General features: G+C 44.8%; 1 protein-coding gene across 1 annotated transcript; it reads right to left on the reverse strand.

Annotated features, from left to right (window-relative positions):
• Nucleotides 1–15,747: 15,747 nt before the first annotated feature.
• On the reverse strand, nt 15,748–53,692 carry LOC146784391 (gastrokine-3-like). The gene is made up of 6 exons (XM_085636327.1): nt 53,543–53,692; nt 51,928–51,981; nt 36,292–36,381; nt 34,292–34,393; nt 30,119–30,245; nt 15,748–20,419 (listed from the first exon to the last, which is right to left on the reverse strand). Exons 1-6 carry the CDS (start codon nt 53,690–53,692, stop codon nt 20,340–20,342), a joined length of 603 nt encoding a protein of 200 aa, XP_085492453.1. The 3' UTR covers nt 15,748–20,339.
• Nucleotides 53,693–72,089: the final 18,397 nt, after the last annotated feature.

Genomic DNA, 72,089 nt, shown 5'->3' on the forward strand with positions numbered 1-72,089 from the left:
CTACTTATACCATATACCATTACTTGGGAGGAGTTGAATTTTAATATGCGCTCAGCTACTTTATATGACTCAATCCCCATATTCCTACAGAGGGGTTTAATCCAAGAGGTCCTTGGTTTCTTGTAGGCCGGACAAAAAAAAAGAATGTGGGGAATGTCTTCCCTAGCCCCAAGGAGACACATAGTGCACAAATCCAATCCATTTTCTCCAGCCCACCTGCATGTGTAGGAGTTTAACAATAGAACCCCATACCTAAATTGTAGATAAAGAGATTTTGCTAAGGGAGGAGCAATCTCATCCATAAATTCCTCAAAATTAGGCGAATCTTTTGCGTTTAAAAAATTCTGGGTCAAAGTACCAATACGAGAACCCAGGGTTAGTTCACTATTAACGTGTGACCAAAAGGTTGCCTTGAGGAGTTTTTTGGAAAACTGAGTCAAATTATGGGGCTCCTCCCAAAAAGTAAAAAGCCCCAATCTCTTAAACGATGTACAAATATATTTCAGCCATGGGGTTTTCAAATGCACGTCCAATTTAATAAGTTCGATCAACCCATCCTTATAGTCTATCAACTCAGGGGTTGACCATATCCTAATCCAGTACAGTAATGGTCTTAATGAAGCCAAGTGCTCTGTTCTTTTGAGATCGATGTCTAAAAACAGGGGGACAACTGGAGTACGAGTCGGTATTTTAAGTAGACTACGCACAAATGTATTTTCTATCATCCCAAATTTGGAAGAATTACTGTATCCCCATATCTCGGCACCATAAAGGGCTGCTGATTGAGCCTTTGCTTTAAAGACCTCCAGTGCTGGTGTAATGGCTTTGGAGCTACTTGCTCCGTGCACCTTTAGGATAGGGAAAGAGTTCTGTTTGAGAGACAGTAAGCTTTTATTTAGCTGGCCTTGCCAGGACAGCTTGTTATCTAATATCAAACCCAAATAGTTAAAACTTTCTACCTTTTCCAGTGAGCGGTTCTCTAAGAGCAAGTTTTTCCTAAACGTTTTGGTTGGATTTATGGCCATGTATTTTGTTTTCATTGGGTTAATTTCTAGCCCCTTTTCCACGCAATAATTATGGAAAGTATTAACCAAATTTTGCAAACCTCTCGGGGTCTGAGAGATAAGGATAGTATCGTCGGCAAAAAGTAAGGAGGTAATTGATTCACCGACTAATTTTGGGGAGTCGTGAGCACAGTTCCTCAGGTATGTTGGAATATCATTAACGTACAGTGAGAACAATGTGGGTGCTAATACGCATCCTTGACGCACCCCTCTATCTACAGGAATCGCTTTAGATAGTTCTCCTGCTTTTCCCCATCTGATTTTTGCATAGTTCCCTGTATGGAGTTTGATGAGTTCATTAAGTAACTCACCAGGGATGTCTAGCTTCTTTAGTGTAGACCACAGCAACTTCCGGGGAACGAGATCAAAAGCAGCCCTTAAATCTATAAATGCAACATAAAGACTACCCTGTCTGATCTTTATGTATTTCCAACAAATACACATAAATCTGAACACCTGGTCGACTGTGCTTACTTTAGATCTAAAGCCAGCTTGGTATTTTGACAGTAATTTCGTCTCCTCAATCCAAATTAAAATCCTATTTAAAATATGTCTGGCGAAAATCTTTTGTAAAACATCAATTAAACTAATGGGGCGGTAGTTGCTAGGATCATGGCGATCACCTTTTTTAAAAATTGTTATAATTTCTGCCCCTTTCCATGATTCTGGAATAGGTGTACCGGCCACAATTGAGTTACTTAAAAAGTTAATGTACGGCCCCCACACATTGACATCGTGTTTCAACAAGTCACCAGGAATTTTGTCAGGGCCAGGGGCCTTACCTACTTTTACAGCTGATAATGCCTGAACTGTTTCTTCTAAGGTAAAATGTAATGGTACAGTACTACTAACTGGATTAACATCTACATTAACTAGGGACAAATCATCCTTACTAATCGTGTAAAGTTTAGAAAAGTGATCACACCAGGTCAGTTCATCCAGAAAAATATCCTTGGGTGATCTACCCTTTTTATTTCCCTTAGCAATTAAATTCCCGAACGTACTTTGGTCATGTAATTTAGCTGCACTCAGTAAGTCATCCCAAAGATTAGCATCCCATGCTTTTTTAGCTTGACTCAGGGTGTTTTTATAGATTAGTCTTGCATTTTTTATATCACATTGGCTCCCATTTTTTACTACGTGAATCAATTGTGATTTAGCAACCCTACAATCTTGGTTATACCATTGGTTTCCTGGTTCGACCTGATCCATAGTTTTATTCCCTTCTTTTTTATAAACCTTACTCAGAAGGGGAGATAATGCGTCGACCAACTTCAAGTGTAAGTCAAGAACTCCCCGGGTGCCTAAGGATGGTATTTGGGGAGACCCTATGATTTCACTGAATTTGTTATAAATGTTGGCCAGCGCTTCTTTTTTACCCGCAATGTAAGACCATTTTATGGCACGTCTATTATTAGAAATCTGTATATCTCCAATTTGGAGATTCAATGGGCCTTCTGCAGGTAATCTTAGAAGGAAAAGGGCAGGGTCTAACCATAATTGGAGGGGAAAGTGATCACTCTCTATTCTGGAGTCAACCTTAAAATCAATTAATGATCTCCATAAATTTCGAGAGGCCATTACGAAGTCAATATGTGATCTGATACTTCCCTTAAAATAAGTGGGAGCTGACGGAGTGTCTAAAGGAAAGCGACCATTACATGATCTTAGATCGTGTGATACAGTCATCTGTAGGATCTGTATGGAGGCTATTGTACTTTTTGCATAACTTATGGCCTCCAGGGGCATGATACCACTAGCAGTATCTTGTTCAACAAACAGGCTATCAAGAACCTGGATAGGTTCGTATTTACAGTTAAAATCTCCACAGATTAAAACACGAGCATTAACTCCCAATCCATCTAGGGTGGAGTCCAAGGTGTCTATCAACTTAGATTCTCTATTTGATGGATAAGGTCTATTGTATATGTTTAATAAGTAAATAACACTTTTGTTACTGGTCACAATTTTTAGTCCTAACAAGTCCGGGCAGGGAGTAGACAGCTGGCTAACCTCTATTTCTAGGGAAACTTTAACCCAGATAACCAGCCCCCCGGATGCCCTTCCCCTGTTGGATGGCATCGCTTTAGAGCAAAAAGTTTTATATCCTACTCTATGAGGGGGTTCTACCATCCAGGTTTCCTGAAGGGCAATTATATCATGTTTTCCAAAAAAAGAGCATACTGCCACATCCATCAGGTTCCTAGAGAGGCCAGCAATGTTCCAAGACAATAGGCTGACATTAAAATCCTCAATTGTCTTTGGGGAAATTCCCCTTAATCCAATGTCGTCACTAGTATTATTAGACGCTGGCAAGTTATCTAATACCATTGTATGTTTATCAATGACAATTTCATTGCCTAATGTCTTTGCCTGTGCTGTAATTATCTTTGGAACAATATCAAGCCCAGCTTCTACTTGCACTCCCCGCTTAATTCCAAAGGGCCCATCTGTCTCTGACTGCTCATCCAGTAGGTTAGAAGGAAACCCCAGTGCCACCGTGTTTTTAAAGCCAGGGATTCCACAACCGTTAAAAGTCTCTAAAGGGTGAGTAACCAGCAATGAGACTAGGCTCTTATTTATATCAGCCTCTGGGAGTCAATCATTTTCATCTAGGTCCCTCAACACTGCATATCTATTTGCCATAGGGATTTCAAATTGTAATGGTTTATTATCAATGCGAATAGGACTATCCTCGATTGTTCTTTGGAATAATCTATCTGGGTGTCTGTAAAAATAACCCAAAGGGTGTACACGTACAGCATTTCCTCCTAATGCAAGGGAAGCTGCCCTTAGGAGTGTAGTTGCCACATGCTGGGGATGTCTGAAGTTTATTATAACACAATCCCCCTTACATGTTTTACTTGTATTACCTAACCAGGCAACTCTTCTAGTGGACAATATTTGGTTTGAGAGGTTCGTGGGGAAACCACAGTTTTTATTTAGCCAAGCAACTGATTTCCTCTTAAGTGAATCATGAGATTCATCCGAGGCTTTAAGAGTACCAGGGACAAGTGGGGGAACATTAGACAAAATAACCACATATGGTTCACAAGCTGGTGGAAGGTTGGCACATATTGGTTTATGTGCTATAGCTATAGGACCCTTGTTACTAGATGGATCTGTGTTGGTTCGAATACCACCACCAGCTGGTTGTAATGTTGTCATGCAGCCAGTTAAAGTTAAATTTCCCTCCTCTAGAGGGGGATCCGGGGCAGCATGAACAGGTTTCAGTGGTACCTTAGGCGGTATGGTAGGCGGTATAATATGCTGTTTCAATCCCTCTACAAGACCACCCAGCCTTGATACCTCTGATGACAGGGTTTCAATTTTGTCTACAAAAGGTTTGATCATAAGCACCAATTTTTCCTCCAAAATTTTGGCTATAGTCTCAGCGAGAGTAAAACTCTCAGCTTCATTACGGGTCTGTGTTTTAACATGAGCCACAACGGGCCTCCGAGGTTGATCTGACAATGATTTATGGTGTACACTACCCTTCTTAAATTGAGACTTTCTACATTTTCTGACTGCTCTTTTCGGAGGAGAAGGAGGGACTTCAAGCTCGCTCTGGGACTCCGATATATCTTGGCTTACAATATTAACCTCATTGTCCACAATGCAATCAGATGAGTTCCCCACTAAGGTTGCTTCGGTTAAAGAGTTCCCTATAGCTAACCCGTGGGCACCATCATCTATACATAACTCTGGATTATCTTCCGGAATCACCTTCCCAAGGGACTTCCGTCTTTCATTATTTATCATGCTGACCCTTTTGACCAAGTAATTGTCCATCGTTACTTTAGCCTTTGCCATCATAAGCGCTGATTAGGTCATAAACAATTACAGTGTAGTTGATATCACAAATAATCCCAAAGAAACAGGATAGTACTAGTACTCTATGGCAGTAAATTTAAAACTTTTACACCAACAAGTTAGGAACTTTTGGAGACAGAACAGTAACCAATAATAATACACTTGAATATATAACCTAAAAACACACGACTCTAACACAATCAGGAGAAGCTCATGTCTGACTGAGTCCGTTAAGAAGGAATACTTGCAGGAGCGTGTCCACTACGCAATCAAGGGGGGTGGCCCAACCCGACCGCCTACGACCTCCTAACGGCCTCACAACGGCCCGCCCTTTGCCCGGGCTTAGCCCGGCGTCGCCCGCGCGCGTCCCGCGTCGCGGGGGTCGCGGTGGTGTTATATGCGCCTCCTGGCGCGAAAACTGCGTGGGCGGGTCCCCTGCCGCAACCGGTTCTGGGGAATGTAGTCCCGTCCCCACTCCGCGGCCGCAGATGGTGGAAGCGGCGGCGGGGGACGGAGCTTCGGTGGCAGGGGGTGTCCGGCGTCAGGGAGCAGGAGCGGCAATCAGCGATATCCCCGGTAAGACCAAGTGAACAGTGGAGCCCGCTCTGCCGGGGTCGCGGTGGTGTTATATGCGCCTCCTGGCGCGAAAACTGCGTGGGCGGGTCCCCTGCCGCAACCGGTTCTGGGGAATGTAGTCCCGTCCCCACTCCGCGGCCGCAGATGGTGGAAGCGGCGGCGGGGGACGGAGCTTCGGTGGCAGGGGGTGTCCGGCGTCAGGGAGCAGGAGCGGCAATCAGCGATATCCCCGGTAAGACCAAGTGAACAGTGGAGCCCGCTCTGCCGGGGTCGCGGTGGTGTTATATGCGCCTCCTGGCGCGAAAACTGCGTGGGCGGGTCCCCTGCCGCAACCGGTTCTGGGGAATGTAGTCCCGTCCCCACTCCGCGGCCGCAGATGGTGGAAGCGGCGGCGGGGGACAGAGCTTCGGTGGCAGGGGGTGTCCGGCGTCAGGGAGCAGGAGCGGCAATCAGCGATATCCCCGGTAAGACCAAGTGAACAGTGGAGCCCGCTCTGCCGGGGTCGCGGTGGTGTTATATGCGCCTCCTGGCGCGAAAACTGCGTGGGCGGGTCCCCTGCCGCAACCGGTTCTGGGGAATGTAGTCCCGTCCCCACTCCGCGGCCGCAGATGGTGGAAGCGGCGGCGGGGGACGGAGCTTCGGTGGCAGGGGGTGTCCGGCGTCAGGGAGCAGGAGCGGCAATCAGCGATATCCCCGGTAAGACCAAGTGAACAGTGTGCTCTATGTACATGAGGCGGAAGGTTGCGTGCTTTCTGTTTTAACACAGGGTTTTGGTGGGAAGCAGAGACCCTGCGCTTACTTCTCTGCCATCCTTGATGCTGTCGCCAGAGTGCTCCCAAGCTGTCTAAGAGCTGCAGCGGCTGCAGCAGTCTCTATTAGACAATCGTCAGGACTCGTCCTTAACACTGACCTCACAGTTATGGTCCCGCATGCAGTGGACGTGCTTTTGAAAGAGACAAAGACACAGCACCTCACCAGTGCACGTCTTACTGGATATGAACTGACTCAATTTGCTTCGCACATTCCCATTAAACGATGCACTACTCTCACCCACCCACGTTACTACCCCTTCCTTTGGAAGAATAAGACACTGATGTCCATGATTGCTTGCTTCGGATGGAAGAGGAAACAAATGGACAGGTAGACCTGACAGATGTTCCCTTATCTGACCCCCAAGGGGAACTATATGTCGATGGCTCTTGTTTCAAACTGCCGGACAGCATTACAACTGCAGCCTATGCAATAATAACATTACAAACTGTAGTTGAGACATCCCATATCCCATATCAGTCAGCCCAAACTGCTGAGTTAGTTGCCTTCCAGAGGGTTTGCGAACTGAGTGAAGGCCTGACTGTTAATGTCTACACTGACAGTCATTATGCCTTCCGGGTAGCACATAACTTGGGGCGCCCCTGGGCGGACAAAGGGTTTCTGACATCCCATGGTCAGAAAATACATCATGGTCCATTGATACTCAGATTATTATCAGCCTTGACTCTTCCTTGACAAGTTAGCCGTAATCAAATGCAGTGCCCATATGGTAGATGATGTGGGGAGGGGTAATGCCTTTGCGGACCAAACAGCCGTAGAGACAGCCAGAACAAAGATGAATAGGATATTTGTAGCAGGACCTGCTAGATGGGTTCCAGACAATGCGATGTTTGAGGACACTGTGGAAAGCGTGAGGGAGATACACAAGAAGCGACTGTAGACGAATTGGCAATGTGGGAAGAGAGATCAGGAGGACGCTTAGATGGGGACGGTGTTGGACTGATTTGTCAGACTAACGGAGATGGTTGCTGCCCAATGCCTATGTCCTACCTGTAGTCACCATGGCCCATGGCCCAGCACACATTAGTGCAAAAGGCATTTGCAAATTGCTTGATCCAGTATGGCAGAATGAGAATATCCATAAGGTTGCAGCACAGTTAGTGAGACACTGTATCGTTTGTTTGAAGCACAATTATGGAAAGGGCACCCCTACACCTGCTGGTAACTTTGCCCCACCATCCTTCCCTTTCGAGGTCATCCAAATAGATTTCATCGAAATGGAGTGAATAAACAACTTGAAGTATGTACTATCGGTAGTTTGTGCATTTAGTAAGTGGGTGGAAGCCTACCCAACTAAGGAGAATACGGCCATAGCAACAGCAAAGGCACTTCTAAAGGAGTATTTCCCACGCTACGGATTGCCACGCGTGATCTGGAGTGACAATGGGAGCCACTTCAATGCCAAGGTCATTGAACTGGTGTGCAAGGGCATACAAAACACACACAAATTCCATGCCGCCAACCATCCTCAATCGACTGGCCTTGTTGAGAAGTACAATGGCATTCTCAAACTGAAACTAGCCAAGATTCATGAAAGCACAGGATTGAAATGGCCAGATGCATTGTCCCTAGAACTACTGTCAGCAAGAGTGGCGGCACATTCTAGGACAGGATTGTCACCTTACGAGGTGATTTTCGGGCATCCTGCTAATGTTTGGGGCGTCCCGAGACCTAAATGTTTTTCAAAGATAGAATACCCTCTTTTGATTGATTATTTGTATGCCTTGTCTAAAGATCTGTGTTCTGTTCACCAACAGATATCTGCCGCCCTACAACCATTGCCAGAGGGCCCTGGACACCGGATCCAGCCTGGGGACTTCGTCCTAACGCACCAGTTTCAACGAAAGTCCTGTTTGGAGCCGCGGTGGAGAGGCCCTACCCAAGTGCTGCTGGCCACTCGGACGGTTGTGAAGGTGGATGGCGGGAAGCATTGGGTGCATGCCTCCCATATAAAAAAGGTGCTTCACCCACTCCTGTATGATTCCTGGGTGAAGAACGGGATTGCCACCCAAACGGGGAGCTGGTCCCCTGCTTTGTTCCTTTTTCTGATGCCCAGCTGAGAGGGGCACAAACCGACAAGAAGAGTGACGAGGTTTTGTTCGAGGCGATTCCCCCAGAGATAAGGGACGCCTCGGATACTCCAGCCCCCACATCACAAGGGCCTTTAGTCCCAATCCCCAACTGATTCTGAGTCCTCACCCTTGTTTGTTGATGAAGAAGTGCCTGGGCACACTAGGTACAATCTGCAGCCCCAACGGAAGGACAGTGCGCCATCAGGGCAATGCAGGAGGTTGGGAAGGACTTGAGCTTAGGGTACAGGCGCTGTGCTTCCAATGCCTTGTTAGATTAGAGTGAAGAATACTGATGCACTGCCTAAGACACTGGACAGGATAGTTGAGGGTATTTGCCCAGGAGGAAAGTTGCCCTGTCCTAAAAAAAGGATTGTTTTCAACAAGGGCCGCAATTGTTTTGCTGTGTTGCAATTGTGCAGCTCCTGCATGGGAAAACACAGTTTGATGAACGATAGGAGCCTGCCTGTGAGGCTCTAGACGGACACAGGGAAGAAGAATACCCCTCTGGCTAGTTTTACAGCGGCTCCGAATTCCCCAAGTACTTTTCAGCAATGTATCCCTTTGGTCGCCCCATTCGTGATGAGGAGTAGCCCTTTGCAGCTCTCCGCTCATATTCTCATGGTCCTGTTTGGTCAACCTGGCCCCTTAAGACTAAAATTGTATTTGTAGTGATAACTTTGCTTTCTCTGATCTTTGTATTTGGAATACTGTTATTCCTGTGCATGCTTGGGTAAGTACTACCCCCACACCCCCTGAACATATTATTGGTACTTTAGCCCCTCACAAAGAAGAACACCATAGACTTACAAAGATAATGTTTTTATGCAGACGCTGCATCAAACACATGCTGTTTATAATACGACAAACTGTTGGGTGTGTGGGTTGCTGCCTCCAGTTACCCACCAGAGTGAAAAACTGCTGCATCTGCCTTTTTCCTATGCTATTAGTTGTGAGGGTGGGTACACATTACTTAGTTTGGTCCGCCCCTTCTCTCAACCAGACTCCTTGGAACACAAGAGCACTAGGCCCCGTTCATCAATGATAATGAGAGTGTACCCTCAGCATAGATCACCATATGAGGCTCCACCTGGAGATGGGCGTTTTGATCGGATATTCCTGACTTCTTGCCTTAGAGCAGTAAAAAGAGGGAGAAAGATAAATAAAACTTAAGAGGACGGGGATAGTATCTTGCAGTTCAATGTGACCGAATATTACCAATTATTTTCAAACTCGTAATGTCATAAATGATAAGCCGATGCCCTTGGCGGTTGCAAATGTGCCATCTCCCTTCTGCGTCCAGGGACTAGGGAGTGTAGAAGTAGGGAACAGTACCTGCAACATGACCTCTATACTGAAGATGCCTAAGAGCCCACCATTGATCCCACCCCCTAATATTTATTTTATTTGTGGAGACCGTGGTTATGTGTGGCTACCTGAGAGATGGTCAGGGCGATGCTATCTCTCCTACCTCCTTCCCCTAGTATATGTGGCCCCTTCCGACTATCACAAGACACACCGACTACAGCGCAGACATGTCACAACTTCTCGAGTCAAGGGAGTTGTCAATACAGATGATATTGATCAGACATATACTTCCTTGCAGCAGTTTCCTGATATCATGAAGGGTCTCACACCGTTCTGGGGTCCCATATTAAATAGCCTCAACATTAGGTGGTTGGCAAAGGTAGTAGAGAGGGTCATTAACACCACAGCAGATATACTCACGAACATCACCGTTGAGCTCCAGGCTACGAGAATCGTCTCACTTCAAAACAGGATGGTTTTAGATGTTATCTTAGCTCATAGGGGTTGAGCATGTTACGTCATCGGGTGCAGCTGCTGTGTATCCATACCAGACACCGCCCCGACTGTCAACTTAGCAATTAAGAAATTACATAAATTCGCTTCAGAGATCCATGTTGATAATGGTTCTTGGTCCCTCACGGGGTGACTCTGGGGTCTACTAACGTCATGGGGTTGAAAGATTTTACTTGTCCTAATAGGTATTGCAGGTATCATTTTTACTTGTTGCCTCTGCATCCATTGTCTCCAAGCATGTTGTTCTTATTGTGTGACTAGGCTTACTCCAAGTATTCCAGGACATGACAAACGAGTTTCCAAAATTATGATGCAAGAGATCCAGTCAATTATGCTTATTGATGATGCTCTCTTCGATTATTAAATAACATTATGATGGCTGTTCACTTTTACTTTATTCTACCTTGTTCAATGCATTTATTATGTTCCATCTCCTCCCCTTAGAATTGTAAAGACCCTACCGGCTAGCAATAAAGGTTTTAGCCAACACTGCTAAAAGGTGGGTCGGTTAGATTTAAAATTCCCTTTCCAATGATGCCTCTGCCTTGCTGTTTTAGATTAGCAATGTGTGGCTAAATTACATGTATTGATGCTTGCATCCAGTAGCCTGCCAAGTATCCCTCGCAGTATGCAGGCCTCATTAGCCAGTGTGACTCCATTTTGTATTTCGCAATTCTTATAAGACTGCCTGTGTCGTGCTCATGTTAGGCCCTAGAATTCAGAATCGCTTGCCTCAGCAGAACATTGCATTTCGTTATATTTTCTGGTCATGTTCAAGGCTGCAACTTGACTTGCTATCGGTACAATTATTCAGCTCTGCATTCCATTGTATACATGTAGTTCTGCTCCCACGTTAGGAGATGTTGAGACTCGGCACAGTGGCCTTGGGCCGCTGATAGTATGCCCATCTGGCAGGTGTTATCCCATCTCTCTGTGCCTTCTTTATTCGAGTCCGGCTCAAGCCGGTACTTTTCCATTAGAGGCGTGGCCAAAGTCTCCTGAAGGGTTTATCATCTATTAGCGAATGTTGGGGATCAGTCCCTCGGCATCCATCTCAAAGTGAAGATCTGACAGGGCTCCTCTGCAGAGAACATATAATAAATAACGTGAGTTTTCATTCTCTACTGTCTGATCGACTCTTCATTTGGGAAGGCATACCAGGGGGTCATAAGAGCCAACGTGGCCCTAGAGGGCCCCGTCCGTCAACTGGTCTTAGCAGGCTATACTCCTTTTCCACATATAAATGCATTAAACCTGTGAGTGACACTTGCTCTCTTGAACCATTTGATTAGATTGTATAGATGTCTGTACCAGTACATGATGTGGTTCAAAAGGGGGTGGTGATGGACGGAGCATCAGAACCAATCAAACACTCACACCCAGTCAACAGAGCTGGGTTTGATCCATCACCGTTCTTTAGCCCACTCTGCCACCACAGTTCAGACATGGCCATATGCAAATCAGTCTGACCCTGTGCCTCATGGGAACAGTCCAGCCCGAACTGCCAAGCTATGCCTTCCCTGGACCGAAAACAAGCTTCCTAGGACTGGTTTCTGGCATTTCAGCCGTCTTCAGCCAGACTTGCTTGAGTCCAGTGGCAAAGTGAGCAAGGGACTCACGTCTGAGCATACCCTGCCAACTTATGGCGAACAAAGCGGTACAAAAGGGGGTGGTGATGGACGGAGCATCAGAACCAATCAAACACTCACACCCAGTCAACAGAGCTGGGTTTGATCCATCACCGTTCTTTAGCCCACTCTGGCACCCCAGTTCAGACTTGGCCATATGCAAATCAGTCTGACCCTATGCCTCATGGGAACAGTCCAGCCCGAACTGCCAAGCTATGCCTTCCCTGGACCGGAAACAAGCTTCCTAGGACAGGTTTCTGGCATTTCAGCCATCTTCAGCAAGGCTTGATTGAGTCCAGTGGCAAAGTGAGCAAGGGACTCACGTCTGAGCATACCCTGCCAACTTATGGCGAACAAAGCGGTACAAAAGGGGGTGGTGATGGACGGAGCATCAGAACCAATCACACACTCACACCCAGTCAACAGAGCTGGGTTTGATCCATCACCGTTCTTTAGCCCACTCTGCCACCCCAGTTCAGACATGGCCATATGCAAATCAGTCTGACCCTGTGCCTCATGGGAACAGTCCAGCCCGAACTGCCAAGCTATGCCTTCCCTGGACGGAAACAAGCTTCCTAGGACCGGTTTCTGGCATTTCAGCCGTCTTCAGCCAGGCTTGCTTGAGTCCAGTGGCAAAGTGAGCACGGGACTCACGTCTGAGCATACCCTGCCAACTTATGGCAAACAAAGCGGTACAAAAGGGGGTGGTGATGGACGGTGCATCAGAACCAATCAAACACTCACACCCAGTCAACAGAGCTGGGTTTGATCCATCACCGTTCTTTAGCCCACTCTGCCACCCCAGTTCAGACATGGCCATATGCAAATCAGTCTGACCTTGTGCCTCATGGGAACAGTCCAGCCCGAACTGCCAAGCTATGCCTTCCCTGGACTGGAAACAAGCTTCCTAGGACCGGTTTCTGGCATTTCAGCCGTCTTCAGCCAGTCTTGCTTGAGTCCAGTGGCAAAGTGAGCAAGAGACTCACGTCTGAGCATACCCTGCCAACTTATGGCGAACAAAGCGGTACAAAAGGGGGTGGTGATGGACGGAGCATCAGAACCAATCAAACACTCACACCCAGTCAACAGAGCTGGGTTTGATCCATCACCGTTCTTTAGCCCACTCTGCCACCCCAGTTCAGACATGGCCATATGCAAATCAGTCTGACCCTGTGCCTCATGGGAACAGTCCAGCCCGAACTGCCAAGCTATGCCTTCCCTGGACCGGAAACAAGCTTCCTAGGACCGGTTTCTGGCATTTCAGCCGTCTTCAGCCAGGCTTGCTTGAGTCCAGTGGCAAAGTGAGCAAGGGACTCACGTCTGAGCATACCCTGCCAACTTATGGCGAACAAAGCGGTACAAAAGGGGGTGGTGATGGACGGAGCATCAGAACCAATCACACACTCACACCCAGTCAACAGAGCTGGGTTTGATCCATCACCGTTCTTTAGCCCACTCTGCCACCCCAGTTCAGACATGGCCATATGCAAATCAGTCTGACCCTGTGCCTCATGGGAACAGTCCAGCCCGAACTGCCAAGCTATGCTTTCCCTGGACCGGAAACGAGGCTTCCTAGGACCGGTTTCTGGCATTTCAGCCGTCTTCAGCCAGGCTTGCTTGAGTCCAGTGGCAAAGTGAGCAAGGGACTCACGTCTGAGCATACCCTGCCAACTTATGGCGAACAAAGCGGTACAAAAGGGGGTGGTGATGGACGGAGCATCAGAACCAATCAAACACTCACACCCAGTCAACAGAGCTGGGTTTGATCCATCACCGTTATTAGCCCACTCTGCCACCCCAGTTCAGACATGGCCATATGCAAATCAGTCTGACCCTGTGCCTCATGGGAACAGTCCAGCCCGAACTGCCAAGCTATGCCTTCCCTGGACCGGAAACAAGCTTCCTAGGACCGGTTTCTGGCATTTCAGCCGTCTTCAGCCAGGCTTGCCTGAGTCCAGTGGCAAAGTGAGCAGGGGACTCACGTCTGAGCATACTCTGCCAACTTATGGCGAACAAAGCGGTACAAAAGGGGGTGGTGATAGACGGTACATTAACTACTGCCCCATCAAGGGCTCCTCAAGCTGGCCATGCACAGTTAGCAGTGTCTGCATTTAGTCAGGTTACTATTAATGCCATTATGGGTAGAATTACAGCCAAACATGATCAAACTGCATCCTGGATTGCACAGAATAAAATCAGCTTGAGGCAGTTTATCCCCATACGGAACCCCAAGATAAATTTAGAATTCTCACTCTGTGTCTTCCGCTTGGAATGGTTCGCCCAGTTGAGGACTGTAATACATGAGGTACTGTATTTGCTTGCTTCTACACCTACACATGGTACTCCTTCAATTGCTGTTTTGCCTGAAGTGCTTAAACAGATTCAAAACGAATATGGAGCAGTTCCTGCCTTGGGAAGAAGCTCATTGGCAACTTTGTCACAGCGTACTCAATTATTTTAAGTAATATCGGGGGGGGGGGCTTCTTGGCAAAAGTCCAATGGCTAACTTTAGTTCCAGTTGTGGATCAGTAGGTCGAGCCACTTAAAATAATTTTTGAAGCTGCTTAGCCCTCCAGATACAATTTATGATTTGGAAATAAAATTGAGGGCAACATACTGCATACCATTTAAAGTAAAATTCTTGCAGAATTTGATTATTGAATACGACAATCTCTCGGTGGAGCCTGATTGGCCACCAGAGTTTGTTAGAACTTTTTCACAGTAGGAGAGTGTAATCATACCTTCTTTTCTGTTCTTGTTCTGGAGGAGGTTAAAGCAGTCTATGCTACAGAATGGGATCTTGCGCAAACCCCAGCTTTAAATCATAATCCAGCAGGCTGGAATAACGACTCACCTTATCATGTTGTAACTATAAGGTCCAGCCCACAGGTACAAGCACAATATCCTATTAGACATGAAGCTAAACACCCAGTTAGGGAGAGTCTATGACAATTAGAAGATCAAGGTGTGATTGAGCCTTGTGTCTCCCCGATGAATAATCATTTTTTTTCCAGTTCCTAAACTTTATCATTCTTTTTGCAAAGTCTTAGACTACTGACATATAAACAGTCACACACAAAGATTTGCTGTACAGAACTCCCACAGTACAGGGTTGAGAAATATCATAGGGGCTCATTCCCAGAACTAATCTGAGATAAAATCCTAAACTTACTACTTTTGGTATTCACAAAAGGCATTTAGTAGTAGTAAAGTTAGGAATCCTAACTTTACTACTACTAAATGCCTTCTGTGAATACAAAAAGTAGTAAGTTTAGGATTTTATCTCAGATTAGTTCTGTGAATCGGCTGCATAGTTCGTATAAAATACAAAACTACATTGTACATTTCCAATGGTAGTTCTGTCAAAATATAGCACCTGAAAGACGGAATTTGACTGCTTTTTCAATAAAGATGTTTTTAGACTCCCTCAGTGCTATAAGCATAGTCTGTGTCTGTTTGCTGCCTGAATGATGTAAATTTTACATGAAATTGACTTAGAAGCATTGTCTTATGTTGATGACATTTACATCACGGATGATAATTTAAATGCACATTTAGCCAGGGTGGATCGTATTATTCTGGAATTTGTAGAAAAGGCTATAAATTTAATTTTCAAAAATCTAAAATTGCTTTTCTCAGAGTCCTATTTTCCAGATATGTATTTTCAATGAAGGCAGGAGTCTGGCACCACATTTCTTAGAGAAACGTCATCTATTGCAACCACCAAATACCTTAAAGAAACTTCATTTGCTTCATAATTTACATACCGGATTATGTACAACAGATTAGACCGCTGTACAATTTTAAAAGTCCTACATGTTCTGCTAAAAGTTGGACTACTGAACATACTAATATTCTCCGGACTTTACAAGCAGACATGCTTTCATCTAAACACTTGCATTCTTGTGTTAGCTCTACTAATTGAGTGATTTGCATAATTGCAGATTTCAGTGGTTACACATTTAATGTGTATTGTGAACAGACACAGTACTGATTACATATAAATCACATTTATATCACAATGCAGAAATGTGTTTTGCATGTACAGAAATTATTTTAACTTCAGTTTAAACAGCTGTATTGAATGAACTTCCATTGGAAACATAAAATGGTGTTCTTTGCTTTTCCGGCCTTCGAGGCCATCACCAAGTTAGTATCCCTAATGCAAAAGCCTGACATCCTAGGTGGATCCAGGGGCCAATTCCTTAGCTTCTGATGTCCATTACATTTTTTACCCAAATTTGACAACACAGGAACATATCCAGTATAAATAGGAATGCACAATTTCTAGTTACATTTTGCCTCTAAATGAATATGCTTTCATAATCTACACTGATGGTACAGCCCAACAAGTTATAGTTACAAGTACTCCACTGCATGTGCTGCAGTTAAGGGTGTCATGAAAGTAAGTGTTTTTCAGGCACAGAAAACATATAAAAAAACTTTAGGTGACTGTACTGCTCAGCTGGCTGAATTGAAAGCTTTGGTTCTGGCTTTGCAGGTTAAAGATTCAGCATTCCCCACACTTATAGTGTATGATTCCTATTGCTGCATCCAGGTCTTTATTAATTATTTACCTTGTTGGCACTTAAACGGTTTCAGATTTTAAAGGAAAGGCTATTAATCATAAACTTCTTTGGGAGAATGTGGTGGCTCTGAAAGATGCTTTGCCACGGGCTTATGTGAGTTATTGAGTCATCAGCATATTGGTGGGCACATTGCAGGGAATTCATTGGTTGATGAAGCTGCCAAGTGGCTGTTCAGCCTATTTATGTGGCTGTGATTACTCGTTCACATACGAGAAGAGTTGTATGACAGAACCACTCAAACCTAAACCACACGTGGCTTAACCGCATTGTTACCATGCGTTCCTTTAGTTGTTGCAACGACTTGCTTTAGGGAAGTGCTAGACTTTGGAATAGTATAAAATACTATTCCTACTCCAGTCTGTGTATCAGTAGTGAAAGTGTTGGACTTAAAATCCAACACCAATCCAGCACTCTCTGAGAAATGCCACCTACTTCTTAAACATTATAAGGGGAAGCTATACATACCAAGAGACCTCCAGACACAGATCTCTAGATAAGGTGGTGCTAAAGAGGTATTGTTTTCATTACGTACATTTGTCATTTCTATGTTTAGTAGTTGGTTGTGTGTGAATTAAAGCACTTTTTATTTTCAAAAGTAAAAATCTCTTGGTATTTGTTCTATGATGTTTATTTACCCTCTTTAGTTGCTTTAATTAGTTAATTTGGCTTTACTTTTTTTAAACTATGTTGTTGATATTTGATTCCTGATACAACGAGGTAGTAATAATGCTGACTGTCCCCTTAAACTTCAGGAATATCTTGCTTCTGTTGGGTGTTTGATGACCAATAAACTTTTCAAGTTGAATGTTAATATAGCTAAGGTCTTGGGGTTAGTGAACCATCGTTAGACCTGGATATCCATTTGATAGTCAGTGGATCTTGGTCCATCCCCAGCTCCTGCTTATATCACCAGAAAGGTTGGTGTTACTGTTAATTCTGATCTTACCTTTTGCCAGAATGTAACCAAGATTGATGGTACATTACTCTGTTTTCCAAGGCTTAAGGAAAATGCTTCCTTGCCTGTTGAGGTCAATGGCGAAGATTGATGGTTGAGGCAGGGGTCTCATCCAATTTGGATTATAGAATTTCAGTCTTGCTTGGCTTACCTAAATATCTTATCCGTCTCCTGCAGCTTGCGCAATAGGTAGCTGTGGCATGTTACTTAATTTATCTCTGCATACTTCTCTTAAATCCCAGGTGGATTTCCTCCTCAAGTAACCAGTTGTTGAAGACACTTTCCACTGTACAAAAGGACTAGCTCATGTCCTGAGTATCTCACCTCTCTGCTTCAGCACTGCGTGCCCTCTGATATGTTTGGTTCCTCTTCTCGTGTACTCTTGGTTGTGTCCATGCTCCATCGCACCAGAGCAGGCAGACACTCTTTATTGGTTCTGGATCCTATTCCCAGTGCACCAGAAGTAAAAGAGTGCAGGGTGAGTGGTGTGTCAGTATTTTAAACCAGACCTAGTGGCAATTACAATGCTTGTTATGCTGCTTAATGTTCATTTATAGCTCATTGAGACCTGTTCCATTGTCTATGTTTTATTTCGCAGAACAAACAGGCTGACAACCTATTTTTGTGCAAAGAAAAATTGCTTCTTTACTTCCAGAGTTGCCTCTTGCAAAACACTAGAAAAATCTTTTTGAAAAAAAGTATTTTTGACTTTTTTAAAGTTTAAAATGGACAAGAACCTTTCACCCATACTAGGTGGCGTATTTCATCACAGAGGTGCTTGTTGCACATTTCCTTACTCTTTTATAACTCCCAGTGCTGTGCAATAGCAGTACTCAATCTGCAGGATGCCCTGTCCTACGATGAATGTTATATTGGTGCTTTAATTGCAATTACACAAATCTTCAAAGGGGTCCTTACAGGGTTATGGCCCTTATTCTGCTGTCTTGAGCCTCTAAAATATGAAATATTTTCTGGTTGCAAGCTTCAGCTAACCAGGGATCCCCATTTTCATATGTACTTTGGGACCCGATTATGAGTTTAGCAGATGGAATACTTCGTCACAAACATTACGGATTTCCCGTCCCCCGTATTATGAGTTTCACAGGATATAATAGAATTGTTATTTGACGGACAGTATATCTGTTATGTTTGTGATGGAGCAACCCTGTCTGCAAAACTTGTAATCAGGCTCTTTGAACACTACTTTGACATGGCTCCTCAGAGAGTGAGAGGAGATGAGGTTGCAGCAGCAGAGCCCTGGGATTCTTGCAAACTAAGTGGTAGACAGTGGTGGAAGGGTAGTTCCATGGCAGACTAATTAACTTCCTAGGTTGCCACTAGCTATGGGAGTGAGATTGTTCTTTCAACCAGCAAAACTTGACACATGAATTACATAGTGTGGCAAAAAATCCTTGCACTCTCCATGTGGTCCTGACAACGTGGCTCATTGATCAGGAGGATATGGGTAAGGACGAGTGCCAGCTGAATATCTTTGCTTTTATAAAGCTTTCTCATGGTGCATGAAAGAGTCAGATTGTGAGTGTGAAAAGATGCATACATATAGTGAAATATGGATATATAAACGATCCAAAATTACAAATTTGCTGATTTCTAAAATACAAAGGGTATGGTTGGTATCGTTGGTCTATATGATCGTGATATATTAATCTATTCAATGATAGTTTATGGATGATAAGACTGACCTGTGATTGACTTCCACAGACACTCCAGCCTTTTAGAGGGATCACATGTGAAGGAATCTATTGGCTCTCGGTAAACCAGATCACCACTTCTTATAAAGACCTATTCAAGGTTTGCACTGACACACAAGCTCATCTGCGCATGCACGGACTGCAAAGGGCTCTGTTTGAATTGAAAAGATGTAGGCTCCATTTGGATGTGGCATTTGGAATTAGCCAGTTCCTACTATTCAAAATATTCTACAGTCTTGCTGTTACACACTGGAATCTTGTGAGTTTCTTTATCTGCTCCTGTAATTAATTTGTAAAAAAATAAGTATAGGGTACCAAAGTTTTTCTTAGGAACTCACCATAAGCTCTTCTGAATGCCATGGTTGCCGAATACCAAGGTTGCCAGGGCTTGATTCCATCTCATGCTTCTTTCTTGCGCCATGCTAATCTTCCTATCTTATTATCTCAGTCTTGTAAGTTCTTTTTCACCTCTGCTTTCCTCTTCTTTACTGTTATCTTACTGTCTTTATCTTTTTCCTTCTTTTGCTTTTTCCATTATTCACTGTATTAAAATCTGATTATATAACGTAAATTTGAGTCCCCAAAAATGAGCGCTGGTGCCCACCACGTGCAACCATGGGCAAAAATGAAGCAATGACCACCTTACATTCTCATTCATATATAATAGGGAGCTTTGTGACAGAAGCAACTACAAATTCCAAAGATGGCCACCGGAGAGGTACATCCAAGGTAATGGGACAATTCCTAATCGTTCGTTTGTGAAAACATTGGGGGTGATTAGGATGATGCTTATCCTTGCCGGCGGGGATTAGAAAAGTACTCTAAATTATTATTTTTTTTAAATGAAAAGTCCTGACCATTTACAGCCACTATTCAGAGCTTCATTCTGAAATCCTATGAATCTGAACCATGTTTTGAGAATGAAGTGCATATATTGAATTATACAGAGTTACATAGTTAAAAATAAATGCATAAGAAAAAGTATGGGTACCAGAGTAGCCCAAAAGCTAACTGAAATGACACAAGGACAATGGTGCTAATTCCTGTTGCTACCTCTTGTACTAGATGTTTGATTGATTACATTTGTATTTCACTTTTATAAACACTAGGCATTCATTCTTGTGAAAAGAAAATGACAACATAACATATAAAGTAGCTGTAAGTGAATTGAACTGGTTAGCTCTTAAGTTTATTAGAGTGATATTAATGAAGCTCGAGAAAAGGTGCATTTTTCCTTCGTCACTGGGCGCTCCTGGATCTGTAATCAGAGGTCATGTGAAACTAGCAAATTGTGATAGTCGTGCAAATGGTGAGACCCAAGATGGTTATGATGGTTTCACAGGGGGCAGCAAATGTGGTTCCTGAAAAACAGAAAAAACACAGCACTTAAGTACAAATTTCAACCCTCTCCCTCTTCTGCTGTTTACAACAGTAAATCCATAATTTCTTGGGGTTGTGCCACATTTTGTGGACCCTACGGCAGTTGCATCACACCTCTGAGGCCCTACATGGTACCTATCATACATGCATTGAGCTGCCCTTGCCATTACCATTAACAATCTGATCAAGTGAGCAATTCTATTCCCCCTCAAACAATCTAGATGAAGGTACAATAGAGAAATTGCACTTCTAGCTAGATATTGCCTGGCGGAACTGGCCAAAACTCAAATGGATTTACCCACCGCCACTGGCAACCCATACATGGAAACACTTTCAGAAGCAATAAACTATTTGTATTATATACTGGCTGTTGCTCAAAAGCAGCGGCAAAGTCATGGCAGTACCTGCAGGTGGTTAGTTAACAAATGTAAATTGACTAGTTAACTATTGCAAAGTGTGAAGAGAATTACTGCACCATGAGATCAGTATTTCTTTTAGTAATGTTTGATCCCTTTGTGCTAGAATCAAATTTCCATTGATGAAAGGTGCAAATTCTGCAGCAGAAGGTAAATGATAATTTCAAAATTACCTGGTGGAAAACACTGCAGTTGCCTAATCGCATAATTCCAGTAGCTGTGATCTTGATTATTGCTCTATGCAAAGCTCACTAATGCATATTGGAGTAGTAACACTATCTAAAGCAATTAAATACATAAAGAAATTACACTGAAACAGTGGAAAGAAGAACTTATGTGCAAATTCGTGTGAGAATAGCGTAGACCATTTCATGAAGGTGGGATAGGTCCAAGTTCATGTAAAATCTCCTTCCTAAATCGATGCCTCAAACACACCTAACGTCCATGTGCCGCTTGTGCACGTGCAACCCCCGACCACCCTCACATGCAATCAGGAAACTTCCTGCTTTGGAGCTGAGCTTCTGATGTCCGCTCAGCGACTGAGCGGAGCAGGACCTCGGGGCATATGGCGAATAAGAGTTCATATATGTATAAACAGTGCAACTGTTTTGCACAATGCTGCATATGCTTTAAAGACAGCAGGTCAAGGGAGAGAAACACTTAAAAAAGATAAAGCACACATTCATCTGTGACTTGGAACATATTCTTAAACCATTGTTAAAACACTGCAAGGACATCAAGGACACTCTCTGGACATGGGTATTGAATTCACCGAAAGTTGTGGTATTTTTTTTTATTATTTTCAAGTGCATCTCAATAGCACTTCATATTCCTCATCATAGGTGCCATTGAATATCGTGAGATTAGAAATAGTATGAATTGTTTCAAACCTGACAATAAGACCTCCATCTGTCTCTACTTGTGTTTATGCTGGAATTCCAACTGAAAATTACACACCTTTGTTCTTGTCATCAAATGCTTCCGAATTAGTAATGGAGACAGTTCACTATGAAGTAGCAAACCAAGGTGTGTGCAGTCATAATCCATTCCTTTTATTTGTGATTTTCGAAGCGACACTCCTAGTACAATAATAATAAAAGTCTGTGTAACTCCCCCTTTTCATGCGGTACTGGCAACATGTTTCGGCACCTTTCAACTGCTCACGCGGAAAATTAATCAGAACAAAAGTTTTGGCTACTTACCCCTAAAAAGTTAATGGGCTAGCAATGGGTAATTTCTAGCATTATAAAAAGTTATATGGAGAGGTGCAAAGCACAATATGCTATTTATTACCAATGTTGAGTGTGGAGAGGGGCCATGACTCACGTGAGGAGAAGGCTTGTGTGGGTCATGATGCCTGTCCCCTCTTTCAACCGAGATAATAAGTAGAATATCACACTCCTGCATTTATGGTTTATGCCACAGAATATTTTTCATGCATATGTGTTTTTTAAAAAAAGGAGCTTATCCAATACTTTGAAAAAAGAGGCTAAACTTGTGCAATCAACTAAAACAACATAGAAGAGGCCTCTGGACTATTGGGAGAGTTTGGGTCTTTATCTGGGTCTCATGTCAATACATCTCATCTAAATGTGATTTAAAGCAGTGGTCTAACTCACTTGTGACTGAATTGCTTAGACAGTGAACTATTTGGTGTTACTATTGGCAGTGAATGTTAACTTAAAAGGGTTTTAGGAGATGCTAAGGCCCTATTTAAAGATGGGATAGACTTCCCTTGACTCTGATTGGCCTGAATGTTTTCATAACCCCCGGGACATTGCCCCTGTGGCCAAAAGGCATTTTAAAAAATAATGTCTCACTATGTGGGGAAGGAGAAGAGTATCTCAAGACCTCAATAAGAAGAGTGTAGTTGTTTCTTACCACAGACTGTATGGAGCCCTACCTCATTTCTCCATCATATTACCATCAGAGATTTTACTTGCTATGGTTTTGATTTAATATAACTCATCTTATCCAAGGGCCACCTATAGAGAATCAGGCATTGAGCTATGTCCCTGTGATTCCTGGTCACAGCAATACATTTAACATTTTTTCATTTTTTGGAAACTATATGCCGTGCCAAAGAAACAGTTTTTAATTCCTTTATTCAGGTTTTTAAACATCAGGAAAGTGCGGACCAGCTTACTTTATTTAAAACTGTTTCAAACGAAATATGCCTTTACATAAATTTATATCAGCTGTAGTAAGACTGAGGATTATGGTGGGGATGTAATGTTTTAATGGTGATCTATTATTACATTTGTTTTAGCCTTTCTGAGATGTTACTGAGCATGGAACATGGGTCTGGCCCATTTTCTGCCTAGTTTTTATATTATTTCCCCTTCTCTTTTATGGACGAGTCACTTTATGAATACAATTCTTGTAGTGAAGTATAAGTCTGTTGCTGGCAAATAACCTATTTATTGTACATGTCACTGTATGCATTTTCTTATGTACCTGTTGTAACTTTATTTGCTGTGATACAATGACTGTATATATATATGTTTTTATGCTGTGCACTCTTTTATGATTTGATAAGCTGAATAAAGATGTTTGAATTGAACTCATTGAAAGGTGCTTACCCAAAACCATGACAAAAGAGGCTAAATTTGTGCAATAAAATAAAACCACACACAAGAGGCCATATACCTATCAGGAGAGCTTGGGTCTTTACCTGGGTACCATGTCAATAAATCTAATTGTGATTTAAGGCATTTGAATAACTCACTTGTAATTGAATTGCTTAGACTGTGAAATACTTGGTATTGCTATTGACAGCGAATGTTTACTTGAAAGGGTTGTACAAGATGCTAAGGTGAGATAGACTTCACTTGACTCTGACTGGCTGCCTAAATCCAATAAACAATGCAATTCTGCTGTAATTCAGCTTCTTAAAGGACCACCCTATCTATCTCAATCCTAGTTTTTTCAGTAAAGCCCAAAATGACATTTTAAATTGTATTTGTCCCTTCAAACCTTCACAATGACTATTGAAAAATCTCCCGGCTCTTTGCTGAAGGGTGGATGAGCTCAATACGACCTAAAACTATATTATTAGTCAGCACTGCTGAAGAAGATGTGATTTTTATTTGCAGCTGAGCAAGTACAGAATATCCCAGAGGCTTCCAACAGAGTAATAATTGTGCTGTTTCTTCCAGCTGGTTTCATCTATTGATTTTCTGATGCACGGTTTCGTCAGACTAATAAAAGCATAGATCCATTGAAGAACTGCAACTGGTGGGGGTGTCTAACCTCTAATGGTTGAAATAGCTCCAATTAAAAAAGGTGGAAAAACATCTGGCCAAATGGGGTGGGAAGGAAATTATTTAAAGAGTAGGAGGAAGCTCTACACAGGCTGGATTTAAAAGGAGATTTCAGGGACCTACAGTAGTCGCCATATTGCTGATGAGGTGGTTTGGAATACATGGATTCTTTGGGGGGAGGGAGGTTGGGAAATAAGGCCTCTCTTTAGAGGATGAGTATATAATGAAGGTTTTGTATTGCATAAATTACTTCATGCCTATAATAGAAAAATACATAATTTTTCTGTTTTTCCTCAACTATATTTTTCCCAATGCAGGCTAACAAAGATTGTGGGTGTCACAAAAAGCTATCGCAGATGTAAAACCCCATGTGCCCATTTAAGTCATAAGTTAATGACTTGTAAGCCTCTATCAACCTTCTAGTGCAAGGTAATCAAAGCATTGGAATGTCTCCTAGGTGGGAGAATAAAGATAAGTAAATGAGTCCTAATTTTTGGAATTGAGGATGCATGTCAATTGATGCAGAGGTTACTTTAATATTCTACTTATTGCTCATAGCTACAACGCAGATAAGGAGAAATTCGATCTCTAACACAGTACCATTCTTTACTTTGTGAAAATAGGTGTGTTAAAACAACGCATCTTGATATTAAAGCAAGAGATAATTCTGAATGTTTTATAGAGGAAAGAGACTTTTGGTTTTGGGAATAATTTTGCAGAAACACATAGGGTTTACTAGATTCTAGAAAATAGTAGGCAACTACATAGGTTGAACAACTACATAGGTTGACTGAGTAATTAGCTTTTTTTGGACTATTAAAATAGAGAACCTGTGAATCGCCTAATGCTTAGATCATCAGTTCAAGGCTGGACTTGTTATGGTTTCTACCTTAATTTTAAGGTTTCAGCCTGAGGGCATTTTTGCATGTTTTTTTTAGATATATTCCATAATCACTGTGTAGTTATAGAGAGGTCAGAGTTTAGATAGGAAGAGCATTTTTGTTTTACTAATAACTTTGACATCATTTGACAAATATTCATAAAACTTAAAAAACAAAAAAGGTTCACCACCTCAGCTCCATACTGGTAAGTTTCAAAGTAAGACATCATCAGGGGTTGAGAAAAAGGGGGCTCCTACAGCATGTTTTCCCTATGTTAATTCTCTTTTTTTTTTTATTAAACAGATGAAAGAATAAAATACATCAAATCAGTCATATTTGTTTCAGCTTAAACGAAGAGCTTGCCCGGGTATTTCTATAAAATAGCAGATTACATATATGAAAAATTGGAATTGGAATTACAAAGAAGAAAGAGAACGTATTAAATTTATCGAACAGTCTTTCATTAAACATAACATCTTAATAACGCCAACATATCAGTTATAAGATATATTAAATATGCTTAAATTATAAAAATAAATACAATTCTTTTCATCAATTTATTTTCAACAGTACATCTGATCCTAAATATATCTCTAGGAAGTGTGGATGTGCGTAAGTGCAAATATTGAATATGTTATAGATAAAGTGCAAGGATGGGGACTTTAGCAGCTAACATATAGTTCTAGATTTGTCATAAAATACCAAGAAGTGGTAAATCTTTTAAAACCCCCGACCTTGCTGGTGTATGCTTTCTCAAATATTTGAGTTAGGATCATCTTATTATACCATTCATGATAAGGTGGCACTTTATTAGTTCTCCTGTTCTGGAGGATCAAGGAATGCGCAACTAAAGACGTAATAGTTATAAATACATCTGCGCCTTTACACAGAAGCTGACATTGCATTTTAGTACTTAACCCAAACATTGCCACACATACATCAGATTCTATCTTTATATTTAGCCCCTTTCTTAAGGCATTGAATACTTGTTCCCAAAATAATTTTATCCCAGGGCAGGTGAAAAAGATATGGAGCAAATCTCCACTCCTAACTGGCTTACATCGGAAACCTCTTGATACATCTTTGAGAGGGCTCTAGGGATATAGTATGCTATCCACCGAGCTAAAAAGGACATTCTTTTGTAATTTGCAGCTCTTAAGGCTGAGTTCCCTAGTTTTGAGATCATCTGCCATTCTGCTTCTGAAAGGTACACTGAGTTGTCAAAGAAATCTTCTCTAAAAAGTTATTTATCAAAAGACATTCCGTTTTGCTCCTTAGTAGCCTATATCAATTTCAAATCCCATTCATTCTTGTTTTAAAAAGAGCCATCATTGTTGGTAAAGAGATAAAGCTTGTAAGTACATTTAATTTTTTCATAAAGTGCACGATCTGCAGATATCCAAAAGAAAATAACTTGAAACGATCGCCACATCTTCCTTGGATATTCTGCCAGGAGATAATAGTGCTTCCTATCATAAAATGTCCTAATTCTTTAAATCCGTTCTTATACTAATATCTTAAATGACTTTTAGGGATTTGCAACCCCAAGACCTGGCATTCGTCTAACAGCATATACCAATATCCCACAAATTGTCCTGTTGCGGCATAAAATATTTGCAGTCAGGTAGAGTATTCCTGAAGAATCTTATATCTTGTTTTGTTGGGAGCTTTGCAGTCTTTAAAAAAGCCGGTAGCTGAGACCCCTCCTCCTTTACCATCTTTTCCAAAAAGAAATTATCCTGTGTTCCTACAGCATCCAAAATCTGCACTGTCTATCCAAAAGGGCTGCTTCATAATAAGAATACATGTTGGGTAAAACCAATCCACCCTGACTTATATCCAATTGAAGTATTGGGAATTTGACTCTTGGAGCCTTTTTATTCCAAATAAAGCGCCTAAAAATATGCCCTATTGATTTTGATTGGGATATTTGAAAAAAGAAAAATCAACAGGGTAGGATAGACAATTTAATCAATGCTACGCGTCCTATCAATGTAAGGGGGAGAAATCACCATCCATACAATCATTTCTTAATTTGTTTCAACATTGGTTCATAATTCAGTCTATAAAGTTCTTTGTATAGGTTAGTTACTCTAACCCATAGATATCAAATTGGTTCTTTGTTAGAAGCCTGTTGCTGAAGATTTAAAGGGAATATACTAGGCAAAGCATTAAATACAAGCATTTCTGTTTTGTTATGGTTGATTTTATACCCCCCCATTGCTTGAAAACTATCAAATTCTGCCAATAATTCTTCAATATTATGTCTTGCTGGCTTTAGATAAAGCACTACATCGTCCGCAAATAACTTTAATTTAGACATTCCCAAAATTGGTGGTTCCACACCCGTGTTAGCCCTAATACTACAAGTTTAATAAAAAAGGTTAACAACACTGGTGAAAGGGGGCATCCCCGTCTTGTCTCTCTATTTATTTTAACAAAGCCTGCTAAGATTGAGTTTGCAAGGACCTTTGCCTGTGCGCCGTGATATACTCTGTGAAACATGTTAGTAAACTGTGAGGGGAAACCAAACTTCTTGAGGGCAAAGAAAAGGGCATTCCAAGTAAAACATGTTAGTAAACTGTGAGGGGAATCCAAACTTCTTAAGGGTAAAAAAGGCCATCCCAATTGACTAGGTCAAATGCCTTTTTGGCATCTAGCATCATTATGACTGTGGAGTCTGATTGATATTGAAATAATTAAGTGCTTGTGTTAAAAAGGTTGTATTCAATGACATCATACTATTGACAATAAATGCTGTCTGGTCCATATGGATTGAATTCTGAGCTATGGACTACACACAACCAGCCCAAATTTTCAGTAAGATTTTATAGTCGGCATTAAGTAAACTTATCAGTCTGTATGCATTGACATCCCTCAGGTTCTTTCCTTTCTTGACAAAGCTAACTATTGTTAACTCTTTAAAATCAGATGGAATGTCTCCCCCTTTATTATTGTGTTTAAAAGCTCAACCAAAAAGGGTGTCAACTGCCTAATAAAGATTTTATAAAATTCTGTTGGATAACCATCATTGCCGAAGCCTTGCCACTTGCCATTGTAGAGAGGGCAAGTTGAATTTCTGCTGCTGTTATATCTGCATCTAATTCTTCAATGTGTGTAGTTGTTAGTTGTGGGGGATTTAGCGAGTGAATATAGGCTTCTTTAGGACTGTATATTTTGCCGCATATAAATCATTACAATGCTGTAAGAAGATTTTAGCTATCCCATCCTTCTCCAAGACCAGAGTACCTGTCTGTGGTTCCACCAATTCCCTAATTGTTGTTGTTTCCTGTTTAGTTCTAGTTGTATGAGCAAGAAACTTCCCTATCAACTGGCTTTTCTCATATACCCGGTGCTGATAAAGACATGAACTTTGGATTATTCCCTATGTTAATTCTCGTATAGGCCTGGGCGGTAAATTCCGTTCCGCTCGTGGAATTTGCGGAATTTGGGTAATTTTGTGTTCCGCAGAGAACGCGGAATTGCCAAAAATTCTGCATTCTGCGGCTTCAGGGAATTTTTTGCTTGTTCGCGTTTTCAAAATGCGTGTTTGTGAGATATTTCCCCCCGAGCACGCAAACAGCGTCGTGAACAGGAAAAAAGCATCGCGAACAAGCAATTCCTCGTGTTTGCGGAATTTCTGCGTGTTCGCGGAGATTTTTTACCTTTTCGCGGAGCTTTGTGTAGCGCGACTACGCAAATTCCGCCCACCCCTTTTCTCATAGGAACTTTTGCGAAGCAATGCAAAAAAACCAGGTCAACTAAATTACACCAAATTTGGCATTGAGTGAAAAGTGTGTTGATTGTAATTTGGTGTAAATCCATTCAGCCATTTTTGAGGAAATCCATTCAGCCATTTTTGAGCCCCACAAATTTAAAAAACAGTGTTCTGATTTGCTAAGATTGCTTTTTTTCTTTCTTTCAGACCATTCTGTCCCACATGACCAGTAACGGTTCCTCAGGATTGAGCTATATGATTGGCTGGCTGCAACATGAAGAGAAATGTTGCAGCCACCAATTCAGGAATCTGGCACTGTGACACTGTATCCTGTGTTTACAAACAAATTGACATACAAACAGCAAAGTAAGGACCCCCTGGCCATTGTAGGGGATCCCAGATAGATCCCACAAGGGGCAAAACAAAAATAATAAACTTTCATGCCGCCGGTCGAGCGGGACACATTGTTCTCCCCACCCCATGTAGTACTGTGGGACACCCACAGGAGGTGTGACACCACAAAACCATGCACATTTCCACAAATAAAGCTTGTGTGGTCTCACAGTATCACTGTTGGCTCTTCAGCTCTGGTTCAGTAAGAGAGTCACGGAACAGCCCAAAATATTTTGAAAAAAACACAAGAACAAGTTAGACGGAGGTCCAGAGGCAGTTGGCTTCCCATGGATGGATCAGCTGCTCATCGGGTGTTGAACACAGGGCCTGCCTAGAGAGATCTCTGATGTCATCAATGATGTCTTGTAGCATGTCATGAGTGATGTAATATGTGAGGTCATAAGCAGTGCACGATGGGGGGGACAAATTATATTTTGCTGAGTAAACTATAACTAGAGAATTTCAATGTTTTGTTTTGTATGTTTTTAAATGTAAGTTTTTATATTATTACAACACTTAACTATAACATCAATGTTTTATTTTCATTGAATTTCTTGATTTTTTTCTAAAGGCAGTCTAAAATCGTATTACCTTACCTAACAATAACATTTTCACTATAACTATAGTGACTAACTATAACTATATCATTTTAACATTTGTGTTTTTTTCAGTGAATTATACATATTTTTAAAGTAAAGTGAAATGCTATTTCCATACCTTTGTTTTTTTACTAGAACAGGGCCAATATTTCTGATCTACTCGTGCATAGTATTGCTAGAAAATATGCTGGCATAATAATGTTCCATAAATTAATGTATAAAAGATATAAGTAATTTCACATAGGAATTTCTAATCAAATGTGGGCTGGGCACAAAGGCCCCAATAAACAATTGCAGATTCCTTCACTAATTCTTCTGCTGTGATCCTCAGTGCAAACCCCTGTCAAAGAGCTAAATGAGTGCACACTGCTACATTTCTTCTACAGCATTTAATAGTTGAATCCACTCACTTTCTGTTTCTTCTGCATAGTAGCTAGGGACACCGGCACATAACTGCTCTACTTGTCTCCCAAACAAAGCTGCATTTTTCATTGGTGTATTCATAAGGGAGTAGGACAACTGTGGCCTGGGAGGATTCTGAAAATAAAAGAACAATGATAGCATTTAATCCATATTAATCAAACAAGATCCTCCCTCCCCTATTTTTCACATTAACTAAATCAGGCAAGTGTCATTCTAATCATTTTTAGGGCACTGCAATCAAGAATGGTCAGTAAATGCATCTGCAGTACAGATCAGCTATGAGGTTGACAAAATGTGTCCACTGATTATGGTAATACTTCCCCCCACTATTTATGAGCTATGAAACCACGGCCCTTAGGTAGCAATCACAGTATGAAAGTGTGCAGAAATATAAATAGATTTGGATAAAACATATCATGGTTGGATGCATTAGGCACCATGTGACCTGCAAAAGACTGAATGCAATGATTGAACTGATCAGGCCACTCATCAGTTCTTCTAAGGGATCTCGGCCGTATTGCCCTCACAATATGCAGATACCCTGGGATTGTCTGCGGCCCATGTTGGACCTGTCCTATAATATCCCTTTACCTTTCACTTTCAGAAAATAACTCAAAATCCTATTGTCTTAAAATAACTGGCCAATAAGCCACGAAGAATCTTCTTCTTGGTGTTTGTCTGTTTATCTACAATACCACTCTCCTACCCATCACCTATCCAAGCTGTTAATGTGTAAACAAAACAAAAAACAGGAAGGAAGTACCATGACTCAGATTACTGGAACTCACGCCACCCACTGCCCCTGCTAGGTTTGTCAAATGCTAATACGGGTGCTACCTACTAACCATCACAATGATACAAGTATCACATTTCGGACTAATGCACATCTCTCTAGCACTAAGGATGGACTAGAGGCGCTAGTTCATTATGGTTTTTTAGTGTATGGAACAGTGAAGCACTTTGGTGATCTTCAAAATACACAGGCTGTCCCATCATATGGTGGACTGTCATAACTAAGTGCCGGTGTTTTTAAATAGGTGCTGGCAAACACCGGCACAAATTAAGTATCACCTTCTCCTCTGGATAGATCAAGTCATAGGCTTAACATACTTAGGGGTTGATTAGGAAGGCGGGCGGATCGCCACCTCCGGCCCAGCGGTGGCGATCCACCCACCATTGCAACCCGATTTACCCCCTGCCATATTATAATGGCTGGGGTATTGCGGTGGACGCAAAGTGTGTTCGCCGCTTTTTCGCAGACGTGGGCCACAATATGGTGGCAGTGCCTAGCAGGCACCGCCATCCATATTAGGATGTCTGGAAATCAAGGCCTTTATCACCGCCATGGAAGGGCTGGCGGGGATTCACTTTGGGGGCCCGATGTGGAATCCAGGAGGGCTGGGGGGGTGGGAGGCTGCACTTGGGGGGTACCTATGGTACTCCCCTACATTGCCCTGCACAAGGTGGCAGGCACCATGCAGTGCCTCCCACGTTGTGCAGGGCAATGCACAACATGGCATTTCACTATTGCGGTGGGTGCTGCAGCCAGCAGCACATGCCGTAATTTTGAGAATGCCTGATGCGACCGCAGCGGTGGCGGTCGCATCATGATTTGGGTGGCGGGACCGCCGCATGGCTGGCGGGCGGTCCCGTTTCCGCTAGGACGGTGGGTGGACTTAACTCCATCTGCCATTCTAATCACCCCCTAAGAGTTTACTGAGGTCACCCCAAATAACCAGGACTACGTGGAGGATCATGGGTTGTTGGGGTAGTGTTTCATTTAATGCTCGATGATTAGGAATGAGGCAGGAGTGACTGTTGAATTCCTCAAGATTTTGTATTTAAAATTTCCCAGCAGCTTCCATGATATTCCTGAACATGAAATGAGTATGAACACAGCCTCCTTTCTACTGTCCAAAACTGATTTGTAAGTATTCATTGCCCAAGAAGCACTGCTGTGCCCTCTGGGAAAGTGTATTTAGTATTCAGTAGCAAAGACAGGGATCTCTGAGATTTTTACATACATTAAAAGTAATACATCTCTTCAGTTTTCAGAAAAAGAGCAAGAAGACAAAGCATGTCTAGGGTCTAAAAGAACATAGGAACCCAAGTAAAATGGGCATTTTCAGTAGGTTAAGTCTACTTATTGGGTGCGGAGGTAGATTTTGCTGTTTCTTTAAAATCAACTGAGCGTATTCAGTAGAGCCTCAAAATTAGAAGTCCAGAGGCGATCATGATCTGCAAAAATCTTAATCCCTAAATACTTAAAAGTTGACTTGACAGGAAGATTCCTAGGTGAACTATCAGAGTATAATCTGACCCTTATCGAAGTTATCCTTTAGCCTGAAGAGGCACAAAAATCTTCTGCAGGGGCATCAAATGCACTGATAGTGGAATATGGAGTGCTTGTAACCACCACTATTTTATCCCAATAAACACATATTTCAGCTGCTTTGTAATAGACAAAGGGGCCTTAGAGTATTAATACAGAGAAAACTTCTATATGTAGAGCGAAGAGGGACGAAGATAAAGGTCATTTCTGTCTTGTCCTCCATTCTACATAAAAGCCTTGGATAGAGACTAATTCAAGCACAGTGCTGCATTAGATCTGGAATGAAAAGATTTAATGGGGCATTTACAATTGGTCAGAAATTCATACTTTTCAAAGATTTGCTACATTAAACGTCAAAAGACTCTGGGGCATATGTACAATGAAAGCATGGAGCTGTGCCAAATTTGGCAGCAAGGCCCTCCGAAATTTCCAAAACGCAGGGATGCGCCCTATTTACAACAATATGGTGCACCACTGAGTTTTCCCTAGTGCTGGCACTAAGGCTAGTTGCCTAGTGGCGACCTTCCTGCACATAAAGAATCATTACCTGCAGGCACCCTTGCACTATAGTGCAAGGGTGCCTGTGTTGCAGGTAATGATTGTTTATGTGCAGGAAGGTGTCCTTTTCTGCACATAAATAATCAATAATGGTGATTTATTACTTCTTTGTGTGCTGCAGAATGCAACCCATATATAGTAGAAATTGTCATTATTTAATGATTGTTTATGTGCAGGAAGGGACACCTTCCTGCACATAGGCAATATGTCATGGTGTTTTGCTTGCAGCACTTGTGGAAGAAAATCAAAACTGAGGAGAAGTAGAAGCATTTCTCCTCATTTCGCCATTCTAATGCCCTCTCTTGCATGGCATTAGTTCTTGGCGCTGCCTCGGATTTACAGATCCTGTAAATAAGGGGCAGGGTCAAAAAGCAATGAGTGTTGCGGTGAAAGGGTATCATATGTACAAAGAGGCATTAAGCCAAAAAACACCACTTTGTAAATATGGAGCAGGGCATTGTGCTACCAGAACTTTGTTAAAAGTGCCGTTCCTGTGGTGCAATGCCCTTGTAAATATGCTCCTCTATCTAACTTATTTTCAGCATCAAGGAAAATGGCCTTTAATGGAGTCATATGTAGCAGCAGTGTCAAATCGAGTCATCATTAGATTAGTATGATCAAAAGTAGGTCTTCCTGCCACAGTGCCATGCTGCTCAGCAGACACCAAATCTAGTACTAATATTGTAATAAGGTTAGCTAAATGCTATTGAGAAGAGAAACATGTCTGTAGGATGAGTGACGTATGGTTCGTATCCCTTTTCAATCTCTATGTTTGTCTAAAACCAAAATTCAGGAATAAGTGAATATTTAATTACATTCTGGGTAATTCATAGTGAACCACATCTAACAAATCCTAGAACACCTAATAGAGCTAATTTGGAATGCCATAATCTGCTGCAGGTTTGTTTTAATGAGGGGGAGTGATCACATGACCTCAGTTAGTCCTTCTAGTGTTGCTGGTTTACAAGGACTGGCCCGAGCTGCTTCCTCGATAGGTTCCAATTCTTCCTGCATTATATAATGCTCATCCTCATAGAGTTTAGAAGAGAATCATAGGAACGCGTCTTTCATTTCCATGAGGCCTTAATATTTCCACTAATTTCTTAGGGTGGAGAACCACCCAAGGCACCATTGAGAGGGTCTTACTGGCCCGCCGTGCTCACTTGCTCACTGCAGTAGGGGCTATTATATTTTTTTTGCAAGGGCTGCTTTTGGGTCCTAGTCAGCCCCTGATCCAAATGAAATGTAGCCGATCCTCCAAGGACCTTACCTGGGTCTCCTCTGTGAGCTGCTCCAAGGTGGGAATTGCTTCCCTATTCATCATCATCACAACGCAGTTCTGATTGGACAGCAGCCGGGTCGCAACCACTCCCTTTGAAATAAAATAGATGCAGATCACCCATTGACTTTCTGTGCATTGAAAGATCTCCTCGTCCAGAAATGTAAGTATAAAAAAACGACTTTAATAGTTTCTCATTTCTCCTGATTTCCACCTTGCCTGCTTTGCATGTCTGGAATATACATTTTTCACCATTTGTTTGTGAATTGTGAATGTGTTTCTGCATTGGGTTCAATAAGTTAGTGGAAAGTTTCCTACACGACATGGCATTGCTCTAGTGTTGTAAAGTCAACAGATGATACATTCCCGGATCCTTTATAAATGTAAAATAATTATATATAAAGTGATCTTGCATAGCTGAACTCTTTAATTGCAGAGCACATTCAGGGCCATACAGGTAGGACGAAAAAATGTGTTATCATAAAATGTGTAATACATATAAGACCGAAATCCCTCTGTACCCTTTGTGTTTATTTTCCATGTTAGTCTAAGTGGGATATCACTACTTCACTTGAAATGAGAATTTTGCATCATTACTATGATGTAATCGCATATACCAAAGCACCACACTAGCTTTGGCAGCTACTTACAAATGCTTAAATGCTTAATAAATGTCCACGTACGAAATTGCAATCTGTTTTTGGTTCGTTTATTTTGACAGCATGAATTCAATGTGTATTCTACAATAGCTGTAGAAAAGAGATCCGTTTAATGAATGTAGCAAACTCTGACAAATAACAAGTGTTTCTTCATTGATTGACGAATGTGTGTGTGTGTGTGTGTGGTTATGTGGCTGGGTAAATAAACAAGAAAACGTGTCAGTACCTGGATAAATGGATGAATGAAAGAGTGCATGAGTAGTTATTGGGTAATTGACTGAGTGCATGGAAGAACAGGTGAGTGAATGAATAAGTGAGTGAATGGATGGAAGTTGAGGACTAGGCGTGTATAGATAAATGAGTTGGTAAGTGCATGAATGGATAAATGGGTGAGCAAGTTGTTGGACGAACTGCGGGTAGCACTTTTCAATGGCAGCAAGGTGAATATTACATTTAGTGAATGAGGTATATTCCGAGAGTCTGCTACTTGAGTGCACAAAATAGTTAAAGATTTAAAAAAATAAATATATATATATTGTCCTGACGCACAAAGTGTTTATTCAACCCTGGGTTGCTTAAAATGCATGTGTCTCCTCAGTTCCAGTTGGCTAACTGGGATAGGCAGGTGCAGAGCTGTCTTCATTTTCTTTAGGGCCAAGCATAGATGCACTAAAATCACTGGTCTGCCTTGCACTTTCTACTTAAAGGCCAACCTCACTGAACCATGCATTTGGTGATTATGTAAAGAGACTTGGTAAAGTTGGATATTTTTATACAGTTATCTTCTACATTTTGTTTAGAAATATTCAAGATTTCATAAGAATCAAGTAGTATACCCTCCAAAGACCTCCGGTGTATTGTAGTTCTTTCACAAATAGTAATTTTTGTGGGATTATTTCTGTTTTACTGCTGCTTGCATCTGACTGGAATAAAATTGTTGTTTTGCTTTTCTTGGGAATGCAATTGCCATATGTGTTTACAATTAAAAGAAACACACACACAAACAGAATGTTACAATGAATGGTCCAGAGATGTGGGTTTTAAAACAAATGGTAGGGAGTCTTTAAATAAATTAGGGGTGGGGCTAGGGAGGAGAAGGTAAACTGCACCCTATTTATAGTAACTTTGTAAGTTCCAACCATCCTTCAAAGACATGTAGTTCATGTGATTCAATGAAACTGAGTACAAAATATTGGCCTTTCTAGTCTTTAATCAAATGTAGTCATTCTAAGCACCTGAGAATCGGTATGAAGTCCACTTTTGCCTAGGAAAAAAACAGTAGAACCAAAGATAAAAATTGTACGCACAAATAATTTACATAAAACTGCTTACCAAGTTGTAGTCCAAAACAGTAACCCTTGAGTTCAGGCCATCTTCGGTCTTCAAGTAGGCCACTTTTTGCAATGTATCAATGTCCACTGTCTGCAGAAATGCCACATGCATTAAGACAAGTCAATGTAGAAAATGAGTGTTGACAAGAGAGGAAGAACTGAAACATAAGTTAAACAATATGCTGGAGGCAGTGACTGTTAAGAGCATACCCCTCCTTAAGGGCACATGCTGCTATGAACCCTTGATAAAGAGATTAAACATCGCTCAACTGTATCTCCTCCATTAACCTCCTCATGGTGGTAACTCTACCACTCCTACAAGAACATACATCCTCTTCAAGAAAGTAAGACAAAGGTCAAGAGATTTCACTCTGTACACTAATGCCAAAATTGGGTCAATAATAACCGCTGCCCATAACTATAACCCCTCTGCATATTATGTCTCCTTCTAACAACTTCTCCCTCCCTTAACAGACCAACGAGTATTAGCCTCTATGGTCAACAAAACCCAACTTGACTATGTCAGCTCCCTCTGTTTAGCCATCCAATACATCCTCTTCACCTATGAATTACCTAAATTGCCCAAGCCAAAGCTAGTAGTTGGGAAGAAAAGTACTGGGGCTCCAAATTCCAAACAACAGTGTGAGGCCAAAAACTAACCTTCAATGCCAAAAACTACCCATTCACACCATAAAAGAAAGATCCCCTAAACACCAAAGAAGCAAACTCACACTCAAAGCCCTAAACGCTACTATACATCCTCACTGAATAGTGGAGTTCAAAAAGTGACAGCTGATTTACAATCTATGGTCCCAGAACAAGGAACACATTCTCTGTAGACATTCATATGGAAAATGCACCTGTTCTTTAGAAATAACCCTAAAATTCCTTATTTTGATAGACGTATTTGATTACTTCTTCAGGCAAGACAATGTCCTGAGGGCGCTATCATAGTGAAGGGCTTCAAGTCACTCTTACTTTAATCTTCATATTATTAATTTTAAAACTTTCACTTAGCCACATCAACTAGTTTCTCCAAGTCAAGACACTGTTTATGATATCACAGATCATATCCAAAGCAATGACACCAATAAATGGAGAAAATAGGATACCATATTTAGCTTCTTTGTGGTTGCAGGTTCACTGTTGTAAATACTCAACTGACAAAAATAAAATGTGACTGAAATTCTACATTTATCTAAAGTACATATAAGTAATCCCATGACTAATGAGGTGCAAACATCTGAAAATGTATCTGAAAAGAGCAGTTTGTACGTGATGGTAGACGTGAACTTTTAATTTCTTCAGAATTATCATAGAATAAATATGTTCATGGAACCTAGAGACTGTTGCACAGCGTGGGGGCCTAAATATTGAATATTGAAAAGGTGAGAGGTTTTAGTGTACTACCTAAGTATCAAGTTTTATTATCATCCTCTAAAACTATCATCTACAGAATATCAACTACCATCATCAAGGTAAGGTCAAGTTGGTAAGATTACTTATATTAATCTTATTTCTACTTCAAAGTAACTTGATGATATATGTTTTCAACGTAGGTAGATGTGGAGTTGAAATGAAGTGGATATAATACATCTCTCTTTTGCTTTAGTTTCATCCATAATGCTGGGCTACAAAAGGATACTTTGGTGGGTCTGAGAAAATACTGTGGTATCTGTGCCAATTTTCAAAGAGCCATACTCCAAACGTTAACTGTGGATACAAAATCTACTGAAAGGGCAACTCTTGGTTACAAATCTGGATGACATTTCCCAATAATGTAGTATCCAGTATCTTAGTGGACTGTAACAGGGTTTTTTTAGTGTTATGGTCTCCAAATTATTGTCAAGCCTCACAAAACTAAATGTGTCTTGTCTTTTACCTCAAAAAGGTATTCAAAATATTTAAAGATGTATCTTGGGAGTGGTTGGCTGTAGCTAATGTTTTTAATAAAGTCCACAAATCTGAGTGACTAGGCTGAGGGCACCTACTGGACAGGATGATTCCCACCAAGATTAGTTGGATGCTAGATAAGAAATTAAACCCTACTGTTCCGCAGGCATTGAAACACAGTGAATCTACGAAATCATAGTGGTGTGGCAGCCTTCTTCATGCTAGACTCTCAGTCCATCATAGGGTCACCAGTGCACACTAATGGACTGTAGACACCATGGACCAAGAAACTGCTTCTCTCAAAAAATTGTGGGTTCGAAACGCGTAGACCTTTTGTTTCTGCTATACCAAACAATGGTTCAATTTGTCTTCTGTTGTACATTGTAAAAATACCTTTGTGTTGAACTTTAGAATGAATTACCATCAGTAGGATTTATGCACATTAAAATAAGTTGGTCAATCTTTTCCTTGTTTGGGTTAGGTCCTTGGTCCATTCAAATTGTAAATACAGGGAACCAAGGAGTGGACATGTGAGTGTATGTGTTTTTATGAATGAGGATTGGTGTATGAATGATCTAGTTTGTATGTTAATGGTGAGATATGCCAAATTGGTGGCTAGTTATTGTCTTCAATTCTTTAGTATTGTATTTTTGTAAGATTCATGTTGGTGTCTTTTGGTACATTTGTGTTCAAAATAATCATGGATAAAAATTCAAACAAACAAAAAAGATGTTCTTCTAATAAATACTATTAACTAGTACTGAGGTGGTTTGTTTGAGATCTCCCGCGCTTTCTTCATTATTATTAAAATTGCTTATTAGTATTGGCAACCAGTTTGTTCTTTATATCTTGAGAGGTAGGGCAGGTTCAACAGCTGGTGCAGTCCTTTAGTGTCTATAGGATGTTTGGGACCTGTGCTAATGCAGGTGTTGATCTTGCTTTAGATTTGGTCCAGTCCAGCTAGGCTGCAGAACCTGGTTGGGTCAGGGTAGAGTCCGTCCATGAGTTGGAGCGTCATGCCTGTCTTAGCCAGCTATATCTTGACTACATCTTCCTGGTGGTTAGGATAAGTACTTTCCATACCAGGTAGTCCAACTACTCATCCCACATGCAAGAGCAGTCACTTGGGATTTATCTGCTGTTAATTGGCTTAGTTTCAGTCTGGGAGAAGGAGCAAGGAGGTATCCTGTTAATGGTATGTCATTATTGGGTGCTTCGGAACTTGCTTTTGAAGACACCCAGATGAGTGTTAACCAGCTCATGTTGCACAGTAGATATCTGGACTGAATCTAACTTTTAGCCTGGAATCTAGACATGGCCAAAACTACTAAGGGGTATCCAAAATGGAGCCTGCAGAGCTTGTTTGAAGTACAAAGATGATGCAATAGCCTTAACCCCAATGCAGAGAACCAGCGTCTAGTACCATGCATATTGGGTCCCCTCCGAGAACACAACTCGTACACCACTCACTGTCCATCCTTTCTCACAATACCCTGGTGTGGATTAGTAGTCACCTTTACTGTGGGTGCATATACACTGTGAATGTGCATAATCCAGTGGAGCTTTGTGCTCTGCTAGTTTACAATAACAAAACATACAGAGCAACTCCAGTGGGAATGAAGATGGTGATTTCACTGGGGGGGCAGGGGGCACCAGACAGGGTCAGCAAAAAAAGGAGTAAAGGGCAAAATTACATTTGTAAGTAAAAGGATCGATAATAAAAATGCATATACTTTATAAAAATACTGCTATAATTGGTGTAGATTTTCTATTGCTGATGCCAAATGAGCGACAACTTTGTAAATGATATTTAGGACACTATGAGCCAGATTTGTCAAGGCTTTGTATTGGCCCAAAATGAGAAAATGTGATCTAAGTGTTACACAGTTTTGGTAAACGATTCACTATCCAGCACTGGAAAGTGTCCCTGAAGTAATGCAAAGAAGCACTATCCGATGCTCTGCACTACTTTACAGTACCTTGCATCAAGGGTGCATCTCATGGGTAGTACATGGGTTTTCCCATACAACCATCCATTGTTTTTGATGCAAAGGCCTATCTGCTTAAGGTAGATGCTTTGTGCCAAAAATTCATGCCTACTCAAGGCAGGTTAACATTTGAGAAAAGTTTTCTTTTCTCAAAACCTTTCTGCCTTTGCATGTGAATACTATTTCTAAGAATAGTATTTTCTGATGGAAGGGTACCCTTCCAGTACAAAACCTATATTCTAGACATCATGCTCACACCTTTTCACTATGATGCATGGGTATGTGTGTGGCGCAGGGCAGCCTAACATGTGCCAGTGCAGTGGGAATACAGCACCATGCCCGCAAGATATGCTTGTGCTGTCCTGCTCTCTCCCTTTCATACAGTGAATCAACTCTGGCTGATGCGCTGTGCTCCGTTGCATGAGTTCTTTGCAAACTATTCCCTATGTTTTTATTGTACAATGTTTAGGCCACAAACTCCTGGTACCATACAAAAATGACATGGCCATCTTAAAAGTGTGAGAACTCTAATTCCTAAGCAGGTTGTAACGTTCCACTGCGACTCCGTTGGTCTTGACCGAAGCACAAAGGGTTCCACCCCCAGACGTCCCCGACTCTGGATTTAAACCAACACAGAGTGCTAGGGCTATCAGGTGAGGGAAAAGGAATTAGGAAGGGAACAGTGGGGAAGAGGATACCTGTAACAAAAGATTACACAAAACATAATAGAATAAACAACATGACTACTCTCTTTAGGTCTCACTAAATACACCTCAATATGTGTGTCTCCGCAAGCACTCCACCTCACAAGCATCAACTTCCTATAACAATACTTTCCACCTCTAGAAGGACCTCAAGCAGTCATTGAACGTTTATACTACTCCTCCCCGTCCCTGTTCCAAATTATAACCAACTTAGCTGTCTGACAGCACTTTCCCAGGTTTTATAACCCGCTAATTGTCTTGCTTGTAATGATTAGCCTTACTAGCATTAGATCCATGCTAGCCCAAAAACCGGCTAAGAGTCCGTAAAGAAACCTTATATAAAGTCCCAGGCCTCCACAACTGTTGCAACCAAACTAAACAAAGTCTCGCTATGGAACGGTGTGCTTCTGTGTCGTTCCCCTCCCTTTAGAGGCTGGCGAACTGACAGTGTTTTCACTCCAGGGCATTCGGCGGTTACAGTACCTCTCTCTCTGAGGCATGCGGGGGGAACTCTCCTCCGTGTCGTGACGGACGCGTCCTCGGAGCTCCGGGAAGAAACAGCGTCCGATGGTAATCTCCCTCCTGGCGGGAATTATGAACTGCCGGGTCAAGGATGCACACGAACCCCATCGGCTCCCCGGCAAAACCTTGGTAGTGTTCCCGGGTTGGTGTTGAGGCGCTACCTCAGCGCTCCTCCTCAAAGATGCGGGAACCTCCAACTCCGGGCAGAATGTCGAACAGTCTCTGGCAACGCGGAGTCCTCCGTCGCTGTCGATATCCAGATGGCAGAATAACGCGCGCCTTCCGGCTCGCGTCCTCGCTACTTGAGCCTTAGGCCCCGCCTTCCAGTTGCCGGGTGTTGTGGGTCTCGTAGTCCCGGCTCCATCCGCAGTGCGGGTAGGCGCCCAAGCTCAGCGCCTGACAGTATGCCCCCCCCCAAGCGCCTCCTAGAACCAGGCTTGACCGGGAAGCGAGCGTGAAACAAGCGAACAGCGGCCGGTGCGTGGACGTCCGACGACGGGACCCACGAGTCCTCCTCCGCCGTGTACCCCTTCCATGCCAGGAGATACCACAAACGTCCCCGACGATATCGAGAATCCAACATCTTCCGCACCACATATTCCAAATGACCGTCGCGGCACACCGGCGGAACTGCCACACGACGAGCCCCCGTCGCCGGTTTCAGCAGGCTACAGTGGAAGACCGGATGGATGCGTAAAGAGACAGGCAACCGCAGGCGATATGCCACCCAGCCCACGCGACGCAGCACTGTATACAGGCCGATATACTGGGGATGGAAGATGCTGCGCAACTTGAAGCGAATGTACTTCGTGGACAACCACACTTGGTCGCCCGGAACATAGGACGGTCCTTCCCGACGATGCCGGTCGGCCCACGACTTGTAAAGCGACTTCGCCCGGTCCAGATTCCTCCGTAGTTTGCTTCTGATCGCCCACAGGGCCTTCAACTGAGATGCGATAGCGGACTGATCCCGCACGTCGTCGGGGAACGACACCGGGAGAACCTTGGCATGGAAGCCGTGATTGGCCCTGAAGGGTGATTCCTTAATGGAACTGTGCCACGCATTATTATATGATAGTTCGGCCAGCCAAAGCAGAGATACCCACGAAGAGCTTGCTTCTTTCGAGTAGCACCGGAGATAGGACTTCAGTGTCTGATTCAGACGTTCAGTCTGGCCGTCCGTCTGCGGATGGAAACTCGTAAACGTGGACACGTCGATTTGCAATGCCTTGCACCACGTCTTCCAGAACCGGGCAATAAACTGCGGGCCTCTGTCCGATACAATCACTCCTGGAAAGCCATGCAACCGCACCACGTGGGACAGTAGCAGTTGGGCTGTTTCACTAGCAGTAGGCAGATTTTTGCACGGAACAAAATGCCCCATCTTAGTGAGGCTGTCTACCATGACCATTATCGCGTTGCATCCCTGGTCCAATGGCAGTCCCACCACGAAATCAAGGCTTATGTTTTGCCAGGGTGCAGCAGGAGTAGGCAAAGGGACCAACAGGCCCTTGGTTTTTGAGCGGTCACCTTTGGCCCGGGCGCAGGTGGTACAGTCTTGTATCCATTGGCGTACGTCCTTGTCCATGTGTTCCCACCAGAACTGTCGCTGCAACAGTTGAAGAGTCTTCGTGCATCCGGGATGACCTGCCAGCAGTGAATCATGACACCAGGAGAAAGCCTTGCGCCTAAGAATTAGCGAGGGCAAGAACAACTTGTTTTGAAAGAAGGGCAATCCTTCTTTGATGTTGCGATGCGGGCCACTCTCGGCCCATTGCAACCAACGAACCAGAGTGTGATGTGTCCTTATGGTGTCCAAAAACGTTTGCACCGTGACTGCCCCTACCACTTTTTCTGGAGGGATGATGGCCTCGGAACCCACTTGTCTGGTCTCTTGACCGTTGTCTTGCCGTGATAGCGAATCTGCCTTTTTATTTTCTGACCCTGGACGAAATGTGATGACAAAGTCAAAGTCAGCAAAAAACAGCATCCATCGCATCTGTCGTTGTGTGAGACACCGGGCTGTTTGTAGGTATTGCAGATTCCAGTGATCTGTGTACACCGTGACCTGCTGTTGTGCCCCCCACAGATAGTGTCTCCACTCTTGGAAAGCCTGTTTTATCGCCAGCAATTCCTTCTCCGCGATAGTGTAGGTCACTTCGGCTGGAGACAATTTCCTGGACAGGAAGGCGACGCTATGCATTTGTCCCGTGAGTTTCTCCCTTTGCGATTATACCGCTCCCACAGCTATGTCTGAAGCGTCAGCCTCGACGATGAATGGTACGTCCGATTGTGGGTGTCTTAGGATCGGAGCTGTGGTGAACGCCTTCTTTAGGCAGCAAAAAGCCTTCATGGCCTCTGGGGTCCAACAAAACTGGTGTCCCTTGCGGAGCAGACGGGTGAGAGGTGAGACTAGTTGAGAAAAATGTGAAATGAATCTTCTGTAGTAATTCGAAAAACCCAGGAAAGACTGGACATCTCTCACATTCTTCGGGATCGGCCACTCCTGCACTGCCCCCACCTTTCTCTCTGCCATGCACAACCCAGAGGGACTCAATACCACCCCCAGAAATTCCACTCTATCCACGTGGAATTCGCATTTGCTCAACTTGCAAAACAGATGGTTTTCCCTTAATCTATGTAGAACCTGTGACACGTGCTGGATGTGTTCTTCCTGATCAGTGGAATAAATCAGGATGTCGTCAATATACACGACGGTGGTCCTATCTATGAACTCCTTGAGGACATCATTGAGGAAATATTGGAAAGCCGCCGGGGCATTACAAAGCCCGAACGGCATAACCAAATATTCGAACAAACCATACCGCGTTTTGAACGCCGTCTTCCACTCATCTCCCTCTCTTATCCGGACCAGGTGATAGGCCCCCCTTAGATCCAATCTAGTGTAGACGGCAGCCTCCTTCACCTGGTCCAACAAGACCGGGATGAGTGGAAGAGGGTATCTGTTACGTACTGTGTTTTTGTTCAAGACGCGCTAGTCAATGCATGCCCTTAAATCGCCATTGGCTTTTTTAATTAAAAAAAGAGGCGACGCAGCAGGGGAGCGAGAGGGTCTAATAAACCCGATGTTCACATAATGTTCAAGGTAACTGCGCAGATGAGTGGTTTCTGGATCCGATAAAGCATACACTCTACATGAAGGCAGGAGTGCCCCAGGTATCAAATCTATCTGGCAGTCATATATTCGATGTGGCGGCAGCTGTTCGGCCTTACTTTCGCTAAATACCTCCCGGTACTCTTCGTACACCGAGGGAAGGACTGTCTCTTTCTCTGCTGCTGTAGCGATATGGTAACCCTGCGCGAGAGCTCTGAGATGTGTAGGGTGCACACTCAAACACTGCTCTCTACACTGCTCGGTTTCGAAGTCTACAGTCTTCTGCTTCCAATCTATTGTGGGATTGTGTCTTCTCAACCACGGCATACCGAGGATTATCTCGTACTGAGGGGCCTCGATGATGATCAAAGACACCTCCTCTACGTGATCCCAGTCATCCCCTGGTTTGGTTAGTGTGAGGGTTTCTGTGACTTAAGTGATAGGCCCAGATTTCAGCGGTTTCCCATCTACTGCTAAGACATTTTCTGGCACTGTCCTCGGGAGACGCAGCAACCCTAGGCGCCGCACCAACCCGCTATCAATAAAGTTCCCGGTGGCTCCCGAGTCCACCATGACCCCTACCTCATGGGCTTGTGTGCCCACAGCCAGAAGCATGGACAACATGATGTGGGATTCAGAAGCAACCGAGTCGATGACCGCCAAGGAGGGCAGCTGCATTACCGGAGTTGGAGGTGTCTCGGGCCTCTCTCCAGGGATCACTTGGACGGGAAGAGGGGTGGCGATCCTAGTGATTGCCACTTTTTTACCAGGGAAATACCCACTAGGTTTCCGGGGTTTTACTGGGTACTCCCGCACGTAATGACCCTTCTTCCCGCAATACATGCATAAGCCCGAGATCCTGCGGGTCTCTCGTTCGGCTCGAGACAACGGAGCTCGGATCGCCCCCACCTCCATGGGTTCCGACGGGGTCTCAGAGGAGGAACCCGTCGTTCTGTTGCCCCTCTCTGTTTTCTCAACATGAGTGTACACCCTCTCTCCCTTCCTTTTTGCCAACCTATGATCCAATCGTAGGGTGAGATTCAGCAGATCAGTGTACGTGGTAGGTTGAGGATCTATTTGCGCAAGCACGTCCTTCATATCGTCTCTGAGCCCCTGATAGTACAGAGACATTCTTTTTTCTTCCGGCCAGGCTGTTTCCGCTATCAGGCGATTGAACTGGGTGAGATATGTTACTAAATCCTGTTTTCCCTGCCTGAGCTCCAGCAATTCTCGGTCAACCGAGAAGGTGGTGGCTCTGCGGTCAAACACCCTCTCAAATTCCCGGCGAAAGGTGTTCCAGTCAGTAAGCAGAGGATCGTCGTCCTTCACCAAGGGCACCGCCCAATTGGCAGCATCCCCCGTCATGTACGAGATGGCGAATGCCACCCTCGAATTTTTAGTGGGAAACGACGCAGGCTTGCATGAAAAGTGCAGCATGATTTGTGTGAGGAATGTCTGGATTTTAAGGGGGTCCCCGGAAAACCGCTCGGGACTAGCCAGCGGAATGGGAGGAGAGACGTTCACGTGTATAGGGGCTGACGCTTGTGTAGCATCAAAGGGATTCCTACCCTGTCAATCTACCCTGTCCCTGAGGGCGGCTGTTTCCGCCTTAGAGGCAGCTAATTCCTGCAACACGTCTTCAAGGGACGCCATGTTTGTGCCTCGCTCCACTGCGACTCCGTTGGTCTTGACCAAAGCACAAAGGGTTCCACCCCCAGACGTCCCCGACTCTGGATTTCAACCAACACAGAGTGCTAGGGCTATCAGGTGAGGGAAAAGGAATTAGGAAGAGAACAGCGGGGAAGAGGATACCTGTAACAAAAGATTACACAAAACATAATAGAATAAACAACATGACTACTCTCTTTAGGTCTCACTAAATACACCTCAATATGTGTGTCTCCGCAAGCACTCCACCTCACAAGCATCGACTTCCTGTAACGATACTTTCCACCTCTAGAAGGACCTCAAGCAGTCATTGAACGTTTATACCACTCCTCCCCGTCCCTGTTCCAAATTATAACCAACTTAGCTGTCTGACAGCACTTTCCCAGGTTTTATAACCCGCTAATTGTCTCACTCGTAATGATTAGCCTTACTAGCATTAGATCCATGCTAGCCCAAAAACCGGCTAAGAGTCCGTAAAGAAACCTTATATAAAGTCCCAGGCCTCCACAACTGTAGCAACCAAACTAAACAAAGTCTCGCTATGGAACGGTGTGCTTCTGTGTCGTTCCCCTCCCTTTAGAGCCTGGCGAACTGACAGTGTTTTCACTCCAGGGCATTCGGCGGTTACAGTACCTCTCTCTCTGAGGCATGCGGGAGGAACTCTCCTCTGTGTTGTGACGGACGCGTCCTCGGAGCTCCGGGAAGAAACAGCGTCCGATGGTAATCTCCCTCCTGGCGGGAATTACGAACTGCCGGGTCAAGGATGCACACGAACCCCGTCGGCTCCCCGGCAAAACCTTGGTAGTGTCCCGGGTTGGTGTTGAGGCGCTACCTCAGTGCTCCTCCTCAAAGATGAAGGAACCTCCAACTCGGGGCGGAATGTCGAACAGTCTCTGGCAACGCGGAGTCCTCCGTCGCTGTCGATATCCAGATGGCAGAATAACGTGCACCTTCCGGCTCGCGTCCTCGCTACTTGAGCCTTAGGCCCCGCCTTCCAGTTGCCGGGTGTTGTGGGTCTCGTAGTCCCGGCTCCATCCGCAGTGCGGGTAGGCGCCCAAGCTCAGCGCCTGACACAGGTAGCATCTTTAAAAGATATCACAGTAAGCCATACGAGTAATCCCAAATTAAGAGTACTGAGTCTGGTTTATTGAAGAGGGTGGATGAGCAGCTCACCGGATCTGTGGTGTTTCACTGGGAGTCTTCAGCTGAAATACCAGTGAATTATAATTAATTACCATGAGTAATAAGAGTGGAGTTACTGATTCTTGCAGTAATTCATATTTCTAAGGGAACACCCAGGGTACAACTTGTAAGGCCCATCAACCCCCCTCAGGAAAGTTACCCATGCCTCTAGTACTGGGTAATCTAAGAAGTGGAAATTCTGAGAAAAATATTGTGGTCTTTGTAATGAGACCCTAGGGGTCTCAAAAGACCCACCATTCATGATTTAGACCTGTAACAGCAATGCACAATTATATGCGTTGATGGTCCCTTTCAACTGAAGTCCAGTTTCCACCTTTGGTCAACGTGGTTTGCTCCCTGAAGTAACTTTCTCTTTTGCCAAACTTCTGCATTTGAAATAAAAGCAATGTAAAAATGGTGCCTTTCCATGGTCATGCTAATTTTTGGGTTGAAATGCAAATCAAGTTTCTCAAGACATATCCCGAAATCATCAACATCATTGACCTTGTTATCCTGAATTTGTGTAGGATCTGTATGCACCCCTTGCCCCGCCCCATGCATCCAAATGGTAATCCTTCTTTCATTATTTAGAATGGAACCACTGCAATTATAATTTAATTACCATAGAGTTATTTTAATTTGTTTGAACACTGAAGAACTAGGAGAACTGAGATAGAGGTAGCCTGAGCACACATATGACTCTATTGACTTTCATAAAAAGTCACTACCATAAAACATCAAGTTGAACAGTCAAACACTAGGATCAAAGTATTGTAGAGTGGGGGGGAGGGAGCAACATATGTCAGAAAATGTCAGACCCATGGGCAGGGTTTAGTGACAATGTGCACATAATATGCATCTACAACAATTACATTCATTAAAGTGAACTCCTTAGAACAGTTAGCAGCTGACCTCACAATCTACCTTGGATACACCGCTTCTCAACCTACTTTGGACATCCCCCGCCGTTGAGTTTTCCCTGGTCTCCTCACAGTACCTGAAAAGAACGTGCATTAGGACCTGTGAATCTAGTGCTTCTCCACTTTCCAGTTGTAAGCGCACATTGGCCTCTTCTCTACAGCTTCTTGGTTCTGTTTCTTAGGCACCACTGACATGAAAAGCGTGCATTCTAAGAAGAGTCACTCGCAGGTCAGGCATTAGCTTGACCTGTGACTGACTTGGCCCCAGCCTTATTAGCCTTTCAGGTGAAGCAGTCTGCCAGGAAGTGACAAGGAATATATCCGTAAGTTCACTCCCTCTGTACAAGTACTCATAGACCCCCTTGTGACAGGGAGACCGAGGGTTCCGAATTTGCTGGGGCAATCCCAGTATTTAGGTTTTGCCTGCACAGCGCTTGTGAAATGTCTTGTATTTCATATATCTTAAAAGGGGGCGTTTATCAGTTCCCAATGGCGAATTACTGTGTTCAGTCGCTTTTGTGTGGAACTTTTTTTTTAACTTCCCCTGGCTGCGCACATTTACGATACTACTACTAAAGCTGTTCACACAGTTTAAGCCCCATTCACTGTCCTGATAAGATCTCTTCTGTCAGGATAAGATATCTTCCCACGGAAAAGGCACACAGTTTCAAAGAGTATGCTGGCTTTTTATTACTTAGTTGAGTAAAGCAGGTGTTTTAGCCATAGAACATGTGTGGCATTTCCTATACATGCCTCAGTACCCTTCTTTGAACTTTGTAGGCATAATCGGATTAATTTTTTCAATTTAATCTATTTGGTCAGTATGATCAAATTCTAAATGTTGTGATAAATATTGCACGATAAAAATAAAGTTATATACAAGAGCTATGCTATATTTTACAACTAAGCAGGCAGCCACAAGTGCAGGGTCATGATCTGAATGGTGCAGCAGGTGCAGTAGCACCAGGCCCATAAGTCAGAACTCCTCTGAACACATAATTTTGCTATATTTGACTACTAAACAGGCAGTCACAATTGCAGTTACCATGCAGTAAAACAGACGATTTAAATGGTGCAGCAGGTGCAGTGGTACTGGGGAAAATAGCTCCAGGGACCCCACTAAACCCAGATTATTGCTATATTTTACTACCAAACGGGCAGTCACAAGTGCAGTTACCTTGCAGACAACAGGGTCATGAGTTGAATGGTGCAGCAAATGCAGTGTCACTGGGCCAAAAAGTTGTCAGAACTCTTCTAAGTACTATGGTCATGATTTCAATATGGCAGCAGCTGCAGTGGCACTGGGACCAAAAGCTCCAGGCACCCCAATAAACACTTAATGTTGCTAAATTTTACTTCAAAACAGGCAGTCACAAATGCAGTTACCTTGTAGACAACAGGGTAATGATTTGAATGGTTCAGAAAGTACAGTGGCACAGGCCAAAAAGTTGTCAAAACTCCTCTAAACTAAGCATAGGCGGAGTTCGCGGAGTTCCGCGGTGTAAAACAAAACTCTGCCGCGCTTTACAGAGCTCTGCAAGCATCTCAAATGGCACCATGCACAGCGCAAGCAGGCGCTGCTTCCTTTCTGCTGCTCGAGTAGATTTTTACACGAGTGGCAGCTTTCTCAATGCCAACGGATGGTTTTTCAACATGAGCAGTCACAAGCATACCCAACCACTCACAATGAGAAATCTGACCGCCTGCGTTGAGAAATCTCACGATGAGGTAAATTTTCCACGCTCACGCTGGCCAACTTGATGTTGATGATCGTGAACAAGGAAAAGTCTCGCCGGCAAGTGGATTTTCCTTGCTTGCCAACTTGACGTTGACGAACGTGAGCGAGGAAAATAACTCCACTCCGTAACGCAAAGCAGAGTTTTTCAGAACTCAGCAAGCTCCGCGAAACGCGAAGTGCAGAAAATTCCGCAAACTCAACGAGCGTAGCGGAGTTCACCGCCCAAACTGATTCTAAAGACCTAATATCGCTATATTTTACTACTATACAGGTAGTCACAATTGCAGTTACCTTGCCGTTGAAAGGGGTTTGATTGAAATGGTGCAGCAGGTGCAGTGGCACCAGGGGCCAAAAGTTGTCAGAACGCCTCTGTAGACCTAATATTGCTATATTTTACTACTTAACAGGCAGTCATAAGAGCAGTTATCTAGTGAGCACTGGAGTCACGATTTCAATAGTGCAGGAGGTGCAGTGGCACCGGGACAAAAAGCCCCAGGCACTCGACTAAACACCTAATATTGCTATATTTTATTCTTAAACAGGCAACCACAAGTGCAGTTACTTTGCAGTCAACAGGGTCATAATTTGAATGGTGCAGCAGATGCAGTAGCACCGGGCCAAAAAGTTGTCAGAACTTCTCTAAACATATAATAGTTCTATATTTTACTACTATACAGGCAGTCAAATTGTAGTTACCCTGCAGCTAAAAGGGACTTGATTTGAATGGCCAAAAGCTCTCAGGTCCCCACTAAACCCAAATTATTGCAAAATGTTATTACTAAACAAGACAATCACAAGTGCATTTATCTAGCAGGCAATAGGGTTATAATTTAAATGGTGCAGCAGGTGTAGTAGCACCAAGCCCAAAAGCTCTAGGCACCCCACGAAACAGATAATATTGCTATATTTTACTACCAAACAGACAGTCACAAGTGCATTTACCTGGCAAACAGCATGATTTGAATGGTGCAGCAGGTGCAGTGGCACCGGGGCCAAACGCTCTGGGGACCCCACTAAACGCAGAATATTGCTAAGCTTTACTACTAAACAGATAGTCACAAGTGCAGTGTTCTTGCAGGCAGGCACTAGGGCCATGATTTTAATGGTGCTGCAGGTGCAGTGGTACTGTGGTCATAGGTTGTCAGAACTCCTCTAAGCAACAAATATTGCTATCTTTAACTACTAAATATGAAGTCACAGGTGCAGTTACCTTGTAGGCACCAGGGTCATGAATTCAATGGTGGAGCAGGGGCAGTGACACCGGGGTGAAAAGCTTGAGGAACCTCTCTAAACACCAAGTATTGAAATATCTTACTACTAAACAGACAGTTGTCTTGCAGTTAAAAGGTGCATGATTTGAATTGTGCAGCAGGTGCAGTGGCACTGGGGCCAAAAGCTTTAGGAACCCCTCTAAACACCAAATATTGCAATATTTTACTACTAACCAGGCAGTAACAAGTGCAGTTACCTTACAGACAATAGAGTCATGATTGGAATGGTGCAGCAGGTGCACTGGCACCAGGCCCAAAAGTTGTCAGAATTCCTCTAAACACATAATATTGCTATTACATCAATTAATCCTACTTTTTCTCTTTCATTTTTTTTTTTAATGTTGCTATTACTTACCCACACTATACCACTAGTAACAGCACAATATATTGCCTTATTGTACATAAACACTTTAGCACACTTTTTGTAACTTATATTGTGCAACTAATCAGCAAGCTACAACTTACAACAAAAAACAGCTTATTATTAATCACATAGGTGAAACCTAAAGCATTTACCAATGCTTGTTTGCTATGTCAGGTACTCCAGTGCCGGATTACTTAGCACCCACTTTAGGAAAGCAATTTAATGAACGTGGATGATGCCATATATAAATGTTGAATTGAAGTACCCCTTACCTGAACAGCGAATGCTTGGGTCAGGCAGATACCAAGCAGGGCTGCAACCAACATCTGCGAAGAAAGCGATAAAATGAAACACTGTTACATATGGCGACACAAGGTGATCTGCCGACTTGTTGACGTCCCCATTAGCAAACAGGAAAGTGACTAAGCAGACCGTGGTGGCAAATGGGTTTTTATAATATTTTATTGTTTTAGGCATTTACACTACCTTATTAATTCGGTATGGCAACGTGTTGTTCCCCAATTCTTTAAGTTATATAAAGTTACCTCAATGTGGAGTTCTTTTTCATGTACCATCTAACAGCAGATTTCCAACCATTTGTAAGTGCTTATAATTTTGGCGGACAAGGCAATTGAAGCATGGGTGTTTCAGAGATTTACTCAGGATCACATACATTGGTGTAACGGGAAGCCGGGATTGGACATTAGAGTTGGGGTTTCCATTATATAAGTTCAACAACTGTGTTACCTAACTACACCCCCTAACTCTATATTTTTTTTTTGTGACTGCACATAACTACAATGCGCAATTATCTTCTAAATATAATGACGCAAGTCTTGAAATCATCAATTTTCAAAACATAAATACTTCTTTCTTCTCATACTTCTTCCTTTGCTATCCATTCTTCCAATATGTTCACTGTGTCACTTGAAAGTAAATCCCTGTTCACTGTGTCACTTGAAAGTAAATCCCTTGATGTAAGGTGCCCATCCCGTCTTCCAGTGCAAACAAATTCATGTTATCGCTTGGTTAGATGGTGCTAAAAATAATTACACCAATTAAAAATTAAGGGCCAAAACAGTTTCAACATTTAACACCAGTCACCCTGATGCTCCATAAAGAATACCAGACTCCTTCAACACTCCCTCTCACTGCCCAGGAAGGATATATTAACTTCTGTGCTTCCATTTCTAAGTTTCCACTTCCCTTTATATAGCAACACACATGTGACCAGCACTGTGTGTGACCAGACTGTGGACAGCTACAACATCACCATCAATTAGGAACAGCAAACCACCAACTCTCTTCTACTTCTGCTGAGAACAACAATGTGACAAAGTGATCGTAGCCACAAGTAAGATGACTGAAATTGGGCAGATAGACTTAGAAAGATAGTTATTGGAGCATCGGATGACACCAAGATAGGCAGTTGAGATGCTAGGATTAATGTTCCCCTACCAAGCGCTTGATCGGATACTTACTGATGCCCCTAAGGATCCTGAAATAGAACCTTATGATATCACAGGAAGTACAGTTACAGAAAAGAGCATAAGGACAACAAGAAGCCAAAATTATGGAAAAGAAACAGAAAACACCACTGTGGTGTCAGCCAGGTTTGGGCATTCATTGAGGTGCTTTTAGTGGTAACCCTGAGCTCAGACTGACACGCAATGTGAGGACGGATGCTCCCGGTGACAGTCCACAAACCATCCCGCACCCTCGATGCAACCAAAACACTGCTGCAAGCCACAGGCTATGGAGCAGAGCACACAGAGGTCTCCTCCCGAGGGCTAGAGGCGCAAAAATATAGCAGCCTTCACTACTGATACATATTCCCTGGTTTAATTCACATTACATTGATAGATTAATACATGAAGAAATACTTACAGGGGCCGTCATTTTAGACTCTGGGATGAACACTACGCCGAAGGAAGGACTGCTCTGAGAACCGGCTGCCACGCACAGAGAATGTCTCGGAAAGTCGGCACGTTTCAATGAAGTAAGATTATAATCGGCCTTTAATGACGAAATAGCCATAAATATTGTCAGGACATGTCAAGTTGCGGTATTGATTCGGCTTATCAGTCCCAGTGTTTGCGAACTGCTGATTCAGTGGAATATTATGACAAGACCATAAATTATGGCCAAGGATTAACATGTCCTCCCTGCCCTACATGAGAACAGGCCTTGTGATTGGACGGGGCAAACTGGCGAGCAGCGGCCAATCACCTGCTTGATGCCAGCTGGGAGGAAGTCTCCTGCATCACTAGGGCCAAGATTTTAATGGTGCTGCAGGTGCAATGGTACTGCGGTCAAAGGTTGTCAGAACTCCTCTAAGCAACAAATATTGCTATATTTAACTACTAAATATGAAGTCACAAGTGCAGTTACCTTGTAGGCACCAGGGTCATGAAGTCAATGGTGGAGCAGGGGCAGTGACGCCTATTGCTGTAGAAACTTGACTCAACATTTAGCTTGGGATCAACGACCTCAGCAGGTCAGGAGTAGAGCACTAAATTATTGAGGGCCGACTCACAAAGGGCCTCTGCGCTCGTGGAGAGGCCCAGGGCAGGACTGGCTGTAGCGGAACCCGGAATTTCCCCCGTTGGGCTGGAGGGCAGTTTTGTGGCCGGAGGGCCGCTTTTCTTACAGGGCTGAAATATAGGCCCCCTGTAAGAAAAGTGGGAGGAGTCCTTCTTGCTACCACCACCCTCCCAGCCCCACCCCCACTCCGGCTCACAGGGACGGGCGAGCAGCAACCTGCCAGGGCTGGTTGCTGTTCCCAGTCCGGCCCTGCGGTGGCCTTGCAGTCGCAGCAGGGGGACCCACTCCTGGCAGACCTCCGCACTGCAGTTACTGGTTGTGGAGGTCCTGCCACAATGGCGCAGCCCCTGCCACAAGGGAGTTGAGGGGGCGTCACCACGAGCGTGTAGGCCATTTGTGAATTAGGCCCTGAGCCTTCTCTTTTTTTTTGATAAACAAATTTTTATTGATTTTACAAAGAAACTACACCAGCATTGCATCACAAACCCATGAAAGTCTTGGATTACATATAAGACTCTGCGCAACCCACCAGACAGATACTATTAAAATACAATTATTTGACAAATGGACAGTCCCCCCAATGATCACCCCACCTCTCCCAAACATTTCCCCCACACTCTGCGATATTTCTTGGGGCACCCACGCGCTTCATACATAACTTTCTCCTGTGTGGCGCACCAGTCCACCCCAGCCCGCCATTGTTCAACGCTCGGGGACTCAGGGCATTTCCATGAGGCCGCGATGTCTCTCTTAGCGACCACCAGTGCTGTAGTTAGAAATACATTCTCGTTCCTAGACCCATCTAACCCGTCATTAATGCCCAGGAGTGTGTGCTTCGGGTCATGGGGGACCTCCCACAGCAAGAGTTCAGTAAGCTCTTCCTCTTTTTCACTTCAGAACCGCACCAGGTCGGGACAGGCCCACACCATGTGAAGGAAGTCAGCCGGGTCATGACCGCATCTAGTACAGGTTGGGGCTGGACTAAATCCCGCCCGATGGAGGCGCGCCGGGGGGAGATATGCTGCGTGTAAGTAATATAGCAGGACCAGGTGCAGCCTAGTGTATGCAGTGACTGTTCTCGGAGCCATAAGGGCATCACGCCAGTCCTGTTCCTCTAGGGGGCCAACCCAGTCCTCCCACTGAGCCCTTAATCGATCTAAGGAGGTGGGAGTATTGTTAATCAGTGTACGATAGATACGTGAGATGCCACCCTTCCCCAGGTCCCCAAACATTATCTGGGCTTCAGGTGGGCTGTGATCGGGAAGCCGTGTACCCGTTGCAAGGTGTGAGCGGAGGGCATGTCGCAGTTGCAGGTACCTATAGAATTGTGATTGCTGCAGTGAGAATCTGTTTTGGAGGTCTCCAAAGGAACGCATATGGTCCCCCACCCACACGTCTCCCAGCTGTGAGATACCTATGAGGTCCCAAGCCCTGAAGCCATGTAGCTCGTTCACTTCTTTCAGCCAGGTCCCATTCCCCAATGGAGTACACTGAGTCAATGTGTGTGTCCACTTAGTGTGCCGCAGTGCAGCCTGCCAGGCCAGCAACACTGAGCGCGTCACCTCGGGAAGGCAAGTGGAAATAGGGGCCCGTATGGCATAGACTGAATCTTAGCAAGGCCTAACTCTCCCAGCTCCAGCCTATAGGCCGGGTCCGACCAACCCCCGTTGAACCAGTCATGTATGGAGAGAAGTCGCGTAGCGAGATCATATAAGTATAGGTAAGTCATCCTAGGCCCCTGTCGAATGAAGGGATCCTACAAGTATTCAGCGCCAGTCGGGACCTACCTTTCCCCCATAAAAACTTGGTGGCTCTACAATCCAATTCACGAAACCAAGTTTTACGAAAACACAAGGGAATGTTTTGAAGGACATAAAGGAGGCGGGGGAGGACCATCATTTTAAAAAGGGCCACTCTACCCATGGGGTTCAGGGACAGCGACTGCCACTTCTGAAGATCCGCCTTGGCACGTTTCACCAGAGGAGTAACGTTGAGGGCCCAGCTCAGCTCGGGGAGCAGGGTCATCCAGATCCCCATATATTTAAAGGATCGACGGTGAAGGGGTATTTCAGATTGCCAGTCAAAGCATTCTCTAGACAAATGGAAGGGGACCAGAACCGATTTATCAGGGTTCAACCGGAGGCCGGAGGCCCGTTCGAAGGAATGCAAAATGCGAAGACAATGTGGACCTGACTGGGCAGGGTCTGCTAAGTAGACTAGGACGTCGAACGCATATAGGGCAATTTTGTCTGGCTCGGTGTTGGGCCAATCCGACCCCCGCACGTGCTCACACGACCACATCAGGCATGCAAAGGGTTCCATCACCAAAGCGAAGACCAGAAGGGAGAGTGGACAGCCCTGTTTCGTTCCCCTGCGAATAGAGAAGGGTTCCGATAGGACCCCATTTACAAGGACTCGAGCTCCCGAGAAGGCGTACAGAACCTTGACCATGGCTCGGAACTGGGAACCGAGGCCCATCCTCTCCAAAACATCTCCCAGAAACCCCCAATCCACAGAGTCGAAGGCCTTCTCGAAGTTTGCAAGGAGACTCGCCAGATACGGGGTTAGGAGGTGACGGTGAGCCAGAGCGGATTGCAATCTATGAAGACAGTATCGGGTTCCGCATGAGGGCATGAACCCACACTGGTCGGGATGAACCAGCATGGACAAGTGGGGTTTAAGCCACTGGGCGAGTATTCTGGCATACACTTTGATCTCGGAGGTAATGAGTGAGATCGAGCGGTAATCGGCACAACAGGACGAGGGCGGCTGGGATTTAGGCAGAACCACAATGGTGCCATGTCTGTCTCATGAGGGAAGGAGCCCTTCTCCACCACCTCCTGATACAGTCCCACCAGGTGTGGTACCAGCATGTCCCGATAGTGTGCATAGTATTCCTGGGAAGACAGTCTGGTCCCGGTGTCTTGCCGGAAGAAATAAGGCCGATCGCTTCCCCGATCTCCTCGAGGGTGATAGGGCGATCAAGGTCAGCTTGAGTGGTGGGGTCTATACATGGGAGGCTGCCACCTCCATCCACCAGCAGCTCAGAGAGAGAGAGGGCGGGAGGTCTGGCCTCATAGAGCTGACGATAATAGATGGCAAAGGCCTGGGCCATATCCAATGGGGAGTGGCACAGCGAATCGTCCCGTGCAACAATCTCAGGAATTATGCGATTCGCCCTAGGGTACGTAGCAAGGCGGTGAAGGAGTGACCCATTCTTGTCACCCCAACCGTACACCTTGACCATGGATGAGAGCCAAAGGAGTTTGGCCGCGTCCAGCGACAACTGCCTGATCTCCGAGCAAAGCCGGGCTAGAAGTCTTGTGTCGGAAACGTTAAGGGATCGGGCCGGGGTACGCTCCAGGCGCACAGCCTGCTCCTCCTGTGTCGTAATTTGTTCTATTTGGGCCTGCCATTGGATCTTGAGCTGGCCCTTGGCGACCCCTCTAATCGTGGTCTTGCCCGCCTCCCATAGGGTACCTGGTGAGGAAAAAGACCCTTCGTTAGCAAGGAAGTAGTGCTTGAGTTCCCGCCCCACCACCTTCTGAAACTCTTTCTCCTGAAGGAACCAGGCGTTTAGCCTCCATGTCTGTCGAGCAAAAGTGGGGGGGACCCGTACGGAGCATCACTGGCGAATGATCAGAGATGCCTCTTGGGAAAAGTGAGACGTCTTGAATCAGGAGGCAGTCCGTCAAAGGAACGAAGATGGCGTCGATGTGTGCCTGAGTGTGGTGCGCCGCTGAGGTGTGTGTAAATTGTTTAGAGTGTGGGTGCCAAACACGAAAAGCATCACATATACCCAGGGACTCAGCCCAAGCCTCCAGCTGTTTTGCTTACGCAATCCTACTAGGGGAAGGTGTGCCGGTTGTGTCAAGATCAGGTGCGGAGACTGCATTAAAGTCGCCCCCAAGGAAAGTGGGACCCAGAGGCAAGGATGCCATAAGGTCGGCAGATTTGGTTAGGGTAGCCGTCAGCTGTGAGGGGGAAGAATAGAGTGATATGAGGTTGAGGGGATGACCATTCAGCGTGCCACTAAGGGCCACCAAGGTGCCGTGGGCATCGAGGGTCGTCTGGACTGTCACAAAGGGAAGGGAGCGCTTCACCAGAATCGCCATCCCGTGGGAGCCCCGAGTGAACCCCGAATGCCAAGCTCTATCGTACCCGTATTGCACCAAAAAGGGGCAATGATTCCCCAGCAAATGTGTTTCCTGCAGCAACAAAATGCCCACCCCTAAGCGCTGTGCGTATCGTAAGACAGCCATGCATTTGAAACGATCCAAGAGACCGTCAACATTCCAAGACATGATGCACAGGGAGTTGCTTAACGATAGTGTGTCAGGCATAACGGTTGTAGTTGTGTGGTAGTGAGCCTCCAAGGGGGGAGTGTGGAAGTCGAGACGGACATCACCGGGTTTAACAAGGTGTCAGGTGTGGATTCTGCATGTCCCAGTATGCGCCAATTAGAGTGCTGTGCGAGTGGTGGTGTGACAAAACCAAAAAACAAGAAAAACAAAGGTAAGGAAAAAATTCGGGACAATGACCCCGCCCCCCCAGTCCACCCACCCCCCACCCTACACTTCAGGATCAGAAGCAGCTGTCGCCCCAACAATAAACTAGTGAGTGAACACCCAAACTACAACGCTTGGAAATGGGAAAGCGTGGAGGACCCCTGCTCTTGTCAGGATGTGCTTGAACGAGTCCATCGGGAAAGAAGAAATGTTTCAGATTTATGAGCACAGTTTCTGGGCGCAGAGCCAAGCCCGGCAGGCAGAGACCCCCTCAAGCAAGGTCCTTCAAGAGCATTGGGCTGAGGGAGAGATCTGTGTCTGGGAGATCGATCAGAGAAGGCCAAGGCGAGGCACCACCCCGGTCCAGGTGTCCAGAAGAGCCACAGCGCCTCCTAACTGAGGTTCCATCAGAGAGCAGTATTGGCTGGCGTGGGGTTTGGCCCAGCGGGGAATCTGCCCTGGCCCGCCTCTGACCACGACGCCTGCGTGAGCGGAGACACTGAGGTTGGGGATGAAGGGTGCAGGCCGAATAGGTTCCTTGCCCACCCCCCCCCAAGGAATGGCTGGTCAGCAATACGCAGAGGGCGCTCCTCCCTCGCCCAGGCCCAAGCCTCCATAGGATTGTCAAAGAACATGATCTTATTAGACAACACCACTCGCAGGCGTGACGGGAAAAGGAGCCTATACTGGATGTTGAGGGTCCTCAACTTTTGTTTAACTTCGCCAAAGAAACGGCGTTGACCCTGGACATCGCGGGTGTAGTCCGGGAAGATCATGATTGTATGGTTTTCATAGTGGAGCCGCTGCTGTTTACGAGCTTCAGACAGAATGGCATCACGTTCTCTGAAATTAAGGACCCTCATTATCACTAGTCGGGGGGCCGCGCCTGACAGTGGTTTGGGAGTGAGAGACCGGTGGGCCCGGTCAATTGCGAACCATGGAAAAAGAGAGCCCTCAGGGATCCACGATCTTAACCACCTCTCCAGGAAATCAGCTGGGTGACCCCGCTCCGCCCCCTCCGGGAAGCCCACCAGGCGGAGATTGTTGCGCCGGGACCTGTTTTTTGCGTCCTCCGCCCGGCGATGCAGTTCTTGTGTACGCGACTGGGGACTGGCCACCTGCCCCTTGAGTTGGACATCGTCCACAACAGTGGAGATCCGGCTCTTAGTTTCCTTGATCCGGGCTGTGGCGTTCCGGAGGTCCTGCCGGATGAGGGTCATATCCGCGCGTACCTCCGCAATCTTTCCTTCGACCGAGGTTTGTGAGGCCTGGATGGCCTGTAGAATAGTGGACAGGTCCGCGGATGAGGGAGGCTCTTGCTCTGCGATTTCCCCGGTCGCCCCACCTTCTGAGGTAATGAAACGATCCATTTTTGTCTGGGTGACAGGGGGCTTTGCTGACCTGTCCGATCTGCCCATGATGGCACCCGGGGAGCCAGAGTTGGATCCCACAGCAGAGGACCAGCAGATGCAGTCAGGCAGGCCGGGTTTAGGTGGGTAACGCTACCAGTGCTCAGACAAGGCTCGAACCAGTTCGCCTCCGAGGGGGACCGTCCCAAGCCCCGGCCCTGCGGGAGAGACAGGGGAACCCCCGGCAGAGGTCCTCAAACACCACCGGGCGCTGCTCGATGTGCGCTGCTGACAGCCCCAGGTGATAACTCGTCGGATGATGGCACGGCGATGGGTGGAAACCACATTGAATACTGAACTCGGGAGGGACCCCCAATCGTCCCCGCTCCAGTACAATCCACAGAGGGGAGAGGCCGGGGCCAACCAGGGGGGCTAGGGGCCCACACAAGCCCCCCCGCCACTCGACAAATGCAGCCGAGAATTTCCACCTGGACACCCCAGTCCAGGGAGCGCTGCGCTGCCCCAGCGACTCCCTCCGCTTCCTGCAATGTCAAAAGGGGGGGCCAGCCCATGCCTCCCCCAATCAGGCAGGATTTGAAGCACAGTATACAGCCACACGAGGCTGGTCCCACCCCCGCTGGCTTTGTGTGCACGCAGGGGGGGCCCCCAGCCACTGTCCTGGACCCCCACTGCTGCCGGCGGGACTCACTCGCACTGCCGTCCCCTGCTCAGTGATCCCAGGGCTCTCCCAGGCCCCTCCAGCGCCAAAGCAATTAAAGCCTCCTCTGCTGCTCGATGTGGCAGCCGCCGTTGCGGGCGCCCCCCCTGAGAGGATCACAGGGGCACGATTCAAGGCCCGGTCGCTCGGACGCCACGCATTCGGCACACCTCCGCCAGCGCCGGTGGGGGGGGGAAAGCCAGGAGACAGGGAGAAGAGGCACATGGGGGCCCCCAGCAAGCGTCCCGGACCCCCACCGCTACTGGGACTCACCCGCTCCATAGCCTCCCAAACAGCGACCTCCGAGTCCTCCTCTGATCTCCCGGCCTCGATGGGAGTGCAGCCTTTGTTTCTCGTCCACGCTGCCTGATGTGGCAGCCGAGGCCGCAGCAGCGCTGATAGGAGGGCCTCCGGCCGTGAGTCGTATCTGGGCCGCCAAGGCTCCTCACACTCCAGGCCCGCCTCCGCCAGCACCGATGAGGGAGAGCCAGGCGGCGAGGGGAAGAGTCTTTCAGGCTGGCAGCCGCTCCTTGTCAGGACGTGTGGCCGGGCCCACTCACAACAGAGCGCACGCAGAGCCAGGAAGGGCACCATGGGGCTGCTAGCGCCGCAGTCACCGGAGAGGGGCCGCCATCTTGCGGGCGAGGTGCGATGCTCTGGCTCGCAGTGGCTGGACGGCACAGAGAAGGCCCAGGAGTCCAGAGGGCACAGCCAGAGCCAATCCGCCACACACAGCAAGATTCACCGCCAGATGGCTCAGTTCAGGTAAGGATTACGGGTGGATGGTGAAGGGGTCCCGGAGCACTCTTAAAGTGCGTCCACCATCATGGCCCGGCAAGCCACGCCCCCCTGAGCCTTCTCTTACCACCTGGAGATCACAGTCATTTGACTCCAATCTCAAAAAGCATTGGCAAAAGCCAATAGGTCTATGTGAAGTATTGGCTTTGTCAATGTTTTTTTGTAGCCATGTTGTAGAGCAGCACAGCTGCTGTGTAGCAGAGCTGAGGGTTAGAAAAATAAAAAGCGCTATGACATGGGCACCGCTGGAAATGTCATAGTGTTTTTTTCCTTAATGAGGGAGGGTGAGGCAGGAGGAAACATGGACTGAGAGAAATGGGGAAATAAGCTAGCAGCGTCTACACCATAGCACTCTTTTAAAGGCGGGTGGGGTGCAATGCGAATGTGTGGGAGAGAGAATGGATGGGGCAAGGGAACATGGATAGCGAGAGGGACGAAGGGGGTAAAGCAACACGTACAGTACAAGGGAGGGAGAGGAGGAAGCTCAAAGGCAACGCAGGGATGAAGGGGTGAGAGCAACGCAGACAACAGAAGAAAGGGAGAAGGCAAAAGGGGTGCAAAGATAGCACCTATTAACTGACAAGGTATACATTGTTATTTGTTGTTACAATATATATGATGTTTTTAGGGTAAAACAAATACATAATGTCTATCAGATTGTCTCTGGAACACCAGATGATGATTTTTCAATAGCTCATTCATGTCTGTATTGAATTGCATTTTTTCTTTATTGCAGGTGGGAGGGCAGGCGGAGGCAACACGGGGTGAGGCAAAAGGCGACATGGAGGGTTGGGAGGAGCATTATCACGTTGCCAGTGTTGTTCGCGTCATAGCACTTTACTATGGTGAGTGGGTGGCAACACACACATTGGGAGGGAGGAAGAAAGCAACATAGACAGATGGAGGCAGAGAGCATTCGGAGAGAGGTAGGCAGGGAGGGGACCAAGGCAGCACAAACAGTGGGAGGGAGGAGGCAAAGGTGGCATGGATAGTCGAAGGGAAGGAGGGAGGGGTCAAAGGCAGCATGGGCAGTGGGAGGAGGGGGGCAAAGCAAACATGAATGACAGGAGGAGTGAGGACTGGTGTGGGCAAGCCAACACAGAGAGGTGGGGAACACAGAGTGGGGAGAAGAACACAAGGGAGCCAGCTAAAAAAGAGACTCACTCTGGTAGAGTATACAAACACAAAGAAGAAAGTAATTATCACCTAAAAAAGCGAGCAGTGAAAGGACACAAGTAATGCCTCTATGCTCCAAGGGAGGGACAAACACATGAAGAGAAAGGAAGCCTACAGCCATTGACCAATAAGAAGCAAGGAAATACGAGTGACAATTAGCCAACCAATGCAAGTGATGGGGGGACTTTAAGTCCACTATAAAGAAAATGAAAGATCGCACAAGCGACGCTATATGCTCTGTCTTAGACGAGATCTGAAAATGGCCTGATGTCAAATTGCACATTCACATAATCTTATTAACACACATATTATTTCTTAACATTGCATACTCTCATGGTACTTGGGAAGATTCTAAGTATGACATGAGAAAGAGTCTGTTTTCCCCCTGCATAAGGTATCAACAAAGGGTTTATGGTACTAAAATCACCATCTTCACAGCTTTCAGGAACAAGCAGACTTTTGTAAGAAAACCAAAATTCTACACAGTTTTGGCATTTTACTGGGGCATTGCCTATTTTTCCTATTTTTTGTGCTTTCATCCTCCTTTCAGTTAGTGGTAGAAATGGGTCTGAAACCAATAATGGATCCCGGAGAACTATACATTTCTGAAAGTTGACAACATTCTGAATTCAGCAAGCGGTCATTTGTGTAGATCGTTCAAAGTTTTTCTTTAGAAACTAACAATTGAAATAGAAAAAATTGAAATTGAGTTGGAAAAAACAGCCATTTGTGCCAACATTTTCACCTGTAACTTCTAAGCATGGTAGATTTTTTAAAGCAATATAACATTACCTCTGTTGGCCCCTTCTGGTGGAGGGGATATATAGGACTTGTAGGTTCACCAAGAACCCCATGGTACCCAGAGCAAATAACTGAGCTGCATATAGCAATGGTTTTTCATTGTTTACCGGGTATATAGCAATTCATTTGGTGAAATATAAAGAGTGGAAAATAGGAACCAAGGAAACCTATATATTTCCGAAATAGGAACAAACTATAGAGTTCAGAAGCAGTGGTAATTTGCACATCTCCAAAATTGTGGGTACCCATACACGCATGTGAATTAGAGGACATTTTTCAAAATGACTTCTTTTTTACACATTGTCTTATATTTGGAAGGCAGCAATGCAAAGGAAGTCAACTGGTATTAAAACTTGTTCTACTATTCTATGTTCCTCTATGTCTCCTAATAAAAATGGTACGTCACTTGTGTGGGGGTAGGCCTAGCGCCTGCAACAGGAAACGACCCAACACGCAGCATGGACACTGTTGTAATCTCACTTTCTGTTACACTTATGGTATGTTCCGCACACCCCTCTGCCATTTCCATGTTGGTATGGTCCTCGAGAGGTGACAGTAGAATGTTGACATGAGAGGATTCCAGTGTCAGGAGAGCGGATGACAGGAAATAAAGGATATCTTCTTACCTCGTCTTTGTGCTTCAAGAGTTCTTCATTATACTACAACACTGGCGACGTCTCTGCGCAGGGGGCAGCCTGTCATCTCCCCTTTCGTTATTGTCTCTCCTGGTTTAGCTGTTGCTTACATGTAGGAGCAGTTTTGCAGTTTGTTCCGTCATTGACGCTGTCAGCCGATCTGTGATACTCGCTAAGGAAATCTCTACAGCCTGCATCGGTCGCATCGTCCTCGTGATCTCCTACGGAGGGCTTGATGTGTCGTGGGGCGGTGAACCTTTGAGCAGTGCAGCGGATCAATTTCAGTCAGCTGGCAGCCCTGTCAGCTTTCACAGGAATCGTGGGTGACCGTACCTCTGTACGTGCTGTTGGGTCTGCGAGTCCCCGCGGAAATTCAGGTGTCATGGTCTGAGGAAGTTCCACTTTATGGGGATTGCTGTCTGCAAGCAGTTCTGAAGGAAACAAGGAAGTGTGCGAACCCCTGTCGCTTGTCCCAGTCAGCAGGCAGGCTCCGTCTATCAGCGGCGGAGTGTTCGACACGCCTCTCGTAAATTTCACCGGCGCACCAGTCTTCGAGAGCCGGCTTAACGTCAGGTCCGGCGAAGCTTCCCTGCCTCTGCTGCTGGTTTCAAAGGCTCCGATCTGCTTTCTGTTCCTGCGCAGCGATCGTTCAGCATGGTCAGAAGGTCGTCTTAGCACAAGTAAGACTTTTCCATTTTCCTTCGGTTGTGCTGCGCCACTGTGATAGGCACACATTCTACGTGCCTTCTTTAAGGATCCCCTGTGATGCGCACACATTGTGGGTGGCATGGTCGCTATTTCTGTTCTGCTGCAGTGCGTTTCTTCTGTGATGCGCACACACTGTGCGTGACTCCATTAATATTCCCCATTGTGTAGCTCAATCAGGGACCCCCAGGGTTCGGGCAGGTAATGTCAGTCAGCAAGGTGACGGATTTCTTTTAACTCTGGACTCATGAGGTTGTCTCTCCATTTTTACCGCCACAGTGAGATTTGAAGGATGCGATACCCTTTGTGCAAGTTTCTCTTTCGTATGTAAGCCCTTGGTGGAGTGGGTTATCCGCTAAGCTTTTGGTGGTTTTGCAAGGTAGTGCACCCTATTGCCTTCTCTGCCCTTCAAGGTCCATTGGGTGTATTCACACACTAAAGCAGGCCAGCGACACCAGCCAGGTATTCTCCATCTTATGTAAGATGGGTACGCCTGGGATGAGCCAACCGCCATCATTTTTAAATGACTGTGTTGATCCAGATATTCATTGGAAGGACTGGACAAAGTTGTTCGAATCGTATATGATTGCGATGGGCGGAGAAAGGTTCTCTCCGTTGCGAAAACAACATATACTATTGCATAATTTGGGGGTGCATGGTCGTAAAGTCTATGAAACTCTACCTGAGCCAGAGTTGGAGGAAGAGGATGATGCAGATGTGTACGACATAACACTGATGAAATTGGAGATTCATTTTGGTGACAAAGTCAATGTGGTGCTTGAACGCCACAAATTCTTTAGCAGGGTGCAAGGGAAGAGCGAATCTATTAATAATTACATAGCGGCTCTTAGAGGTCTTACGCAATTGTGTGATTTTGGTGAGCTTAATGATTCGTTAATAAGAGACCAACTGGTAAGGTGTACTAACAGCGGGAAGGTGCAGGAAAAATTACTCGCTAAAAATCCGTCCTTGAAGGATGCCATTTCTATTGCCCAATCTATTGAGCACACAGCCAAGTGTGTAAGAGAGATGAAAGCAAAAGAAGAAGTGGTCGCTCCCATTCAGTGTGAAGAGTTTGAAGGGGAAGTGTTAAAAGTGCATAATAGGGAAGGCGTAAGGAATCTTCCCACCTACAAGGAAGGTCAAAATTTGAAATGCTACAGGTGTGGAAGCAGTAACCACTTGGCTAACAGTCCATTTTGCTCAGCACGCAGTGTTTTGTGTAAAAAATGCAATAGAAGAGGACATTTGGCCAGAGTATGCAGGGAGGGGTCAAGTAACACTTCTAGGGTCAGCAATCCCGTTGGAGAAACACAAGCAAGATTCATTTTCCAAGTCAAGGACAGCGACGAAACAACTAAGCCCAACTATCCTAAATGTGTTATACACAGACAACAAAGCCATTGAAGTGTTTGCTGATTCGTGTTCCCCGTATACAATAATAAATGCAAAGGACTTTGAGGAAATTCTAGGTTGCAGTAAAAGCATGCAACATTCTCCCGACATTTCCCCTGAGGGATACACCAGAGACCCCATTCCCCTGGTGGGGATGTTGAGTAGCCACATAGAGTTTAAAGGTAGATCCATGGTGGGTAAGGTGTATGTGGTCGAAAAGGGTGCGAACCTGTTAGGATGGCAGCACCAAAAAGTACTGGGCATTATCCTAGATCCTAATAACAAGGAACAAGTCATCTTGGTAGACACTCCCAAAAACAACGAATGCTGTCTTCTACAAAACGCTTTTCCTGACCTATTTACCGAAAAGTTAGGGAAATTAAAAGATTCCCAGCACAAAATCAGAGTGAAGAAAGGTGCAAAACCAGTGGTTCATAGGGCGCGCCCTGTGCCGTTGTGCCTGAGAGAAGTTCTAAAAAACGAACTGGACAAACTGTGTGACATGGGGGTTATACAACCCATAGACGCATCTGAATGGTTGGCCCCCCTGGTTCTAGCGGCAAAGGCCAATGGCAAGGGTATCCGTGTCTGTGTTGACTTACGCATAACCCTGGGCGTAGTTCACGTAGTCGCGCTTCGCGAAGCTTCGCGAACCTTCGCGAAGGTGTCATTGCACTACGCGACCTTCGCGAAGCTTCGCGAGCTTGCGTAGTTGCTTGTGGCAACCTGTTCGCGATGGCTTTTTCTTGTTCGCGAGCACGGTAAGCATGTTCGGGGAGCTGTTTGCATGCTCGGGCGATATATCTCGCGATCTTACCCATGCGGTCGCCAATGGGCGCGGCCATCTTGTTTTTCTATAGTCCCGCCCGCTCGCGATGCCTTATTTCCTGTTCCGGGTCGCGGATAGCGTGTTCGCGATGTGCATTGACGTGTTCGGGAGCGCATGTTACTTGTTCGCGATGAATAGTACATGTTCGCGAGAAATATCGCGCAAACTTACCCACGCGGTCGCGAATGGGCGCGGCCATCTTGTTTTTCACTCTATGCCATGTTTCTTGGCCTAGTTTTGTATCCTCCCTTTATCTTAGCAATCCTTTGTCTTTAAAGCCTTTTTCCTGACTTTTTTTAGTTATTATCTATCTCTCTGTTTGCCTCAGTTTATATTTTGCATTTTATTTCTACTTTTACTGTGTTTTTGTTACTTTTATAAAGTTCTTTCTATCTTCTTCCCCCTAACTTTTTTTCCCCTTCGGACTTTTCTTTTCCGCCTCCCACCCACCCCAGAACCATGGCCAAGGGCACACCAAGTCCCAAGGGCAAACGACCTGCAGGCGCAGAGAAGCGCCGCCTGCCTTGCGGCAGAATGCGTCCTGCAGGGGTGCAGGCCCGGCAACTGTTTGGGGAGGAGGAGGTGGCGGCTCTTGTTTTCTTCATCCAGCGCCTCCTCCCCTTGACCTTGGCAGCAGGCGGCAGGCCCTGCTCCGGGTACTCTACCCAGGAGCGGCACCGTCGGTGGGCGAAGGTGCGCCGGGCCGTGTTCCGGTGCACTGGGATCCGGCGCACCCACAACCAGCTAGCCCACCGGTGGTCCGACATCCTGGACCGGGAGCAGGACCTGTTGGACCTGCTAGGTGTCGAGGTCGTTGGGCTTGGTGAGTAACTGATTGTGTATATTAAATTAGATGAACAACAAGATTACTGCTGCGTGCCAAGCGTTGCTTGTAAATTACGTTCCAAAAAGCAAAATGTTCTTTGATTTAAGGACCCAGGTGCACGGTGGTACTCTTACTTGTTTACAACTTAGTTTGCGCTAGCTTATGCTGATGCTGATTATGTAAGAGTTTACTTTACAGAACTGAAGTTAGGTAATGCGATTTGCTAGAGAGACTCTAGTCCTTCCATTGTCCTACTGTGAAATAGTGGTGGATGGATATTGGATACTAGGTTTAGTTTGTTAGTAGTAGTTACTAATTGTTTTATGCGGTCTGCGTGACGCATCCTCTGTCACTGAGTGCTGCTTACCCCAGTCCTCCGAACCTTTTGTACTTTGTTTAGTGAGTGGTAGGCTTAGCATGGTCAGTCAGTAGCAGAACTAGATCAGAATTATGCAACCAACCCACAATTTGTTGTATGTATGCACTAATGTATGCAACTATGCATGTGTCCTCCATCTCATCTATGCATTTGATGGCTGAAAAAAATTGAAGTGCAGACTTAGTGAACAATTGGCCCGTCTGGAATAGGTGGTGTAGGTCAGGTGGTACTTACTAGGCTTTGTTAGTATTTGGAATCAGAATGATCATGGAACACTGGAGTGTTCATAAATAAGTAGACGATCCATCTGATTAGATAGGTCAATTTTATTGCACTTGTTGTTTCCTAAAATGTTCTTTGACTTATTTTTCCAAATGATTTATTATTTTTCTCACAGCACTCCTTAATGTTGGTCTCTTTCTTTATTATATTTTACATGATCATCAGCACCACCCAGGGGCAAGAAGACGGGGTCGGAGTCGGCGGGGGAACCCCAGGACCGCTCCTCTACTGAGGCTCCTGCAGCTGGCCCCAGTAAGTCCTCCATTGGTTAGATTGACATTTATATTTCCCTAAATGTTATGTTACTGCATCTTTTTTTCCCAAACTCTAAATTATGGTTCCACTTTCTGAATCTCTTTTTTACAAAAGTTTACTTCTTTGACCTTGACTATCTGTTTACTAATTCTGTTTATCCCTGCCTCTAAGTTGCTTCTAACTCCCTCTGCTATGACTCTGTACTACTAATACTACTACTACTATTACTATTATTACTCTGTGAGTAGCGAAGCTTGCACAGTTGCCCACTCTTTAATAGAAGGTTTTCTTTGCAACAATAAAACTCTGATTGACCAATAGCTCTAGCCACTGGGTCCTGTCCTTTGGGTTGTCCTCTTCAAGTCTTCTCAATGTTGAGGCTTTGGCAATTACCACAAACAAAATGCCCAACCAGATATTTGACTAGTATTTTTGATCGGATAGTACATGATACTACTATTGTCTAGGCTTCTGCAGAGCCACATACAGAACTATGCACAACAAAATAGGATGTTGATGCTGATGGGAGGTTGGATCTTACTGATCACACCTCAGTCCGAAGAACCCAGGATCCCCTGACCGACTAGCTATAGTGTCTCACATTAGGGTCCCACTCCCGACCCCCCCCATGAAGACGATATACAATGTTGATGATGACTGAGACAGAGACAACCCAGAACATAATAACAAACACCATTTTGCTCACACACTTGTGTAAGTCCACTCCACCACACCAAATACCACAGAGTCTATGTGTAAGTTCAAAAGGTTTATTTGAAACAAGTATCAAACTCTGTACATCGTTAATATGAAATTTAATTTACTACAGCCATAGTCAATAAGCCAGCAAAAAGCCTAACATTAAAACAGTAAACATTTACAAGTGCATGATTGACAACAAGAACAAGAGCCAAGATCTTTTGAATTCTGGAAGACCCCTCACCGTAGAACGTAGAAATACTGGTTACATCATCTTGCATCCAATATGCTCTGTAAATCTCTGGTTTGTAGAAGGGAATCTTCCGCCTATGATATATGAGAAAAACGCTGCGAGTTAGCCGTTAGATAGTATACTGGTGAATGCTAGCATTTTGCAGGCATGCCAAAAAGTGTAACATGTATGTGTGATGGCTAAGCAATATAAACTAAACAAAGTCAATACGTTTTTTTTTTTTCGACCTCTTCACTTGTACGCAACAGTCAAGCGGCCTTAAAGGCATCTACTGCACATTTCAATAAGCTGGCAGGTATAATATGCACCAAAAGAGTAGTAGTCGACATGATGAATCTAAAAGGGTTACTCATGGCTCAGGCTAACTTTCAAAAGAGTAGAGTAGGACTACATGACCCTAGGAAGTGGAACCATATCCTACTAGTGTCTGTCTACTGACTGTACTTACTGTCTAGTGCTGATGTATGTTGCATCGCATTAACTTTTTTTTCAATGTTCCAAGTGAACACTTAAAATAGGGGGAGGTTTACAGGCATCTAAAAAATTTGTGATGCTTTTTTCTAGGCACACTACCATCCACCAGTGCCGTCGGGGCCAGCGATGCCGGAGGGGGCAGGCGAACTGGCGGCACCTGCAGGAGACACAGGGCCCAGGGGGATCCAGCAGCAGTGGCCGGCGGCGGTAAGTTATATTCATTACTTCTTGACATTACAGCTAGATGGAACTGTGTTCACTATTTCACTGTACTGTGTGACTTATTATACAACGGTTGAAGAAGACACCCTTTACGTAGCATTACCAGCGTGAGTAGAGTAACCAATGGCCTCTTCTATGTGACTCCAAAATCAGCTGTGAATGTTTTATGGAGAAGACAAACTCAGATCAGATGACCTTCATGGATGTGTTGAACAAAGAGGGAAAGCACTAAGGGTGGAAGGACGGGCGAGATAAACAATATGACTGACTGGCAGAGAAGGATATGTTGTTGGAAGCATGCATAGGTGGCTGATAGTAATAAGATCAGATGCATGGGTTGTTGAAGGATGGGTGGAAGGTGAAAGAATGCCTGCCTGGGTGGGAGACACAGTATGGGTGGATAGTACTAGATAGCAAGAATCAGCGGTGTTTTTGGTTCAAACTCAAAGCCAAGGCAAGGAAGGAAGGAGCAGAAGCATGGGTGTTTGTTGGTGAAACCAACTAAGGTTTGTTAAGAGATATATAAAAAAGGATAGACGTTTACTTTAATGGATGTATGCCTGGATGTACTATCACCAAGAGACAGTATAAGTGGAAAGTGTCACTGGAGATTCTTACTTTGAAGAAAATGTAAAAGAAACTGCGCGACAGTAGCAAACCCTAGGGGAATCAAGGTAGTATTATGAGCATACAGTACACTTGCAGTAGTTTGCAAGCACGTCATATATTATCAAGCGGAAACCCCTTCCTCCCACTCTGGGGACCACTCCCTACCTATTATTATTAATGTATTTTCGATTGGGGCAGCCAGCCTGCAAAGGGTGGCCTATCTGTTGTTTATGGATATTGGTTACACAATCAATGAAAGCAAAGTACCCTCTGCAGTAGCGGTTGGTGGTGGGATTGTTGGCGGGCGGTGACATGGGGAGGGGACGGGTGGGTGGCACTGGCGAGTAAACTGTGTATTACGGCCAAATACAGGTAATCAACATAAAAATAAATAAAATTATTTTCAAGGTGCGCACTGCACCGCCGAATGCGATGCAGTGTGTGCTACTGTGTGCAGCAATGTTTTTTTTTTTAATGTATTCTTTAATTACCTGTGAATGTCCTTAATCCATCGTTTACTATCCCCACCCTGCACCTTCCCACGTCACCGACCGGCAGCACTCCCACCACCGACCGCTACCGACCTGATGTCGTATATCGTATTAGCACTAGCAGCATCTATAATATGAATATAAGCAATGATCGTTGGATCCGATAAATAATCAGCCTTTTTGTAGTACCCATGGCAGGGTGTAAGTGAAATTGTACATGCCATTTGCCCTCATGTAACAGAGTATGACCAGTGCCAACGGCCGTAAGGCGTCAGACAAAAAGATGAGCTTCCCCACCTGCAGACAGTAGTAGTAAATAAAACTAACGTGAGTCTGCATCATGTGGCTCATATCTGTTTCTCTTGGGTGCAAGCTTAGCTGATGGACCTGGCATGCCGCCTACAACAAGGTTATGTAATTGGGCTAAACTACAGATAAGAACAGCACGACTGGTGTAAAGGAGTACATACATAGTACGATTATATT

Source organism: Triturus cristatus, chromosome 11 (assembly GCF_964204655.1).
Source record: "Triturus cristatus chromosome 11, aTriCri1.1, whole genome shotgun sequence".
NCBI classification, from domain to species: domain Eukaryota; kingdom Metazoa; phylum Chordata; class Amphibia; order Caudata; family Salamandridae; genus Triturus; species Triturus cristatus.

Excerpts from the sequence above, each read along its gene's own strand:
- LOC146784391 (XM_085636327.1), bottom strand. The coding sequence starts at position 53,692 with ATGGCTATTTCGTCATTAAAGGCCGATTATAATCTTACTTCATTGAAA. Across the intron at positions 51,982-53,542 it reads AGTCTAAAATGACGGCCCCT|ATGTTGGTTGCAGCCCTGCT; the intron begins GTAAGTATTTCT and ends CTTTCTTCGCAG. Across the intron at positions 20,420-30,118 it reads CTATGCAGAAGAAACAGAAA|GAACCACATTTGCTGCCCCC; the intron begins GTGAGTGGATTC and ends TCTGTTTTTCAG.